The 72,089-nt window shown below is 48.8% G+C and overlaps 1 protein-coding gene across 2 annotated transcripts; it reads right to left on the bottom strand.

The window, feature by feature from the left end:
- Positions 1 to 13,568: 13,568 nt before the first annotated feature.
- Positions 13,569 to 61,578, bottom strand: bcl2l1 (BCL2 like 1). 2 transcript variants are annotated; one of them, XM_070895901.1, is made up of 2 exons: positions 60,998 to 61,578; positions 13,569 to 14,871 (listed from the first exon to the last, which is right to left on the bottom strand). In XM_070895901.1, exons 1-2 carry the CDS (start codon positions 61,466 to 61,468, stop codon positions 14,731 to 14,733), a joined length of 612 nt encoding a protein of 203 aa, XP_070752002.1. In that variant the 5' UTR covers positions 61,469 to 61,578; the 3' UTR covers positions 13,569 to 14,730. The 2 variants fall into 2 exon arrangements, with proteins under 2 accessions (XP_070752002.1, XP_070752003.1); XM_070895902.1 differs by lacking the exon at positions 13,569 to 14,871 and adding an exon at positions 47,380 to 48,038.
- Between the last annotated feature and the right edge of the window lie 10,511 nt (positions 61,579 to 72,089).

The following is a 72,089-nucleotide window of genomic DNA, read 5'->3' as shown; positions in this document are numbered from 1 at the left end:
GCGTGGAGGTCGTCCTCTCGGCTTACGCCGATGACGTGCTCCTCGCGGTAGAGGATCCCGCTGACCTGCGGAGGATGCGTGAGTGCCAGGAGATTTACTTGGCCGCGTCCTCCGCCAGGATCAACTGGGAGAAATGTTCCGGACTCCTGGTGGGTCAGTGGCGGGTGGACTCCCTGCCGGAGGAGCTCAGGCCTTTTGCCTGGAGCACGACCCATCTCCTCTATCTGGGAGTCTACCTTAGCCCCGACGAGGGAGCCTGGCCGGCGAACTGGCAGGAGCTGGAGGCCAAGGTCGCCGCTCGCCTAGGGCGCTGGACAGGACTGCTCCGAGTGCTGTCCTACAGGGGTCGAGCGCTAGTCATAAACCAGCTGGTGGCCGCAATGCTGTGGTACCGGCTGGTCACTTTGACCCCTCCCCCTGCGTTTGTCGCCAAGATACAGAAGAAGCTGGTGGACTTCTTCTGGAACAACAGGAAGCACTGGGTCTCTGCCGCAGTCTTGAGTCTCCCGCTTGAGGAGGGCGGTCAGTCGTTGGTGTGCGTCAGCGCCCAGCTCGCGACTTTCCGTCTTCAGACCCTGCAGAGATACCTTTACGTCGAGCCCCCTCCTAGGTGGTGCGCTCTGGCGAGGTATTTCTTCCGCCAGCAGCTCGACCTCAATTATGACACGCAGCTCCTGTTTGTGAACTTGGGGGGTGCCAGGACCGCCCTCCGGGAGCTGCCTGTCTTTTACAGGGAACTCATCAGGGTCTGGAACAAAGTCTCCACCAAGCGCAGCTCTCCGCCGGCTGGAGTGGCGGCCGTCCTGCAGGAACCGCTGCTCGGGAATCCGTACCTCCACGGCCGAGGCTTTATGTGGTGGTCGGAAGAGAGGGCTGTGGCTGGTGAGGTGACCAGGGTCAGGGACATGCTCGATGGCGGAGGAGCGGGCTGGATGGCGCCAGACACGCTGGCGCGGCGCCTAAATTCTGCCAACGTCCGCCACGCGGCCGATGCCATCGAGTCGCTAAAAACAGCTCTGGGCCCTGACTCCGTTAGGTGCATCGAGGAGGCTCAAGCACGTGGGGAGATCCCGTCCGAACTGACCCCCGTCCGGACGGAATTCCTCATCGGCGCCAAACCCCGGAACCTCCCTCGGGGGCCGGCGCCTCACAACTTGAGCCGCCTCCGGGAAATCCCCTCCGTGCCTTTCAGTTCCGCGCGGAGGGGTTTCCTGTACGGGCTGCTCCTGCACACCCTCAACTTTGCCATCCTCGCCGGCCGTCCGGACACGCCATGGCGTACCATCTTGCCGTCCGGAGGAGGCGGGGGTCCCCGATGGAGGGCACTCTACGCAGGGGTCCTCCCACTATTCATCGGGGACTTGGCCTGGAGGGTGGTGCACGGAGCAGTGCCGTGCAACAAATTTTTAAGCCGGTTCACGGACTCCCAGGCCGCCTGCAATTTCTGCGGTCTGGAGGAGTCCGTGTTCCATGTTTTTATTGAATGCACGAGGTTGCAGCCCCTGTTCCACTATTTGAAGGGGCTGCTCCTGAAATTCTGGCTGCACTTCAGTCCCACTCTCCTGATCTTTGGGCACCCTGTGCGGAGGGGAGCGGGTAGGTCCGAAGGCCTCCTCGTAGGACTGCTCCTGGGCACGGCCAAGGGTGCCATCAGCCGGTCCAGGCAGCGGGCGGTCGAGGGGGTCGTTCAACCTGACTGCCTGCCTCTCTTCCGCTCTTACATCCGGTCCAGGGTGTCCTTGGAGATGGAGCACGCGGTGTCCACCGGTACGCTCGCGGCCTTCCGCGAGAGGTGGGCACCGGAGGGACTGGAGTGCATCATCACGGCCGGCAACCAAATTTTAATTTGATTTTACGTTTTATAGTTAATTTGTTTTAATTGCCGGTGCTTTTAGTGTCCCCTTCCCTTTTATAGGGGGCACTGGGGAAAAATTGTGAATTTAGTGCCCAAAAAAAAAACCAAAAAAAGAAAAACACAAAAAAAAAAGGGGGGAAAAAAAAAAAAAGGGCCTTGTAAATGTCTGGAGTGTCACCCAGGTCGGGTGGCACCGTTTAATGTTTTATGTTTTCGCAGGTAAACTCAAAAGAGTTTCATGCACAAGGCATCTGGTCCGGGACCTCATCCATTGTTCCCAGGAGGCTGGTCTGTCGGTCGCCTTCCTATCCCTCGACCAAGAGAAGGCGTTCGACAGGGTGGATCACGACTATCTGCTCGGAACTCTGCGCGCTTTCGGGTTCGGGACGCATTTCATCGCCCGGATCCGACTTTTGTACGCCGCCGCGCAGTGTCTGATTAAGGTTAACGGGTCCTTGACGGCGCCCCTTCGCTTTAGGAGAGGGGTGCGCCAGGGATGCCCCATGTCCGGCCAGTTATACGCCGTTTGCGTGGAGCCTTTCCTGCGCCTCTTGCGGACGAGGTTGACGGGACTGGCTCTGCAAGGGCCGGGCGTGGAGGTCGTCCTCTCGGCTTACGCCGATGACGTGCTCCTCGCGATAGAGGATCCCGCTGACCTGCGGAGGATGCGTGAGTGCCAGGAGATTTACTTGGCCGCGTCCTCCGCCAGGATCAACTGGGAGAAATGTTCCGGACTCCTGGTGGGTCAGTGGCGGGTGGACTCCCTGCCGGAGGAGCTCAGGCCTTTTGCCTGGAGCACGACCCATCTCCTCTATCTGGGAGTCTACCTTAGCCCCGACGAGGGAGCCTGGCCGGCGAACTGGCAGGAGCTGGAGGCCAAGGTCGCCGCTCGCCTAGGGCGCTGGACAGGACTGCTCCGAGTGCTGTCCTACAGGGGTCGAGCGCTAGTCATAAACCAGCTGGTGGCCGCAATGCTGTGGTACCGGCTGGTCACTTTGACCCCTCCCCCTGCGTTTGTCGCCAAGATACAGAAGAAGCTGGTGGACTTCTTCTGGAACAACAGGAAGCACTGGGTCTCTGCCGCGGTCTTGAGTCTCCCGCTTGAGGAGGGCGGTCAGTCGTTGGTGTGCGTCAGCGCCCAGCTCGCGACTTTCCGTCTTCAGACCCTGCAGAGATACCTTTACGTCGAGCCCCCTCCTAGGTGGTGCGCTCTGGCGAGGTATTTCTTCCGCCAGCAGCTCGACCTCAATTATGACACGCAGCTCCTGTTTGTGAACTTGGGGGGTGCCAGGACCGCCCTCCGGGAGCTGCCTGTCTTTTACAGGGAACTCATCAGGGTCTGGAACAAAGTCTCCACCAAGCGCAGCTCTCCGCCGGCTGGAGTGGCGGCCGTCCTGCAGGAACCGCTGCTCGGGAATCCGTACCTCCACGGCCGAGGCTTTATGTGGCGGTCGGAAGAGAGGGCTGTGGCTGGTGAGGTGACCAGGGTCAGGGACATGCTCGATGGCGGAGGAGCGGGCTGGATGGCGCCAGACACGCTGGCGCGGCGCCTAAATTCTGCCAACGTCCGCCACGCGGCCGATGCCATCGAGTCGCTAAAAACAGCTCTGGGCCCTGACTCCGTTAGGTGCATCGAGGAGGCTCAAGCACGTGGGGAGATCCCGTCCGAACTGACCCCCGTCCGGACGGAATTCCTCATCGGCGCCAAACCCCGGAACCTCCCTCGGGGGCCGGCGCCTCACAACTTGAGCCGCCTCCGGGAAATCCCCTCCGTGCCTTTCAGTTCCGCGCGGAGGGGTTTCCTGTACGGGCTGCTCCTGCACACCCTCAACTTTGCCATCCTCGCCGGCCGTCCGGACACGCCATGGCGTACCATCTTGCCGTCCGGAGGAGGCGGGGGTCCCCGATGGAGGGCACTCTACGCAGGGGTCCTCCCACTATTCATCGGGGACTTGGCCTGGAGGGTGGTGCACGGAGCAGTGCCGTGCAACAAATTTTTAAGCCGGTTCACGGACTCCCAGGCCGCCTGCAATTTCTGCGGTCTGGAGGAGTCCGTGTTCCATGTTTTTATTGAATGCACGAGGTTGCAGCCCCTGTTCCACTATTTGAAGGGGCTGCTCCTGAAATTCTGGCTGCACTTCAGTCCCACTCTCCTGATCTTTGGGCACCCTGTGCGGAGGGGAGCGGGTAGGTCCGAAGGCCTCCTCGTAGGACTGCTCCTGGGCACGGCCAAGGGTGCCATCAGCCGGTCCAGGCAGCGGGCGGTCGAGGGGGTCGTTCAACCTGACTGCCTGCCTCTCTTCCGCTCTTACATCCGGTCCAGGGTGTCCTTGGAGATGGAGCACGCGGTGTCCACCGGTACGCTCGCGGCCTTCCGCGAGAGGTGGGCACCGGAGGGACTGGAGTGCATCATCACGCCCGGCAACCAAATTTTAATTTGATTTTACGTTTTAAAGTTAATTTGTTTTAATTGCCGGTGCTTTTAGTGTCCCCTTCCCTTTTATAGGGGGCACTGGGGAAAAATTGTGAATTTAGTGCCCAAAAAAAAAACCAAAAAAAGAAAAACACAAAAAAAAAAGGGGGGAGAAAAAAAAAAAAGGGCCTTGTAAATGTCTGGAGTGTCACCCAGGTCGGGTGGCACCGTTTAATGTTTTATGTTTTCGCAGGTAAACTCAAAAGAGTTTCATGCACAAGGCATCTGGTCCGGGACCTCATCCATTGTTCCCAGGAGGCTGGTCTGTCGGTCGCCTTCCTATCCCTCGACCAAGAGAAGGCGTTCGACAGGGTGGATCACGACTATCTGCTCGGAACTCTGCGCGCTTTCGGGTTCGGGACGCATTTCGTCGCCCGGATCCGACTTTTGTACGCCGCCGCGCAGTGTCTGATTAAGGTTAACGGGTCCTTGACGGCGCCCCTTCGCTTTAGGAGAGGGGTGCGCCAGGGATGCCCCATGTCCGGCCAGTTATACGCCGTTTGCGTGGAGCCTTTCCTGCGCCTCTTGCGGACGAGGTTGACGGGACTGGCTCTGCAAGGGCCGGGCGTGGAGGTCGTCCTCTCGGCTTACGCCGATGACGTGCTCCTCGCGATAGAGGATCCCGCTGACCTGCGGAGGATGCGTGAGTGCCAGGAGATTTACTTGGCCGCGTCCTCCGCCAGGATCAACTGGGAGAAATGTTCCGGACTCCTGGTGGGTCAGTGGCGGGTGGACTCCCTGCCGGAGGAGCTCAGGCCTTTTGCCTGGAGCACGACCCATCTCCTCTATCTGGGAGTCTACCTTAGCCCCGACGAGGGAGCCTGGCCGGCGAACTGGCAGGAGCTGGAGGCCAAGGTCGCCGCTCGCCTAGGGCGCTGGACAGGACTGCTCCGAGTGCTGTCCTACAGGGGTCGAGCGCTAGTCATAAACCAGCTGGTGGCCGCAATGCTGTGGTACCGGCTGGTCACTTTGACCCCTCCCCCTGCGTTTGTCGCCAAGATACAGAAGAAGCTGGTGGACTTCTTCTGGAACAACAGGAAGCACTGGGTCTCTGCCGCGGTCTTGAGTCTCCCGCTTGAGGAGGGCGGTCAGTCGTTGGTGTGCGTCAGCGCCCAGCTCGCGACTTTCCGTCTTCAGACCCTGCAGAGATACCTTTACGTCGAGCCCCCTCCTAGGTGGTGCGCTCTGGCGAGGTATTTCTTCCGCCAGCAGCTCGACCTCAATTATGACACGCAGCTCCTGTTTGTGAACTTGGGGGGTGCCAGGACCGCCCTCCGGGAGCTGCCTGTCTTTTACAGGGAACTCATCAGGGTCTGGAACAAAGTCTCCACCAAGCGCAGCTCTCCGCCGGCTGGAGTGGCGGCCGTCCTGCAGGAACCGCTGCTCGGGAATCCGTACCTCCACGGCCGAGGCTTTATGTGGCGGTCGGAAGAGAGGGCTGTGGCTGGTGAGGTGACCAGGGTCAGGGACATGCTCGATGGCGGAGGAGCGGGCTGGATGGCGCCAGACACGCTGGCGCGGCGCCTAAATTCTGCCAACGTCCGCCACGCGGCCGATGCCATCGAGTCGCTAAAAACAGCTCTGGGCCCTGACTCCGTTAGGTGCATCGAGGAGGCTCAAGCACGTGGGGAGATCCCGTCCGAACTGACCCCCGTCCGGACGGAATTCCTCATCGGCGCCAAACCCCGGAACCTCCCTCGGGGGCCGGCGCCTCACAACTTGAGCCGCCTCCGGGAAATCCCCTCCGTGCCTTTCAGTTCCGCGCGGAGGGGTTTCCTGTACGGGCTGCTCCTGCACACCCTCAACTTTGCCATCCTCGCCGGCCGTCCGGACACGCCATGGCGTACCATCTTGCCGTCCGGAGGAGGCGGGGGTCCCCGATGGAGGGCACTCTACGCAGGGGTCCTCCCACTATTCATCGGGGACTTGGCCTGGAGGGTGGTGCACGGAGCAGTGCCGTGCAACAAATTTTTAAGCCGGTTCACGGACTCCCAGGCCGCCTGCAATTTCTGCGGTCTGGAGGAGTCCGTGTTCCATGTTTTTATTGAATGCACGAGGTTGCAGCCCCTGTTCCACTATTTGAAGGGGCTGCTCCTGAAATTCTGGCTGCACTTCAGTCCCACTCTCCTGATCTTTGGGCACCCTGTGCGGAGGGGAGCGGGTAGGTCCGAAGGCCTCCTCGTAGGACTGCTCCTGGGCACGGCCAAGGGTGCCATCAGCCGGTCCAGGCAGCGGGCGGTCGAGGGGGTCGTTCAACCTGACTGCCTGCCTCTCTTCCGCTCTTACATCCGGTCCAGGGTGTCCTTGGAGATGGAGCACGCGGTGTCCACCGGTACGCTTGCGGCCTTCCGCGAGAGGTGGGCACCGGAGGGACTGGAGTGCATCATCACGCCCGGCAACCAAATTTTAATTTGATTTTACGTTTTAAAGTTAATTTGTTTTAATTGCCGGTGCTTTTAGTGTCCCCTTCCCTTTTATAGGGGGCACTGGGGAAAAATTGTGAATTTAGTGCCCAAAAAAAAAACCAAAAAAAGAAAAACACAAAAAAAAAAGGGGGGAAAAAAAAAAAAAGGGCCTTGTAAATGTCTGGAGTGTCACCCAGGTCGGGTGGCACCGTTTAATGTTTTATGTTTTCGCAGGTAAACTCAAAAGAGTTTCATGCACAAGGCATCTGGTCCGGGACCTCATCCATTGTTCCCAGGAGGCTGGTCTGTCGGTCGCCTTCCTATCCCTCGACCAAGAGAAGGCGTTCGACAGGGTGGATCACGACTATCTGCTCGGAACTCTGCGCGCTTTCGGGTTCGGGACGCATTTCGTCGCCCGGATCCGACTTTTGTACGCCGCCGCGCAGTGTCTGATTAAGGTTAACGGGTCCTTGACGGCGCCCCTTCGCTTTAGGAGAGGGGTGCGCCAGGGATGCCCCATGTCCGGCCAGTTATACGCCGTTTGCGTGGAGCCTTTCCTGCGCCTCTTGCGGACGAGGTTGACGGGACTGGCTCTGCAAGGGCCGGGCGTGGAGGTCGTCCTCTCGGCTTACGCCGATGACGTGCTCCTCGCGGTAGAGGATCCCGCTGACCTGCGGAGGATGCGTGAGTGCCAGGAGATTTACTTGGCCGCGTCCTCCGCCAGGATCAACTGGGAGAAATGTTCCGGACTCCTGGTGGGTCAGTGGCGGGTGGACTCCCTGCCGGAGGAGCTCAGGCCTTTTGCCTGGAGCACGACCCATCTCCTCTATCTGGGAGTCTACCTTAGCCCCGACGAGGGAGCCTGGCCGGCGAACTGGCAGGAGCTGGAGGCCAAGGTCGCCGCTCGCCTAGGGCGCTGGACAGGACTGCTCCGAGTGCTGTCCTACAGGGGTCGAGCGCTAGTCATAAACCAGCTGGTGGCCGCAATGCTGTGGTACCGGCTGGTCACTTTGACCCCTCCCCCTGCGTTTGTCGCCAAGATACAGAAGAAGCTGGTGGACTTCTTCTGGAACAACAGGAAGCACTGGGTCTCTGCCGCGGTCTTGAGTCTCCCGCTTGAGGAGGGCGGTCAGTCGTTGGTGTGCGTCAGCGCCCAGCTCGCGACTTTCCGTCTTCAGACCCTGCAGAGATACCTTTACGTCGAGCCCCCTCCTAGGTGGTGCGCTCTGGCGAGGTATTTCTTCCGCCAGCAGCTCGACCTCAATTATGACACGCAGCTCCTGTTTGTGAACTTGGGGGGTGCCAGGACCGCCCTCCGGGAGCTGCCTGTCTTTTACAGGGAACTCATCAGGGTCTGGAACAAAGTCTCCACCAAGCGCAGCTCTCCGCCGGCTGGAGTGGCGGCCGTCCTGCAGGAACCGCTGCTCGGGAATCCGTACCTCCACGGCCGAGGCTTTATGTGGCGGTCGGAAGAGAGGGCTGTGGCTGGTGAGGTGACCAGGGTCAGGGACATGCTCGATGGCGGAGGAGCGGGCTGGATGGCGCCAGACACGCTGGCGCGGCGCCTAAATTCTGCCAACGTCCGCCACGCGGCCGATGCCATCGAGTCGCTAAAAACAGCTCTGGGCCCTGACTCCGTTAGGTGCATCGAGGAGGCTCAAGCACGTGGGGAGATCCCGTCCGAACTGACCCCCGTCCGGACGGAATTCCTCATCGGCGCCAAACCCCGGAACCTCCCTCGGGGGCCGGCGCCTCACAACTTGAGCCGCCTCCGGGAAATCCCCTCCGTGCCTTTCAGTTCCGCGCGGAGGGGTTTCCTGTACGGGCTGCTCCTGCACACCCTCAACTTTGCCATCCTCGCCGGCCGTCCGGACACGCCATGGCGTACCATCTTGCCGTCCGGAGGAGGCGGGGGTCCCCGATGGAGGGCACTCTACGCAGGGGTCCTCCCACTATTCATCGGGGACTTGGCCTGGAGGGTGGTGCACGGAGCAGTGCCGTGCAACAAATTTTTAAGCCGGTTCACGGACTCCCAGGCCGCCTGCAATTTCTGCGGTCTGGAGGAGTCCGTGTTCCATGTTTTTATTGAATGCACGAGGTTGCAGCCCCTGTTCCACTATTTGAAGGGGCTGCTCCTGAAATTCTGGCTGCACTTCAGTCCCACTCTCCTGATCTTTGGGCACCCTGTGCGGAGGGGAGCGGGTAGGTCCGAAGGCCTCCTCGTAGGACTGCTCCTGGGCACGGCCAAGGGTGCCATCAGCCGGTCCAGGCAGCGGGCGGTCGAGGGGGTCGTTCAACCTGACTGCCTGCCTCTCTTCCGCTCTTACATCCGGTCCAGGGTGTCCTTGGAGATGGAGCACGCGGTGTCCACCGGTACGCTCGCGGCCTTCCGCGAGAGGTGGGCACCGGAGGGACTGGAGTGCATCATCACGCCCGGCAACCAAATTTTAATTTGATTTTACGTTTTAAAGTTTAATTTGTTTTCATTGCCGGTGCTTTTAGTGTCCCCCTCCCCTTTTATAGGGGGCACTGGAAAAATGTGATTTTAGCGCCCAAAAAAAACCCCCAAAAAAATGAAAAACACACAAAAAAAAGGAAAAAAGGGCCTTGTAAATGTCTGGTGTGTCACTCAGGTCGGGTGGCACGGTTTAATGTTTTATGTTTTTGCAGGTAGACTCAAAGAGTTTCATGCACAAGGACCCCCAGGTCCCTCTGCACCGCAGAATGTTGTAATTCCCTTTTACTGTTTTTTTTTCTCCAAGGTGGATGACCTCACACTTACCGACATTGTATTCCATCTGCCAAACCCTAGCCCATTCGCTTAACCTATCTAAATCTCTTTGCAGCCTCTGTGTCCTCTGCACAACCCCCTTTCCCACTAATCTTCGTGTCATCTGCAAATTTTGTTACACTACACTCTGTCCCCTCTTCCAAGTCATCTATGTATATTGTAAACAGTTGTGGTCCCAGCACCGATCCCTGTGGCACACCACTAACCACCGATTTCCAACCCGAAAAGGACCTATTTATCCCGACTCTCTGCTTTCTGTTAGCCAGCCAATTCTCTATCCATGCCGATACATTTCCTCTGACTCCGCGTACCTTTATCTTCTGCAGTAACCTTTTGTGTGGCACCTAATCGAATGCCTTTTGAAAATCTAAATTCACCACATCCATCGGTACACCTCTATCCACCATGCTCGTTATATCCTCAAAGAATTCCAGTAAATTAGTTAAACATGATTTCCCCTTCATGAATCCATGCTGCGTCTGCTTGATTGCACTATTCCTATCTAGATGTCCCGCTATTTCTTCCTTAATGATAGTTTCAAGCATTTTCCCCACTACAGATGTTAAACTAACCGGCCTATAGTTACCTGCCTTTTGTCTGCCCCCTTTTTTTTTTTAAAAACAGAAGAGTTACATCCACTGGTACCTCCCCAGAGTCCAGAGAATTTTGGTAGATTATAACGAATGCATCTGCTATAACTTCCGCCATCTCTTTTAATACCCTGGGATGCATTTCATCAGGACCAGGGGACTTGTCTACCTTGAGTCCCATTAGCCTGTCCAGCACTACCCCCCCCCTAGTGATAGTGATTGTCTCAAGGTCCTCCCTTCCCACATTCCTGTGACCAGCAATTTTTGGCATGGTTTTTGTGTCTTCCATTGTGAAGACCGAAGCAAAATAATTGTTTAAGGTCTCAGCCATTTCCACATTTCCCATTATTAAATCCCCCTTCTCATCTTCTAAGGGACCAACATTTACTTTAGTCACTCTTTTCCGTTTTATATATCTGTAAAAGCATTTACTATCCGTTTTTATGTTTTGCGCAAGTTTACCTTCGTAATCTATCTTTCCTTTCTTAGTCATTCTTTGCTGTCGTTTAAAATTTTCCCAATCTTCTATTTTCCCACTAACCTTGGCCACCTTATACGCATTGGTTTTTAATTTGATACTCTCCTTTATTTCCTTGGTTATCCACGGCTGGTTATCCCTTCTCTTACTGCCCTTCTTTTTCACTGGAATATATTTTTATTGAGCATTATGAAAGAGCTCCTTAAAAGTCCTCCACTGTTCCTCAATTGTGCCACCGTTTAGTCTGTGTTTCCAGTCTACTTTAGCCAACTCTGCCCTCATCCCACTATAGTCCCCTTTGTTTAAGCATAGTACGCTTGTTTGAGACACTACTTCCTCACCCTCAATCTGTATTACAAATTCAACCATACTGTGATCACTCATTCCGAGGATCTTTTCCGAGGAGATCGTTTATTATTCCTGTCTCATTACACAGGACCAGATCTAAGATAGCTTGCTCCCTTGTAGGTTCTGTAACATACTGTTCTAAGAAACAATCCCGTATGCATTCTATGAATTCCTCCTCAAGGCTACCCCGTGCGATTTCATTTGACCAATCGATATGTAGGTTAAAATTCCCCATTCGTGCCGTTCCTTTTTCACATGCCTCCATGATTCCCTTGATTATTGCCCGCCCCACCGTGAAGTTATTATTTGGGGGCCTATAAACTACACCCACCAGTGACTTTTTCCCCTTACTATCTCTAATCTCCACCCACAATGATTCAATATTTTGTTCCTTAGAGCCAATATCGTCTCTTCAACTGCCCTGATATCATCCTTTATTAACAGAGCTACCCCACCTCCTTTCCCTTGTCTATCTTTCCGAATCGTCAGATACCCCGTATGTTTAATTCCCAGTCTTGGCCACCCTGCAACCACGTTTCTGTAATGGCCACCAAATCATACCCATTTGTAATGATTTGTGCCGTCAACTCATTTACTTTATTTCGAACGCTGCGTGCGTTTAGGTAGTGTTTTAATACTAGTTTTTAAACCATGATTTTTAGTTTTGACCTCTCCTGCAGCCCCTTTATATTCAGTGGCCCTTTTTGTTTTTTGCCTTGGGTTTCTCTGCCCTCCACTTTTACTCATCTCCTTTCTGTCTTTTGCTTTTGTCTCCTTTTTGTTTCCCTCTGTCTCCCTGCATTGGTTCCCATCCCCCTGCCATATTAGTTTAACTTCTCCCCAACAGCACTAGCAAACACTCCCCCTAGGATATTGGTTCCGGTCCTGCCCAGGTGCAGACCTTCCGATTTGTACTGGTCCCACCTCCCCCAGAACCGGTTCCAATGCCCCAGGAATTTGAATCCCTCCCTGCTGCACCACTGCTCAAGCCACGTATTCATCTGAGCTATCCTGAGATTCCTACTCTGACTAGCACGTTGGACTGGTAGCAATCCCGAGATTACTACTTTTGAGGTCCTACGTTTTAATTTAGCTCCTAGCTCCTTAAATTCGTCTCGTAGGACCTCATCCCTTTTTTTACCTATATCGTTGGTACCAATGTGCACCACGACAACTGGCTGTTCACCCTCCCTTTTCAGAATGTCCTGCACCCGCTCCGAGACATCCTTGACCGTTGCACCAGGGAGGCAACATACCATCCTGGAGTCTCGGTTACGGCCGCAGATCGCCTATCTATTCCCCTTACAATTGAATCCCCATATCACTATCGCTCTCCCACTCTTTTTCCTGCCCTCCTGTGCAGCAGAGCCAGCTATGGTGCCATGAACTTGGCTGCTGCTGCCCTCCCCTGATGAGTCATCCCTCTCAACAGTACTCAAAACGGTGTATCTGTTTTGCAGGGGGATGACCGCAGGGGACCACTGCACTACCTTCCTTGCACTGCTCTTCCTGCTGGTCTTCCATTCCCTAGCTGGCTGTGGACCCTTCACCTGCGGTAAGACCAACTCGCTGCACATGCTACTCACGTCATTCTCAGCATCGTGGATGCTCCAGAGTGAATCCACCCTCAGCTCCAATTCCGCAACGCGGTCTGTCAGGAGCTGGAGGCGGATACACTTCCCGCACACGTAGTCGTCAGGGACACGAAGTGTCCCTGAGTTCCCACATGGTACAGGAGGAGCATATCACGTGACTGAGCTCTCCTGCCATGACTTAACCCCTTCGATGCACTTAAATTGGCAACAACAATGCTAAATTTTACTCACTGTTATAGAAGAGAAAAAAGAAAAGCTACTCACCAATCACCAGCCAGTATGTGTGTGGGTACACACATGAGCACATATTTATTCAGCATCAGAAGGTGGACTCCCTTCTATGAGGTGTGACTCCCTGTACCCAGGCCCACAAGGAGAATCAACTCTAAATTTCAACAGCTTCAGCATTTACTGTAATTGTATAGCACTGTCCATCTACCATGTCGAACCCAAATGTGGGCAGATCAAGCCGAGGGCATGCCTCGGCACCAGCTCCACTGCTGGTCAACCAAAGTGCCACCCACTGTTACTTAAAGTGAGCAAACCAGCGAGGCCCAGGCTCTGTCCCGACTGTGGGCTGAATTCGCTGATCTCGAGTAATTGGTAAAAGAATCAGGTGTGTTAGGAGCAGCGAGCTGTTAGTGCTCTGCCTGGAAGGGCAGTGGGAGCAGATTCAATTCCAACTTTCAAAAGGGAATTCAATATATACTTGAAGGGGAAGAACTTGCAGGGCTATGGGGAAAGAGCAGACAAATTGGACAGCTCTTTCAAAGAGCCGAAACAGACAATAGGCCGAATGGCCTCTCTCTGCTGTATCATTCTATAATGCCATGAAGAGGGACAGGAGTAGGGGGGCTGTAATTGGCTTCTGTGCCTCTGGCCAAAAGTAAAGCAGCCAGAGACCCTGCTCCTGATCAGTACAGTGACTCCTGATGCAGTCTGCATACCTGCAGCATGCTTGTTAATGATGCCTTCTGCAGTCAGATTGTCTACCAACATATTGCACAGGGAAAAATGGCAAAAAAACAGAAGATGGTGTTTTAGTGTTTAATTTAAAAACAAATCATTTTAATTTAAATTTTAAGACATTCTGTGTAAAATAGGCTCGCTTCTAATGTGGTGTGAGCAGCAATCTAAGGAGGAATGATTACAGTGAGTATAGTGACCAGTAGTCACACCTTCAGCATCCACATGTTGCAGCTGAAAACCTTTTTAAAATAAATTTGACGCATTAAAGAAATGTGGGGACCCGCACTCCACTCAATCCTTCACAAGTGATCACATCACCTTGTCAAAACACCGCTTTCACTCCTGCTGAGGAGCGAGTGGGAGCTTCAACTTGCAATCCACCCAAGGGCAACGGACTCAAATTCTTCTGCATTATCCATTCTTGAGGATCACCAAGAGGGCCCCAAGGACACAGGCTGCCCATCGAGACTGGCATGGTACCAACACTGGGAGTGCCCGCCCCATCCAAAAACATCACAACACCAGCTGCTTAAAAATAATTTTAAATGCGATGTAAATAAAATGTCAAAGTCAGCCTTCAGTAGCAAGGAACCTCTCCTCTCATCCCTCATCCATTGCTCGTGTGATCCCGGCTGCTCCTGGTGTGTCTTTTTGTTAGGGCTGTTGCCCACCATTTCCTTTGGTTTCCAGCCCTCAGGCCACAGGCATTCCGAGAACAAGCAGCATCTTTTCCCCAGGCTGCCCTTCAATCCCAGTGACTAGGGTTGCTTCCTGGCCTGGCTCCCGATCGGCTCGGTCACACCCAATAGGATGCGTCTCAAAATGAACACCACCGTGCTGAGAGAGATTGGACCTGTATTCCGCATTCTTGGCGATCCTGCACAGAACACAGTCACCTAACAGAGATCTTCATTGTATAAGCTGCTGGCCAGTGCCTCTGCTCCAGGTTTAATATTCCTGAATAAAAAGTTAGCTTCACTAACTGATGTAGTTGATTTGTTTGTAGATAATCTCCATTTCTGTCACAGCACCCTGACTGCTTCATACTTGTAAACTGAGTACACATACACAATACATAATGTACAAACAGCTGAGAGATCAGTCTCAGCACAAGGGATAAGCAGAGATCCATTAGTGCAGCTTTCAGTCCTGCCAGTCGGATAAAATATTCTCCCAATGCAGCGGTCGTTGCCCGAGGCTTGCCTCTTGGTGTAGTCTTGCAGCCGTTATCTTCTCCGGGCCAGGAATGCAGCAATGGCCAGCGTTGCACCCACAGCCGCTAGTGCCATAATCCAATTCACCACCGACTCATGCAACTGACGGCTACGAGCAGCAGCGTTATTCCCATACAGCGCCGCAAAGGCATCCTGGGAAAAGATAGCAACAGCACGAGTTAGCCACCAGCACAATGCATTTAATACCAGTCCCAGCTCCACACGCTCATTACCCACACCTTGTAGACGCCATGATCGGGCTCCCCGGTAAATCATGGCAAAATCCCTGTCTAAACCAAAGAGGAGAAGGTGCTAGGTTCAATCCCTGCTCTGTACTAGATTCGCCAGTCACAGCCAGGGCAGCGGTGGGAACTCGACACTTTTCATTAACATGTGTTCTGAACCCGTTTGGTAAGGTTGGATTTATTGTCTGTCCCTAGTTGCCGAGAAAGAACGGAGCAGCTTGCTGGGCCAATTCAGAAGGCATTAGGAGCCAGCCATGTATTGGGGCCTGGACCCACGTCAGGTAAAGACAGTGAGAGTGGATACAGAAGGATTGTAAATGTGGCAGAGGGATGGAAATAGGGAATCATGGGAAAGTAGCTAAAGAAATGTCAAGATACAGACAACTGCAGAATCGACAGAAAAAAAAGGGGTTACCAAGAGTTGAGGTTGAGGTTGAGGTTAAACACGGGTCATGAGAAAGACGCAAGGCGGCACAAAGAAAGAAAGCAATCCTAGATAGGAGGAGAAAAGTAAGGGCTTTTACTGATAAGGAGGAAGAGAAACTAATTGGGTTCTTTACTTATAAGGGAAGACAGTGTAGCAAAGCTATAACTAACCTGACCCTGACACCAGCCTTAATTGGGAGACTTTCTTGCCTGCCATTGGACGTACTCGGGGGGGGAGGGGGGGAGGCAGAAAGGGATTGGATAGACCAAGTGCTAATGAAATGTGTTCTGTTTTGAAAATGTATAACTGTTGTTGTGTCGCACTGAAAAGAGGCTTGTCCAGAGGAAGGTAAAAAGGCTCTGATTGAGTGTGTCCCTTTGTCTTGACAAGTCCCGGCCGGAGAATCTTCAATAAAGGTCCTTTACAGAAAAGGCAAGGTGTTCGCGTCAGTGTATTAGCTGAAACAGATTGAGGGGAAAAGAATCCGTATTAACAACAGGATCAAGGTAGGTTGTGATGCCCTCCAGTTAACTTAGCTGCTAACATACTCTATCCAGCTTCACAAAAGAATGGCCTCTTAGGGGAGGTATGGAGCCTGGGAACAGCTGAGGAACTGCAGCCCAGAGAGTCAGCGCCTTTAGCCACAAGAGGCGAAAGAGGAGCAAACTGGCAACATTCTCATGAAGAATCTCTGCTCCCAACATGCTATTGGTGTAAGAGCATCAAGCATTTTTACACACTACACAGGATTACATCAATAGGATATACAGCACAGAAACAGGCCATTCCCCCCCAACCAGGCAATGCCGGCATTTATACTCCACTCGAGCCTCCTCCAGTCTTCCCTCACCTAACTATCAGCATAACCCTCTATTCCCTTCTCCCCCATGTGCTTATCTAGCTTCCCCTTTAATGCATCGATACTATTCACTTCAACATTCTCACCACTCTCTGGGTAAAGAAGTTTCTTCTGAATTCCCTATTGGATTTCTTGGTGACTATCTTATATTGATGGCCTCTAGTTATGCTCTTCCCCACCAAGTGGAAACATTCTCTCTGTATCCACTCTATCAAAACCTATCATTTCAAGGACCTCTATTAGGTCACCCCTCAGCCTCTTTTCAAGAGAAAAGAGACCCAGCCTGTTCATCATTTCCCGATATATATATACCCTCGCATTTCTGGTATCATCCTTTTAAATCCTCTCTGCACCCTCCAGTACAACACATGATTGCCCCCAGCCCCCATTTTATTACAGACACTGTGTATTGCTGTACAAACAGATTCACTTATTTTTAATAGCAGTTCCTCTCTCTTTATTTGTAACCATCTTTTTAAACTCCTGTTCTATAACTATTTATTCCCTGGCCATCAAAGTCCTCGCTCACTTTACTCTTTCCTAAGCTCTCCTCTCCTGTTTTGTTTATATTTAGGTGGTTTCATTTATTGTAGATCCCCTCCCCTCTCCTTACATTAAAACTGAACTTAACAAACTGCAGTAAGTTTGTGTAAATGACCAGAAGACATTGTGAACCCAGTACACCCAGTGGGTGACACTGCCACTGAAGCAGCAGTCCGTGGTGCTGCCTGTTTAGTTTGAACCATCTCCCAGCTATAATCAGTGTTCATACCACAAGGGCAGACTGAGGCTCTCAATAACCCAGAACCTGCGCCATTATATGTGCATTACCCATACTGCACCAGGGATCATGGGCGGCACACCAAGCTCTCGGTTACCATCCCACACTGTCATGCTATAAGCTCACTGATTTACAACTAAGATGGTGCACAAAAAGATACTAACAGTACAATACAAGAATGAATCCACAAACGCACACACTAGAACCTAATTCTTACGCAGTTTGTTATGGGATAGGGCTTTTGGATGAAGCAGGCTTTTGTAGATCTCCAATGACACAAGGCTGTAGGAGCAAAATGATTTGGGGTGCACACAGTCCAAGTGACTACAAACTGAAATGAGACTACAGAGAAACCCTACTGATCTTGTAGTTTCTGGGTCTCGATACACAGGCTCAATCAACCAAGATCAAAAACACTGCATAAAGGACTATTGGATGTCATAATAATGAGCAATGTGAATGAAAATCACCTGGATATAAAGGCCTAAACAATGTACACCTTGAACTGCTGGAACCAAACCCAACGACCAGTTCAATCTAGCCTATTTTTCCATAATCCACCCAAGTCCATGTGAAGTGTTGCCAAGTCAGTCAGCTTCCATCTTAACTCAGTTTGGTTCAGCGACAGCACTTTATCCTGAGTCAGAAGATTGTGGGTACAAACCCCATTTGAAATAAATCTAAGCTGACCGTGCAGTAAATAGGATTACATAGGGTATACGACACAGAAACAGGCCCTTCGGCCCAACCAGTTTATGCCCCACTCGAGCTCCTTCAGTCTTTCCTCATCTAAATCTATCGGCATAACCCTCTATTCCCTCTCCCTCATATGTTTGTCTAGCCGCCCCTTAAATGCATCTATACTATTCACTTCAACCACTCCGTGGTAGCGAGTAGCGAGTTCCACATTCTCACCACTCTGAGTAAAGAAGCTTCTTCTGAATTCCCCATTTCTTATAAGAACATACGAAATAGAAACAGGAGTAGACCATTTGGCCCCTCGAGCCTGCTCCGCCATTCAATATCATGGCTGATCCGATCATGGACTCAGCTCCACTTCCCCACCTGTTCCCCATAACCCCTTATCGGTTAAGAAACTGTCTATTCTGTCTTAAATTTATTCAATGTCCCAGTTTCCACAGCTCTCTGAGGCAGCGAATTCCACAGATTTACAACCCTCTGAGAAGAAATTTCTCGCCATCTCCTTTTTTAATGGGCGGCCCCTTATTCTAAGATCATGCCCTCTAGTTCTAGTCTCCATCAGTGGAAACATCCTCTCTGCATCCACCTTGTCAAGCCCCTTCATAATCTTATACATTACAATAAGATCACCTCTCATTCTTCTGAATTCCAATGAGTAGAGGCCCAACCTACTCAACCTTTCCTCATAAATCAACCTCCTCATCCCCGGAATCAATCCAGTGAACCTTCTCTGAACTGCCTCCAAAGCAAGTATATCCTTTCGTAAATATGTGTTCTTATATCTCTGTATCTACTCCATCAAAACCTTCCATAAATTTAAAGACCCCTATTAGGTCACCCCTCAGTCTTATTTTTTCGAGATGTAAACCCTTGCATTTCTGGTATCATCCGAGTAAATTTTCTCTGCAGCCTCTCCAGTGCCTCTACATCCTTTTTATAATATAGCGAGAACCATACGCAGTACTCCAAGTGTGGTCTAACCAAGGTTCGATACAGGTTTAGCATAACTTCCCTACTTTTCAATTCTATCCCTCTAGAAATAAACCCTAGTACTTGGTTTGCTTTTTTATGGTCTGTGTTGCAACTTAGTGATTTGTGTATTTGTACCCCGAGATCCCTTTGTTCCTCTACCACACCCAGACTCTCACCCTCCAAGTAATTTGTGATCTCCCTATTCTTCCTACCAAAATGTAATTACAGATACAGCGTCAAAAATCCGGAGTTCCGGAATCCATACTGTTCCAGAATCCGGACACCGGGCTCCTCCGCCCCCCGGCCCGGCCTCCCTCCCCTTACTTCGGCCCGACCTCTCCCACTCCCCCCACCCACCCACCTACCTTCCTTGGCCCAGGTGTTTACGGACTCTGTCAGACATTCCGAAGTCCGGAAATACACAGAATCCGGAATGGCCTAGGTCTCAAGGCTTCCGGATTTTCGACACTGTACCTGTACCTCAAATTTATCTGTGTTGAACTTCATTTGCCAATTATTTGCCCATTCTGCAAGTTTGTTAATGTCCTCCTGTAATTTGTTGCAGTCATCCTCAGTATTGACTATCCCCCCAATTTGGTGTCATCCGCAAATTTAGAAATTGTGTTTTTGATTCCAAACTCTAAATTTTTAATATAAATTGTGAACAACAGTGGTCCCAGCACTGATCCTTGTGTAACACCACTACCCACCTTCTGCCACTGTGAATAGCTGCCCTTTACCCCTACTCTTGCCTTCTGTCTTGAAGCCAGCTGGTTATCCATTCTACAACTTGTCCCGACTGCGCATTCTCTGACCTTGTTCATCAGTCTATTATGTGGTACCTTATCGAAGGCCTTTTGAAAATCTAGATAAATTACATCTACTGCATTACCATTGTCTACTCTGAGGGATTGCTGCCTTCTTTCAGATGAGACATTAAACTGAGGCCCTGTCTGCCTGTTCAGAAGAACAGGATCCCATGGCACTATTCAAAGAACAGAGTGTCCTGGCCAACATTCATCCCTCAACCAACTCAGCAAAATACATTATCTGATCATTTTATCTCATTGCTCCACATAGGACCATGCTGTGCACAAATAGGCTGCTGCTTTTGCCTTCAAAACAGTTACATTGGGCCCAAGTTTCCACAGGATTTGCGCCTGATTTTTAGGAGCAACTGGTGGAGAACGGACTATCTTAGAAATCGCAATTCTCCACATTTTTTTTTCTGCAGTTCTAGTCAGGTAGAACAGTTCTACTTTGGAACAGAATCTTTTCTTCAAAAGGGGGCGTGTCCGGCAACTGACGTCTGATTTGAAAGTTTCCACAGTGAAAACGTACTCCAAACTAAAGTAGAATGGAGCAAGTGAAGATTTTTGTAGAACTGAAAAAACCTGTTCTACACATTAAAAAATCAGGCGCAGGTTACAAATTAGGCGTCCAGAGCGAGGTGGGGGGTGGGGGAAGAAAACTCATTAAATTCTATAATAAATCCTTATTTATACTTATTCAAATATTATACAAATAAATCCAACCTGAATAAACATTTATAAGCAAAGAAAAGATTAAATAAACCATCTTCCTACCAGTGTAGGAACCGAAGGCTGAACGGGCCGGCCCGAGACTTCGGGCAGGGCCCGTCCCCAGCACCAGATTTACAGGTAGGTGGCGTCGGGTCGGGTCGGGTCGGGTCGGGGAGGTTCGGTTCGGGGGGGGGGGGGGGGGGGAAGAGGGAGAGAGAGGGGGAGAGTGAGGGGGGGGGGGGGAGAGGGAGAGAGGGGGGGGAGGGAGAGAGAGAGAGGGGGGGGGAAGGTCAGGTCGGATCCAGTCCGGGAGCGGGAGTCGGGTCGGGTCCAGTGGGGGGGGGGGGTCAGGTCGGGGGGGCGGGAGCGCGGGTCGGGTCGGGGGGGTCGGGAGCGCGGGTCGGGTCCAGTCGGGGAGCGTTAACAGGAGCGCGGGTAGGGTCGGTTTGGGTCCAGTCGGGGGGGGGGCGGGAGTGGGAACAGGAGCGCGGGTCGAGTCGGGGGGGGCGCGGGTGTCGGGGTCTGGTCCGGAGGCGGGGGGGGGGGGGGAAAAGAGAGCGGGTGTCGGGTCTGGTCCGGAGGTGGGGAGCGAGTGTCGGGTCTGGTCGAGGCCGGGGGGGGGGGGGGCGGGAGAAGAGCAGGAGCTGGCCGTGGGAGGAGCCTTATTCACGCAGCCCCAGTGAGGCCATTCAGCCAGGGCTAGGGGCTGCGTGCTTCGGGCCCCTCCCACACAGTTCGGCGCCTGGAGCTACTGCACTTGCGTACCCACTGTAGCGCGCATGTGCAGAGGTCCCGGCACTGTTTTCAGCGCAGGGACCTGGCTCCGCCCCCCCACAGCTCGTGCTGGCTAAGCCGAGGGTCAGAGGACCTGCAAGTAGGTGGAGAATACCGAGGATTTTTTTAGGCGCACTTTGTGGCGTGAAAAACAGGCGTCCAGGTCGGGACTGCGCCGTTCTAGGCGCGTGTGGAAACTTGGGCCCGATATTTCATTGGCTCCAAAGACTAAAGGCCGTGCCGCACTACCGCAGACTAAGCGCCGCACTGCACTCTATTGAATATACTCAATGACTGAGCATCCACTGCACTCTGGGGTAGAGAATTGCAAAGATTGTGTGTGAAGAAATTTCTCCTCCTCTCAGTCCTAAATGGCCGACCCCTTATTCTGGGACTGTGACCCTGTGTTGTAGATTCCCCAGCCAGGGGAAACATTTTCATCGCATTATCCCTGTCAAACCTCAAGAATTTTATATGTTTCAATTAGATCACCTCTCATTCTTCTAAACTCTAGGAAATATAGGCGTAGTCTACTCAATCTCTCCTTATGGGAGAATCCCCTCATTCCAGGAACCAGTCTAGTGAACCTGTGTTGCACTCCAGCTAAGGCAAGTATGTTGTTTCTTCAGTGAGACCAGAACTATACACAGTACTCCAGGTGTGGCCTCACCAATGCTCTATATAATTGTACTTCTTTACTCTTGTATTCTAATCCCTTTGAAACTAAGGCGAACATACCATTTGCTTTCCTAATTGTTTGCTGTACCTGCATGTTAACTTTCTGTGATTCATGTACAAGGACACCCAGTCCCTCTGAATGCAAACATTTTCCAGTCACTTCTACCAAGTGGATAACTTCATACTTCCCCACATTGTATTCCATTTGCCATGTTCTCACCCAATCAACCTGTCTATATCTTTCTGGAGCCTCTTTGCATCCTCCTCAGTTTATGTACCCACCTAACTTTGTATCATCGACAAACTTGGATATGTTACACTCAGTCCCTTTATCCAGGTCATTAATATAGATTGCAAATAGCTGAGGCCACAGCACTGATCCCTGCGGTACCCAGTTAGTTCTAGCCTGCCAACCCAAAAAAGTCCCGTTTATTCCTACTCTGTTTTCTGACCATTAACCAATCCTCAATCCATGCTAGTATATTACCCCCAATCCCACGAGTCCTAATTTTGTGTAATAACCTCTTGTGTGGCATCTTATTGAATGCTTTTTGAAAATCAAAACACACCACATCCACTGGTTTCCCCTTATCCATCCTACCAGTTACATCTTCAAAAAACCAAACAGATTTATCAAACACTACTTCCCTTTCATAAAACTGCTGCCTAATCATATTACGATTTTCTATGTGCCGTTACAATGGGCCCAAGTTTCGAGCCGCGCCTAGAACGGCGCAGTCCCGACCTGGACGCCCGTTTTTCGCGCCACAAAGTGCGCCTAAAAAAACCCTCCCTGTAGGTCCTCTGGCCCGCAGCGCAGCAGGAGCTGTAGAGAGCGGAGCCAGGTCCCTGCGCTGAAAACAGTGCCGGGACCTCTGCACATGCGCGCTACAGTGGGCACGTAAGTGCAGTAGTTCCAGGCACCCGAAACTGTTTGGGAGGGGCCCGAAGCACGCAGCCCCCTAGCCCTGGCCGAATGGCCTCACTGGGGCTGCGTGAATAAGGCTCCTCCCACGGCCAGCTCCTGCTTCCTCCCGACCCGACTTCCGCTTCCCGCCCCCCGCACCCCCCCCCCATCCGGACCCGACACCCGCGCCCCCCCTCGGACTGGATCCGACCTGACTTCCCTCCCCCCGACCCGAACCTCCCTCCCTCCCTCCCACCACCACCTCCCCCCCTCCCACCACCACCTCCCCGACCCAACGCCACCTACGTGTAAATCTGGTGCTGGGGACGGGCCCTGCCCGAAGTCTCGGGCCCGGCCCGTTCAGCCTCCCTCCCCCTTCTCCTCCCCCCCCCACACCCCCCAATCTCCTTTCCCCCCCCTCCAATCTCCTTTCTCCCCTTTAACCCCCTGCTCCCCCATCCCTCCCCCTGCTCCCCCCCCCCACCTCCCCTTGCTGTCAGAAACACAGACACTGACAGAGAATGAGAGACACAGACAGACAGACATAGAGAGAGACACACTGAGGGGGACATCCCAGCACGCTGTTGGAGGATTCCCGGTGCTGCAGTCGGTAAGTAGAAAATGTTTTATTGATTGATTTTAAAAAAAATATTTATTAATTTTTTTTGATTGATTTATTAGTTAATTTATTGATGTATTTATCATTTATTAATGATGATGGCTCTTTATTTGTAAAACTGAAGTGTTTAATGTTTGTAAACTTGCCTTTAAACACTCCCCCCTCCACCATTCCCTACGCCTGATTTGTAACCTACGCCTGATTTTCTAAAGTGTAGACAAGGTTTTTTCGAGCGTACAAAAATATTCACTTACTCCATTCTAAGTTAGTTTGGAGTAAGTTTTCACTCACGAAACTTTGAAATCAGGCGTAAGTGGGCAGACACGCCCCTTTTTGAAAAAATAATTCTGTTCCAAAGTGAAACTGTTCTAACTGACTAGAACTGGAGCAAACTAAATGACGGGAATTCCGATTTCTAAGATACTCCGTTCTACACCAGTTGCTCCTAAAAATCAGGAGCAAATCATGTGGAAACTTGGGGCCCATGTCCCTAATAATCGATTCGAGCATTTTGCCTACTAGGCTAACTGGCCGAAAGTTTCCAGTTTTCTCTCTCCTGCCTTTCTTAAATAGCGGGGTTATGTTTGCTACCTTCCAATCTGTGGGAACTGTTCTAGAATCTAGGGAATTCTGGAAGATTAATACCAATGCATCCATTATCTCTGTAGCTACCTCTTTTATAACCCTAGGATGTTAGGTCCAGGGGATTTGTTGCCACTTAAGTCTCATTAATTTCTCCAGTACGCCTTTACTTATACTTTAAGTTCCCCATTCTCACTAGACCCTTGATTCCCCATTATTTCCAGAATGTTTTTTGTGTCTTCTACCAAGAAGAAAGTATTTGTTTAATGTCTGTGCCATTTCCTTCTTGCCCATTATAATTTCTCCTAGCTCTGCCTGTAATGGGCTCACATTTACTTTCACTAATCTCTTCCTATTTACATACCTATAGAAACCTTTACAATCTGTTTTTGTCTCTTGCTAATTTACTTTAGAATACATTTTTCTCTTTTATCATTTCTTGGTCCTTCCTTTGATGAATTCTAAAATCCTCAGGCTCATTAATCTTTTTGCAACATTATAAGCCTCTTCCTTTGATCTAATACTATCTTTAACTTCTCTCGTTAGCCACAGTTGGACCACTTTTCCTATGTGATTTCTGTGCCTTAAAGGGATGCTGTAAGTTATGAATTAATTCTTTAAATGCTCGCCATTGCTTGTCAACTGTCATATCTTTTAATGTAGTTTCCCAATCTGCCTTAGCCAATTCGCTCCTCATACCTTCGTAGTTTTCTTTGTTTAGATTTAAGACTCTAGTTTCAGATTCAAATAAATCACTTCCAACTCGATATAAAATTCTATCACATTATGGTCACTCTTCCCTAAAAGTCACTTTACTACATGGTTCTCATTGCACAATGCTAGCTCTGAAATAGTCTGGCCCCTAGTTGGTGCCTCAACATACTGATCTAGAAAACCATCTTGTATACATTCCATGATCTCATCCTCCACACTATTACTGTAAATTTGGTTTGCCCAGTCTATATGTAGATTAAAGTCGCCCATGATTACCGTATTTCCCTTGTTACATGTGCACCTAATTTCCTGATTTATACTCTGCCCTACATTACCATTACTGTTTGGGGGCCTATAAACAACTCCTACCATTGTTTTCTGCCCCTTGCTGTTTCTTAGCTCCAGCCAAACTGATTCAACTTCTTGATTTTCCGAGCCAAGATCATTTCTCTCTCCTGTCTTTATCCCATCTTTTATCAGGGTTACCCCTTCTCTTTTTCCATTTTGCCTATCTCTTCTAAAAATTAAGTATCCTGGAATATTTAGTTCCCAACCTTGGTCACTTTGCAATCACGTCTCCGTAATGGCAATTAGATGAAACCTATTCATTTCTATCTGCGTTATTAATCTATTTTGTTGCGAATGCTTCGCGCACTCAGATATAGTGCCTTTATAGCTTTGACTTTTTTTCCTATTGGTCAAGTTTGAGAAGTGAGCTGGTGAGTAACCTAAACCCATCTTCCTATGTGTGATAGTAACAGATTTGTATGTGGAGGTTTAACAAATAAAGAAAGCAGTTTTTAATGAATTTTTCCCTCCCATTGCAATGAAATATTTTGTTACTCAAGGCACCCAATGTCACCCTCTGCTCTGCCTGAGCAGAACCCCTTACTGTACAAACGTGGTGCTTCCACACCAGCTTTTCTTACCGACTATTCAAATCCTATCAAGTCTGTATCAAATTTGGGGCAGATATGGTGTGCCTATGCCCACCAGGAACTGGACAGATTGCCCAAACTCATTTCACAGGAACACTTAAAGCCAGTAGATGGGACTCTCATCCAATCAGTAGACAATGGGCTGGATTTTCGGCTGATTAGCACCCCATTTAACACCTGGGCTGGGCGCAGAAATTATTTCTTTGGCATGAAACGAGGTGCACAAGATTTTGCGTGCAGCCACAAGTTTTGCCAATGGTTTTGTGGCGGCACTAAAACTTAGCGCCCTTCCACTGTTTTGACCGTTTGGATGACGTAAATCGTCGTGCATCGCTGCACTAGCGCCCCGGGCAGAACTTGCAAGCTTATCGCTCGATTTAGCTTCCGCCCAGGAACCCGCCAGCAAAAAGCAGTCGGACCCCAGGCACACTGCGCACTAATGGCGCCATCTTGAAAACGGAGGAGAAAATCAGAGTTCTGAGCGATTAAAAGCATTGGGAGAAGAATGCTGCCTTACTGCACACTTTTGATTGGGAAGTTTGTGAGAATTTATAGTTTATTTTATAGATCAGTTATGGACATTTTAAAAGATGGGGTCCATGCTATGTCAGTCATTAATCCTGGCTGCTGTATTCTTACGGCGTTGAGCTGCAAGGTGGCTTATTGATGATAATTTTCAACGTAATTGAAGAGGTCGCAGACATACCCCCCCACGACTTTACAGGGAACATCGCTCATACCTGCAGTTCTTTGAGGCATAGTGCGCTTCCGAAAAGAGCTGGGTCACAGAGCTATGACAGCTCCTACAGGCAGACCTACAGCCTACCAGCGGCAACAGGACTGCACTGCCCAGTGAGCTGAAGGTGACTGGCATTTGCCTTCTATGCCTCCGGTTCCATTCAGGCATCAGTGGGGGACATATGCTCCATCTCACAGCATGCTACACATTGCTGCATTCGCCAGGTGACTACTGCATTGTACGCACGCAGGACGGACTTCATAAACTTCCCAATGACCACGGATACCCAAAATGAGAGGGCTGTAGGTTTTGGATAATTTGCTGGCTGCCCCAAGCCTCAGGGTGCGCTTGACTGTATGCACATCGCCCTGCGAGCACCTTTAGACAATCCAGAGGTTTACCGAAACCAAAAGGGATTCCACTGCATGAACGTACAGATCGTCTGCGACCATACTCAGCGCATCATGGCAGTCAATGCCCAATATCCAGGGAGCATCCATAATGCTTTCATCTTGCAGCACGCTACACATCACACAATGTGTAGCGTGCTGCAAGATGGAGTATATGTCCCCCGCTGATGCCTGAAAGGAACCAGAGGCATAGAACCACAAGTCCAGAGTGGGATGCGGGGGGACAAAGGTTACGATCTCGCCACCTGGCTCATGAGCCCCCCTCCGGAACCCTGAGACACAAGCCGAGCATCACTATAAATGAGAGCCACGCAGCCACACGCAACATCGTCGAACAGACAATTGGAGTGCTCAAGCAGCGCTTCCGATGCCTGGACTACTCTGGAGGCTGCCTGCAATACTCCCCTCAGAAGGTTGGAGTTCAATATGGTGTGCTGCATGTTACACAACTTAGCCATCATGAGGGAATAAGGATTTGCCAATGGGGATTGCAGGATCACCTCAGGAAGGGGAGAGGAGGAGGAAGAGGAGCCTGGCAAGGAACCCATGCCACCACCACAACCACAGGGGAGGCATCGTGGAGATTTCGCCGCTGCAAAAGCCTTACGTCAGCAGCTCATTATTAGAAGCTTTGCTTGAAGAGTGACTTTTGCCTGGCCACTATCGCACCATGTTAACTGTTTCCCCTCTTATACGGCAAATGAGACACGACACAGGAATGGTTAAGGTGAACAAAGAATTTATTGTAAACTTTAATAAAATAACAAATTAGCTGCATCCAGCAGTGTGATAATTCAACAACAATATTACGAAGATAAATCAGAACATAATAAAACATAAAACTGGGGATGTATCCAGCATCAACAACATAAATGCAGCAACCCCTGCCCCACTATCTTTTACTATTGGCTCCCCCCGCCTTGCCTGCTGCTCCTACCCAAGTGGTACCAAGATAGCGTCAGAGCGCTGCTGTGTTGGGAGAGGGAGGGGGGGGGGAGTGGGGGAGAGCCACAATGGAGATGCCACCTGGGGAGATACTGGACTAGCTTGGTTGGGGGGGGGGGGGGGAAAGAGAGAAGACCCGGCTTCTGACTGGCGAGCCTCTTCATCAGCATCGACAGTCACAGGTGGTTGGGGTCTGGGTGTGCCAGTCGGGAACGCAAAGAGTATGCCAGAAGGGTTTATGGACTGCATCACCTGCCCAAGCTGGATCAGAGCTTGTGCCTGTGATGCGCCATATTCCGCAAGGGTTCGCACCACACTCTCCGGGACTCGTGTCACTGCTGGAGGTCACCAGCCTCGTGTGGGCATTGATGGTCTCGCAGGTTTCATGTCTCGCACCGGCAATCTGCAACCCTACCTCCGTAATGGTCGCAGTGAGAGTCTCGATGGTCACGGGAATCCTACCCAAGACATCAAGAAGCTGACGGGTGAGGTAGATGCTTTCCCTGGACAGTCCCACCCTGCCCAGTTCCACATCTGCCTGACTGTCAGCAGGCCGACTTTGCCGACTCACCCCCCGGAGAGATGGCATACAGGTTTCGACCTCAGAACTGCGTTGCTGCACGCCACTAGTCCCAGGAGCCTTGGAGTTGTTGTACCCAGAGAAACTTGTGTCATCATCCTCAGACAAGGCGAGAGCCGGTGAGAGGGGGGCAGATTGCATCTGCTCCAGGTCGGCCGTTCAGTCAACTCATCCTCTTCCTCCTCCACACGATGGCCTGACGTGGAATATTGTTTTGAGGAATCCGGCACCTGTGACTGGTCATCTGAAAGTAGAAAGCAACGACGAGTGGTTAGCAGGAGAGGGGGCAGGGTGACATGACAAAGGTCACAGCACAGGCTTATTTGAAGGACTGCCGCTACTCCATTATATCTAATCCACAGACACTGCATGACATTGCCCCAACCCAGCCCAGAGAGTGTGCAGGACTTACCCTGTTTCCGAGCGGGGGTCAGCGCCCCCAGTGGCAGCCGCCCGACCAGAGACATCGATGAGGCCTGCCACTCATTCCTCGAGGTCGGTGAGTGGCAGGGTCTGAGGCGGACCGCCGCCTGTCCTCACCTGCTCGTGCCGATTATGCGACTTCTTTGCCTGCAAAGATGAAAATGGGAATGGTTACAAGAGGGTCCATCTGCTCTTGCACACACAGCCACCAAAGCACTTATACCATACTGTCTGAATGTAATACTTTCCTCGGTTTAATGGCTTTGGAAATTGCACGTGGTTCACCAGGAGGACATCGAAATGCGGAGACATCTTATGAGATCTCAGAAAGCAATCTTAATATTGTGTAAAGATCATTCATGGCAAATAGAGTGCCACATTAAGCCTACCTATGTGTCATGCATTTTAGGAGGCAACCCACAGAGTACTGAGAGACAGCAACAGCATGAGAACAAAGAGTGTGTCAGATTTATAATTGAAGTAATGAAGGAGTGCATAAATAAAAATTGTACTCACCAACGACTCTCGAAAGATATTGAACTTTTTTCGGCACTGTTTGCCACTCCTGACCACTGTGTCTAAGGCAGAGAGCTCCTCAGCGATTTCCCTTCATATGCGATTAAAAGTGGATGGCGGGGGTCTAGATCCATCCCTGCGATGTAACTCCTGCCATCTCCTCTCCACAGCCCCTCACTTGAGCTTCATTAGTCTCCTGGCTAAATCGCCTGGCACGCTGTCTCGACTCTGCGTCCTCCATGATCAAAATCCAATTTTAAAATGGCTGATTCAGCCCTGGGTATACTGCGCATGCACGTGGCCACGCCCTGCATTTGCGTTCGCGATCGGACAGCAGACCAGAAGCGCAAGAAGGAAAAAGAAAATTTGCGCATGCGTAGAACGGTCGATTTTTTTTAGCACCGGAAGACAAATTGTGTGGTGCAACACCGGAGTTAGTGCCAACGCTACTCGTGAACTTTCATTTGGCGAAAGTTGCGAGCCGCTAACCTGGCGCTACATTTTTGAATCCGTCTTAAATTGCGTCCGGAAAGAGGCGAAATCGAAAAAAGCCGAAAATCCAGCTCAATGGGTTTGAACCCACAGTCCTGCAGTGAAAAGACAGCACCTCACCCACAGCGCCACTCACTCCAAAACATGTATTCCAATATTATGTCTTTATTGGCAGAAAATCCTAATTCTGAGTATTAAAGACTGCAGTCTGAAATGACAAGTGGCTGAGTCACTTCCCATGGTGGTCTGTAAATCAGAACATGACAGCTCTAGCATCCCTTCAGTTTCACTGGAGGGCAACAATGAATGCTAACTGATAGCAGGGCTGGCTGGGGAGCTCATGATTCATCCTGAAATGTGTGATGCAGCCACTTCCAGCTTTCAATAAGTCTAGCCTCAGCATCCCTGGGCTACAGAGAGGAAACAAATCAGCCGGAGTTCCAGCTCCATCGTTATCCCGTGATGCCTAGCTCGAACGTGCTTCAGAGTGAGCAACAATGTTGGCTGGGGACAGGATCAGGCTCAGCTGCAGCTGCAATCTCCACCATTTTGGTCTTCATCATCATCATCGTCATCATCATAGGCAGTCACTCGAACGAGGATGACTTGCTTCTGCGAGAGTTCACTCGACGTTCCAATCCTGAACTCCAATTGGAAGATGCCTATGCGTGGATTTTTTTAACGTGTGGTGACCGTTGCACATCAGCCACCACATGGGCTTGACAGAGCTCAGCCTTTATCCAGAGGCAAGGGTTAACCAGGGCAACTGGAGACCTGCTCTGCTGCACGGACCTAGTGCGCACACATATCGCAGTGTGGGCTGGTTTCCCTAGCCCCCATTTACTGTTGCCCCTCTCTATTCCCCCCCCCCCACCCATTTACTGGTGCTCCTCCCCTATCCTCCCATTTACTGGGGGTCCTCCCATTTACTGGTGCCCCTCCCCTATCCTCCCATTTACTGGTGCCCCTCCCCTATCCTCCCATTTACTGGTGCCCCTCCCCTATCCTCCCATTTACTGGGGCCCCTCCCCTACCCTCCCATTTACTGGGGCCCCTCCCCTATCCTCCCATTTACTAGGGCCCCTCCCCTATCCTCCCATTTACTGGGGCCCCTCCCCTATCCTCCCATTTACTGGGGCCCCTCCCCTATCCTCCCATTTACTGGGGCCCCTCCCCTATCCTCCCATTTACTGGGGCCCCTCCCCTATCCTCCCATTTACTGGGGCCCCTCCCCTATCCCCCCATTTACTGGTGCCCCTCCCCTATCCCCCCATTTACTGGGGGCCCTCCCCTATCCTCCCTCATTTACTGGGGCCCCTCTCCTGTCCCCCCTCATTTACTGGGGCCCCTCCCCTATCCCCCCTCATTTACTGGGGCCCCTCCCCTATCCCTCCCCCATTTACTGGGGCCCCTCCCCTATCCCCCCCCATTTACTGGGGCCCCTCCCCTATCCCCCCCCTTTAACGGGGCCCCTCCCCTATCCCCCCCCATTTAACGGGGCCCCTCCCCTATTCCCCCCCCCATTTACTGGTGCCCCTCCCCTATTCCCCATTTACTGGTGCCCCTCCCCTGCTTGTACTTGATAGTGTCAACATAACAAAAACAGATTACTTGCTGTATCTGCATACTAACTGTGTTTCATGCACAAGGACTACATCAAATACACTACCCTCACTGGTTACCTTCTCAAAAAATTAAATTAAAAAATTCACCTAACAATCAAGGATCCTTGCCTAGCAAGTCGTTGCCTTCAGGAGAGAGGGAAGGGACTAGGGGCGAGGAAAAACACCTCATCTGATGTGACATTCCAGGCCGCAGGACTAGTGCAATATGGCAGTCACATTGCCAACTAACCAGGACTGTCAACATAAGAGGGACCAAGGCTTTCTGCTGGAAAGACAGAATATCATTTATATACAACTGCAGGAGAGTGTTGCTCAGAGACAGACCTTTTTCTGCTACTCTCCCTGTAACATCGAGACTTATACTTGTATGGCTTGGTAGTGATTTGTCAAAGCCTCCTTGATAAAATGCAACATCCCCACCGACACCTGAGAGTCCCTGGCCAAAGCCCTAAGTGGAGGAAGAGCTTCCAGGAGGGCGCTGAGCACCAAGAGCATGCAGAAAGCAAGCGCAGGCAGCGGAAAGAGCGTGCGGCACCCACCCTTTCCCTCAACCACTGTCTGTGAGTGACTGTAATTCCCGCACTGGACTGTTCAGTCGCCTGAAAACTCACTTTTAGAGTGGAAGCAAGGGACTGCCTATGATGATGATTTGTTTTTACTTCATGTTATGATTTTACTATAAAGATTAGCTCTGGCTTACCAAGGATTAACATTCAGAAATGCAAGCCATTTAGATGGTTGATTAGGATGGTTCTCGAGTTATTTATGCACGTTACCACAGCTTCTCAACAATGGTCAATCAGCAAATGTTCATATCATGAGAAATGTCTCCGACCATAGATGCATGATTAAATTGAATCAATATAGTATTCGGCAGTCCCTCGAGGATGACTTGCTTCCACACCAAAAAGATGTTTCAATGAGGGACCTGACATTTTCGGTCCCGAACTACATATTGAAGGGCGGAAGATGCCTGTGTGTGGATTCTTTTAACGTGTGGTAGCCGTTGCACACCAGCCACCACACGAGCTTGACAGAGCTAGGTCTTGATTCAGTGGCAAGGGTAAACCAAGACAACTGGAGACCTGCTCTGCTGCACGGACCTAGTGCGCACACAATGCTCCTACTATCCATATACGAATCATACTGTTTCTGTGCTACTCTAATGACTTTTCATACATACACAGACCTAGGTAAGGGAGAGGTGTGTCTGGAGTCAGTAATTGTAGTTATATAGTGCCTTTGTCATAAAACATCCCAAGGCACTTCATAGGAGTGATTAGCAAACAAATTTGACACCGAGCCACATAAGGAGATTTTGGGGAAGATGACAAAAAGTTTGGCCAAAGAGGTAGGATTTAAGGAGGGTCTTGAAGTAGGAAAGAGAGAGAGAGAGAGAGAGAGAGAGAGAGAGAGAGGTTTAGGCAGGGAGTTCCAGAGCTTCGAACCTAGGCAACAGAAGACACGGCCACCAATGGTTGAGTGATTATAATCAGGGATGCTCAAAAGGACAGAATTAGAGGAGCACAGACACCTCTGAGGGTTATAGGGCTGGAGGAGGTTACAGAGATTGGGCGGGGGTGAGGCCATGGAAGGATTTGAGAATTTTAAAATCAAGGTGTTGCTTAACCGGAAGCCAATGTAGGTCAGCGAGCACAGGGTGAACGGGACTTGGTGCGAGTTAGGACACGAGCTGCCGAGTTTTGGATGACCTCAAGTTTACGGAGGGTAGAATGTGGGAGGCCAGCCAGGAATAGTCAAGTCTAGAGTTAAGAACAGCTCGGATGGGGGTTTCAGCAGCAGATAAGTTGAGGCAGGAATGGAGACGGGCGATGTTATGGAGGTGGAAGTAGGCAGTCTGAGTGATGGCATGGATATGTGGTCGGAAGTTCATCTCGGAGTCAAATATGACACCAAGTTGCGAATAGACTCAGACAATTGCCAGCAAGAGGGATGGAGTCAGTGGCTAGTAAACAGAGTTTGTGGTTGGGTCTTCTCAATATTTAGTTGGTGGATATTTCTGCTCATCCAGTACTGGATGTTGGACAAGCAGTTTGACAATTTAGAGACTGTGGAGGTAGAGGCAGAGCTGGGTGTCGTCAGTGCACATGTGGAACCTGACGCTGTGCTTTTAGATGAAAACAAAGGCTCCAGAATGCAAGAGTAAACCAAAACTTTGTGTACCTTCAGTCAGAACCATTTGGATTAGGAACAACTAGCCTGAGAGTTCTACCTAGAAGAGAGGCAAAGTTGTGTCGTGTTATTTTTATGGTGCAAAGAGTGATACAAAACTGATGCATCGTACTCTTGAAGTTGGCCCGACAATGGCGGCCACGGGTTCAGCCGGGCCGCCAATAGGCAGCCCAGCACCCCCGCTTGGGTGTCGGACCGCTGGCCCAGCCAAATACCTCCCTGATGGCCCAGTGGGCGCCACGGAGGTGGCTGCAGAGCTCACAGCGGCCCTCCCCATTAACTGAAGGAGAGGGATGTTGCTATACGTCAGCGCGATGTGGCACGTCCGCGATGCGCTGATGGTGCCTTCCGCCCCACAGTCACCCAAAACACCACCCCGACCAATACTGATACAAAAAGAGGGCAATCATTTATTTCGAAAGGTGCGTCCCGTTTGGGGCGCAGGGCAATTTCGGTCCCATAGTATCCATTACACACAGGACGCCTATGTTATGATCACCTTGCTATCATTTAACTAGATACTGGACAGAGGTGGTGCTGATCTGATCGTAAGGGATACAAGGTCTGCTTAAAGGAACAACCGGTGATACGGAGTCAGTGAGAACAGACTGTAATAGAGAATACTCAACTGCAAACAGCGGAATTTGTATTGCTCCCATTTATTTGAAAAGAATCCTGCAATTAAAAGATAAGTGGAGCAGAAAATGTGGGTCTCTGATGCCATTAGGTTCCTGGAGCTTTCTATATTCTCCCAGCACAGACTGGTTGGGCTGAATGCTGTATATTCTATGCAAGATCAGCTCTGCTGACAAAAGTGCTCAATTGTCATCAACACATTAGTATAAACCTTCAACTAATTTTAGAAACAAACATTTAAAATATTAGAATGTTTATCTAGATTGCTTTTTTTTTTAAAAAAAAAAGGGGAAGGGGGGGTTGTGAAAAAAAGAGCATTTGTTCCTGTCCCCTCGGAAGGTGCAGATTCTGGCTTGGGCCCAGTTGCAGAGGTATCAATTGTTCCTTAATACCCAACCCCAGTAGCTATTCTCTCCCCACGTCTTCACAGTAGCTGTAAACGGACTATTCAAACAGGAAGAGTGTGGAGGGGAAAAAAACCTCCTGCCGGGGTCATTGCACAGTGACCAGCAACGGGAACCAGAGTGGATTTCCCTCTCCCTAAACCAGGGTACGCTTTGGCCAACTCCAGCACCTCGACTATCGTCAGAGCTCAGACTAGCTGAAAGGTTAGAACTTTCAGGGAAAACTGAACAGGCTGGGGGTCTTTCCTCTGGAAAAGAAACGGCTGAGGGATGACCTGACAGAGGTCTGTAATTGTGAAGGAGTCTGATGGGTCGATGTAGATAAGATGTTTCCACTCGTTCGGGGTGGGGGGAAAAGAGAGTCCAAAACTAGGGGCTGGTTACTAATAAATCCCAGGGAATTCAGGAGAAAGGACTTTACCCAGACCGGTGAGAATGTGGAACTCGCTGCCACAGGGAGGGGTTGAGATGAATAGCATTGATGCATTTAAGGGGAAGCTGGATAAACACATGAGGGAGAAAGGAATAGCAGGATATGTTGATAGGGTGAGATGAAGTAAGTTGAGGAGGCTCGTGTGAAGCGTAAACACCGGCATGGACCAGTTGGGCCGAATGGCTGGTTTCTGTGCTGTAAAACACTAACTCAGCACAGGCGGGGACTGAACCTTGATATTCCTGGTGCAGCAACTCACCGGGTAAACTGGCTGAGCAATCGGTACATCTTTATAAGAACATAAGAATTAGGAGAGGGAGAAGGCCATTTGACCTCTCGAGCCTGCTCCGCCAGTCAATACGATCGTGGCTGATCTTCTACCTTAATTCTACTTTCTGCGCTATCCCCATTACCCTTGATTCCCTTAACATTCAAAAATCTATCGATCTCTGTCTTGAATATACTCAACGACTGAGCATCCACAGCCCTCTGGGGTAGTGAATTCCAAAGATTCACAACACTCTGAGTGAAAAAAAATTCTCTACATCTCAGTCTCAAATGGCCGACCCCTTATTCTGAGACCGTGACCCCTGGTTCTAGACTCCACAGCCAGGGGGAAAACATCCTCCGAGCATCTACCCTTTCAAGCCCTGTAAGAATTGTGTATGTTTCAATGAGATCACCCCTCATTCTTTTAAACTCTAGAGAATGTAGGCCTAGTCTACTCATTCTCTCCTCATAGGACAATTCCCCCATCCCAGGAATCAGTCTGGTGAACCTTTGTTGCACTCCCTATCTGGCAAGTATCTCCTTCCTTAGGTAAGGAGACCAAAACTGTGCACAATACTCCAGGTGCGGTCTCACTAGGACCCTATATAATTGCAGTAAGACGTCTTTACGTTTATACTCAAATCCTCTTGTAATAAAGACCAACATACCATTTGCTTTCTTAATTGCTTGATGTACCTGCATGTTAACTTTCAGTGATTGGTGTACAAGGACACCCAGGTCCCTCTGAACACCAACATTTCCCAATCTCTCACCGTTTAAAAAATACTGTTTTTCTATATTTCCGACCAAAGTGGATAACTTCACATTTCTCTACATTATATTCCATTTGCCATGTTCTTTCCCACTCACTTAGCCCGTGAAGTCCTTGAAGTCTCCCTACACCTCCTCACAACTTACATTCCCACCTAGCTTTGTATTATCAACAAACTTGGATATATTACATTTGGTCCCCTCATCTAAATCATTGATATAGATTGTGAATAGCTCGGGCCCAAGCACCGATCCTTGCGGTACCCCACTAGTTACAACCTGAAAATGACCAGTTTATGCCGACTCTGCTTTCTGTCTGTTAACCAATCCTCAATCTATGCGAGTGAGTATATTACCCCCAATCCCACGTTTAATAACATCATGTGGCACCTTATCGAAAGCCCTCAAAATCCAAATATACCACATCTACTGGTTCACACTTATCTATTCTGCTAGTTGCAACCTCAAAAAATTCTGTCAAACATTATTTCCCTTTCATAAATCCATATTGGCTTTGCCTAATCCTATTATTATTTTCCAAGTGCCCTGTTACCACGTCCTTAATAATAGATTCTAGTATTTTCCCTACTACTGATGTCAGGCTAACTGCTCTGTAGTTCGCTGTTTTCTCTCTATATATTTTTGGTTCTAAGCCCAAACAAAATTTTGCAACCAATGCAGTCTGGCTGTGTGCCAGAGTCAACACCCAGTCCCTGCTGCACCTCCTTGTGGAATTCCTGCTGCTCAATGTCTTTCCATACTGCCCCACTCATTTCATGGTCTCAAACAGTTAGCCTGCAGAAAGTGAATCTTACTGAACTCTCTGTACTGATCTCCCACTGAACTAAAGACATTCACAAGGATCAGAGAACATAGCACAAGCGGGGCACAGTCATTGAAGGGTTAATATGTTGTGCTGCACACGTCCTCCCTTGGACTGTCCTGCAGAGCAACAAGCATGCTGTATCTGGGCCAGCACGGCAGTCTGCAGGAAACTGATAACACCGAGAGAGCTGGGTTAACACTTGATGGTAGGTGGCCTGTTACAGTCCGATATGGGTTATACTGCTCGAACAAAAAAACCTTTCCTGGAACCTTTTATCATTCAAATCCAGGCATCCAGCCACGTACAAATATTCATCTGGTTATCTGGAGACCTTCAGGCATGTCCTGCTACCTTTCCAGCAGAATCAAGACCCACCCCAATATCCCACTGTAGATCCATACTTACTCTCTGCTCTTTTCTCTCTCTAATCCCCAAATATCCCATAACCAATCTTGACTGAAACCCTGCCATCTCTGTCAAATATCCCTCTGTCAATCCATACTGTCCACTTCCCTCAAATATTCCTCTGCAGATCTGGACTGATTCCCCCTCGGCCCTCACTCTGCAGATCTATAATGACTCCATCTTCCCCATTCCCTTCCCGCTGCACAATATATCACGATGGATCCGTACTGATCCCATCTGAAATATCCCGCAGACAATCTCGACCGACTCAAATTAAAGCTAACTATTCTTACAGGAAACGCCTGAATTACATGTTTTCTCATTTACTGCAATAGTTTCAACAGATAAAACCACTCAGAACACAGAAATCAAACCCCATCTCGGAGATCCAGGAAGGGGTCCAAACAGCTTTCCAATCAACACAGACATAGGTCTTAGAGGTTTGAAACCATTAAGGGTTTCACATCAGGTATTCTGTTCTAAGTACTAGTGAGGGCGATGGTTCCTCGAGGGAGTACAGCCTGAGCCAAGTCCACGGCATCATGGGTGGCCCAGCTGTGATTCCAGAATGGTATGTTGCCTCCCTGGTGCCAGGGTCAAGGAGGCACTGAGCGGCTGCAGGGCATTCTGAGGGGCATGGTGAACATGGAGAGGTTGTGGTCCATATCGGTACTAATGACAGGTAGAAAGAGGGATGAGGTCCCACAGGCAGAGTTTAGGAAGCTAGGAAAGAGATTAATAATCAGGACCTCAAAGGTAGTAATCTCCCGATTACTCCTGATACCACGTGCTAGTGAGTACAGAAATAGGAGGCTAGAGCAGATGAACGCGTGGATGGAGAAATGGTGCAGGGAGGGAGGGCTTTAGATTCCTGAGGCATTGGGACCGCTTCTGGGGGAGGTGGGACATGTACAAGCCAGATGGGTTGCACCTCAACAGCGCCGGGACCAATATCCTCGCTGGGGGGGGGGGGGTTGCTAGTGCTGTTGGGGAGGGTTTAAACTCATTTAACAGGGGGATGGGAAACGGAGAATAGATTCAAAAAGGAGAGAAGCAAAGCTGGAAATGGAAGGCAGAAAATGAGTGAGTGAGTTTGGAAGGCAGAGGAGACAAAGGCTAGAACAGAAACAAAGGGTTTTGGCAGTGCTTCATGGTCTATACTTTAATGCAAGGAGTTGAGGGAATAAGGCAGATGAGCTGAGGGCACAGATAGACACATGATATTATAGCTATTATTGAAACATGGCTGAAAGGGCAGCTCAACATTGCTGGTTACAAGGTTTTCAGACAAGATAGAGGGGGGAATAAAAAAGGAGGCTGGTCACAATATTGCTTAAATAATTACAGCTGTGAGGAGGGATGATATGTTAGAAGGATCAAATGATGCCATATAGGTTGAACTTAGGGATAAAAAAGGGGCAATTACACTGCTGGGAGAGCACTGCAGACCCCCAAATAATCAGAGGGAGTTAGAAGAGCAAATATGTCAGCTACAGAGAGCTAAATAGTGCAGAAAGCCTAGAGTAGTATAGAAGTGCAGGGGTCAAATTAAAAAGGAAATTAGAAAAGCAGAGAGCATGAAAAAATATTGGCAAGTAAAATCAAGGAAAACCCAAAGTTGCCCATGTCCTAACTTGAACCAAGTCCCGCTCACCCATCACCCCCTGCGTATATAAAGAGCAAGAGGATAACTAAAGAAAGAGTGGGGCCTATTAGAGACCATGAAGGTAATATGTGTGTGGAGGCGGAAGACGTGGGTATGGTTCTTAATGAATACTTTGCGTCTGTTTTCGCAAAAGAGAGGGACACTGCAGACATTGCAATCAGGGAGGAATGTGAAATATTAGATGAAATAAATAGAAAGGGGAAGTACTGAGGCGTTTAGCAGCTCTGAAAATGGATAAATCCCCAGTCACCTGTGTGTAGTTAAGGAGGAGTGTGAAATATTAGATAAGATAGACTGAGGAAGTATTAAGGGGTTGAGCATGTTTGAAAGTAGATAAACCGTCAAGCCCGGATGAAATGTATCCTAGGCTCTGACCATCATTTTCCAAACCTCACTGGCTACAGGTGTGGTGGCAGAGGACTGTTAACATTGTTTAAAAAGGGAGTAATTACAGGTCCGTCAGTCAGCCGGTGGTGGGCAAAATGTTGGCAAAAATTCTGAGGGGCAGTATTAATCATCATTTAGAAAGGCATAGATTAATCAAGGACAGTCAGAACAACTTGTAGTTATATAGCACCTTTAATATAGTGAAACGGCCCAAGGTGCTTCACAGGTGTATTGAGACAAAAACATCAAACTACATAAGGAGAATTTAGGGCAAGTAACCACAAGCTTGGTCAAAGATGTAGGTTTTAAGGAACGTCTTGAAGGAGGAAAGAGAGGTAGAGAGCAGAGAGGTTTAGGCAGGGAGGTCCAGAGCTTAGGGCCCAAGCAACAGAAGGCACGGCCATCGACGGTTGAGCGATTATAATCAGGGATGCTCAAGAGGGCAGAATTAGGGGCATGCAGATACCTCGGGGGTGGGGGGGTTGTGGGTCTGAAGCAGATTAGAGATAGGGAGGGGCGAGGCCATGGAGGGATTTGAAAACAAGGATGAGAATTTTGAAACCAAGGCGTTGTTTAACTGGAAGCCCATGTAGGTCAGCGAACGCAGGGGGTGATGGGTGAGCGGGACTTGGTTCAAGTTAGGACATGGGCAGCCGAGTTTTGGATGACCTCAAGTTTGCATGGAGTGGAATATGGGAGACCAGTCAGGTGTGTGTTGAAATAGTCAAGTCTAGAGGTGTGTTGAAATAGTCAAGTCTAGAGGTACAAAGACATGGATGAGGGCTTCAGCAGATGAGCTGAGGCAAGGGCAGAAATGGGCGATGTGACGGAGTAGAAATAGGCGGTCTTAGTTATGCTGCGGACAGGTAGTTGGAAGCTCATTTCAGGGTAAAATATGACATCATGGTTCAGCCTACGACAGAAGTTGGGGAGAGGGATGGAGTCAGTGGCTAGGGAATGGAGTTTGTGGCGGGGACTGAAAACAATGGCTTCAGTTTTCCCAATATTCAATTGCAGAAAATTTCTGCTCATCCAGTACTGGATATCGGACAAGAGTCTGACAATTTAGAGACCGTGGAGGGGTCAAGAGAAGTGGTCCTGAGGTAGAGCTGGGTGTTGTCAGCGTACATGTGGAAACTGAGGCTGTATTTTCAGATGATGTCAACAATGGGCAACATGTAGATGAGAAATAGGAGGAAGCCAAGGATAGATCCTTGGGGGACACCAGAGGTAACGATACGGGGGCGGGAAGAGAAGCCGTTGCAGGTGATTCTCTGGCTACGATTCGATAGTTAAGAATGGAACCAGACGAGTGCAGTCCCACCCAGCTGGACGCTGGAGGAGAGGCGTTGGAGAAGGATAGAGTGGTGAACCGTGTCAAAGGCTCCAGAAGGTCGAGGAGGGCTGGTTTGCCTTTGTCACAATCACAAAAGATGTCATTTGTGACTTTGATGTGATAAGTTTTGGTACTGTGGCAAGCGTGGAAACCAGATTAGAGGGATTCAAACATGGGGTTGCGGCAAAGATGGGCACGGATTTGGGATGCGACAACATGGTTAGCATGGATTTGTTAAGGGAAGGTCGTGTCTGGCGAACTTGATTACATTTTTTTGAGGCGGTAACCAGGAGGATCGATGAGGGTAGTGTGTCCCGAGAGCATGCAGACAGCAGAAGGTGCATGCGACAAACCAGACTCCCCACCCATCCTTTCCTTCAACCACTGTCTGCCTCACCTGTGACAGAGACTGTAATTCCCGTATTGGACTGTACGGTCACCTGAGAATTCACTTTTAGAGTGGAAGCAAGTCGTCCTGGATGTCGAGGGACTGCTTATGATGATAATGGTATTTGATGTAGTCTACATAGATTACAGCAAGATGTTTGACGAGGTCCCACATGGCAGACTGGTCAGAAAAGTAAAAGCGCATGGGATTTAAGGGAAAGTGGCAAGTTGAATCCAAAATTGGCTCAGTGGCAGGAAGCAATGAGTAATGGTCAATGGGTGTTTTTGTGACTGGAAGGCTGTTTCCAGTGGGGTTCCGCAGGGCTCAGTCTTGGGTCCCTTGCTTTTTGTGGTATACATCAATGATTTGGACTTCAATGTAGGGGGAATGATTAAGAAGTTTGCAGATGATACAAAAATTGGCCACGTGGTTGAGTGAGGAAGAAAGCTGTAGACTGCAGGAAGGCATGAATGGTGGGCAGAAAAGTGACAAATGGAATTCAATCCGGAGAAGCGTGAGGTAATGTATTTGGGGACAGTTAACAAGGCAAGGGAATACACAATAAATGGTAGAACACTGAAGTGTAGAGGAACAGAGGGACCTTGGAGTACATGTCCACAGATCCCCGAAAGTAGGACAGGTAGATAAGGTGGTTATTGCGGCATACAGGATACTTGCCTTTATTAATTGAGGCATAGAATATAAGAGCAGGGAGGTTATGTTTGAACTTATAAAATACAAGTTAGGCCACAGCTACAGTACTGCGTACAGTTCTGGTCACCACATTACAGGAAAGATGCAATTACACAAGAGAGCAGAGAGAATTATGAGGATTTCTCTCATAATACTCCTGTGAAGTGCTTTGGGCCATTTCACTATGTTAAAGGTGCTATATAAATACAAGTTGTGGATGTTGCCAGGACTGGAGAATTTTATCGACGAGGAAAGATTGGATAGGCTGGGGTTGATTTCTTTGGACCAGAGGAGATTTAATTGGGGTATTTAAAAATTATGAGATAGTGGATAGGAAGGACCTATTTTCTTTAGCAGAGGGGTCAAGAACCAGGGGCCAGATTTAAAGTAATTGGTAAGAGGTTTAGAGGGGATTTGAGGGGAAATTTCTTCTGGAACTCACTGCCTGAAAGGGTGGTAGAGGCATAAACCCTAATCACATTTATAAAGTATTTGGATGTGCACCTGAAGTGCGGTAACCTACAGGGCTATGGACCGAGAGCTGGAGAGTGGGTTTAGATTGGATAGCTCGTTTTCAGCCAGCACAGATACGATGGGCTGAATGGCCTCCTTCTGTGCTGTAACTTTCTATGATTCTATAGGATCTGTGGGGTACACATGTGGTGCATATCAGAAAGAGACAGAGGCGCCGAGGGAGAGACACACACACACACACACACACACACACACACACACACACACACACACACACACAGAGGAGGCGTAGGGACCATTAGAGTGACTTTATACAATTGCAGATACTAACACAACTAAGCGCATTCTGTTAATTCACCATGCCACATGCCAGACGAGACTTTTGCAATTCCTATTCTGGTCACAGAGGAGCCTCACTCCAAGTCACTGGGCCAAAAACCTGTTTAAAGCAGCAGCAACCCTAGCCCCTTAAATAAGGTGGCCAATATCCCAAACAAATTATGAACTAACCAAGCCACAGAGAGACCCCTCTTGCCTGTTACAATTGGGATGTTCCACTTACAACCATAAACGCAAAGCCAAAATCACAGTTTGCTTCCAGTCCTTCATTGCTCTAACTAAAGTTTCTATCGAGACCAACTCCATGCGATGGCTCAGCAATGTTTTGTGACCTTCGGCGAGAGGCTGTTGAGAGAGGTTCTCAGAGCAGCACAGCATTTGCGTAGGGACAAGCATCAGCTTGGCTCAGTTTGATGCACTCGCCTCGCAACTCAAAAGGTTGAGAGTTCAACCCTCACCACGGACATAACCTCCATGCTATCTGTCAGATGAGACAGTAAACCGTGGCCCCACCCGGCTGCTCAGCTGAACAGAAAAGATTCCCTGGCAGCATTCCAATGCAAGATCCCATGGCAAGAGTAAGTATTAAATACATTTTAAATTGTAATTATCCACATAATATGTAAATCTCCCAGATTGAAATTAAACTGGTTATTCTTGCATATATTCCCTAAGATCGGACAAGGCTCGGAACCTGCGCCCTTTTTAAGTCTAATTTTGGCACCGTCTCCTTTTGGGTTACGTTGGTAGATGGGGCACGACTGAGCAATGAGGGGTCCGGTCACCTTCACCCACACTGTCAGTCTCTCCGGCTGCTGTCACTTACACAGCCTGAACCGGGGGAAGAGCTGCACTGGCTCACTGTCTGTCCTGGGACACTTTGGGACATTAGCTCCAGTCATTGCCGAGCTCACCAGCGGTCCAGATTACTTCCCCACCCACCCCCCCGGGAGCCCTCATGGAGATTGTAGCAGAGATGTTTTGTGTCAAACATTAGATCCTAAACACGATCTTATGAAATATTTTATCTGAACGTAGATGTTATAACCATGCATCAATTATAGATACAAACCTTATTGGTATATAACATTGGAGCCTGTTGTCTTTCCAATGAGGACATGAGCACACTGTGCAGGGAGAGCATCGCCATAAGTCGAGAGCTCCTCCAGGCGTTTGGTGGGTTGACCGGGAACATTGGCAGAATGTCCGCTCGCATATCGGAGGGTATAGAGCGCATGATTGTGGCAATGGGCCAACAGACCGCCGCCATCCATGCTTTGCTGCATGCATTACTGTCGGAAGATAGCACTGCACTCCAAGGTGCCGTCCCACCAACTGCCAGCACAGATGCGAGTCAGGAAGGAGAACTTCCTTCTGGCTCGGAAATAGTTTCATCCAAAACAACTTCTCCTCCTCCACCCCGAAAGGATTCTGCCACTGTCACCACTCCCACAGCACCAGGCCTCGAGGTCACCTACTGCAAGTCGCCCTGGTCCCATTACCCGATTACAATGTGGTCTAAGGTACGGGGGGGGGGGGGGGCTGTTATTGTTGTTGTATTTTAAATTTATTGTTGGGTGTCTGTTGGGGGGGGTTATTATTTTACAACTATTGTGCAGTGTCTTATAATAACGTACGGTAAAGCAAGATAGGAATACAATTGTTGGAAAATAATGGCCAGGCAAGGATGAAGCATAACGCAACTGCAACTGCTGTCTTTCCATAACTGTAACTGTCACCAATGTAAGCTTATGCAAAGCATTAATTTATGGGGTGCTGACCCAAGAGTTTTGCAGCTGCCACTCCCACAGGGCTTTTCCAGTCTGGCTGCAGGAGGGGTGGGCGGGGGGGCATGGGTTCATCGTCAGGCTGATTGTCCTCCCCAAGATCCTCGTCATCTTCCTCCTCGTCCTCTCTCCTGAAATGGACCGGCAGCCCCATCTGGCAATTGTTGGCCTCTCCTTATAGCTTATGCAACATGCAGCACATCACAGTAAATTCAGCGACCTGGTCAGGGTGGTATTGTAGGCTGCCTCCAGAGTGGTCCAGGCATCTGAAACACTGCTTCAAGCACTCCAATTGTCTGACAATATTGAGTGTAGCTATATGGCTTTTGTTGTAGTGCTTCTCGGCTTCCGTCAGGGGATTATGCAGGGGGTTCATCAGCCAGCTGGCAAGGTCATATCCTTTATTGCACAGCATCCAACCATGACCTTGTGACTGACTGTTACAGGTCAGAGACAGCGCTCACACAAGATGTGTGTATCATGGATGCTGCCTTTACTGCCATGATTATTTGGTTGTGGTTGACAACATAGAAACATAGAAAATAGGTGCAGGAGCAGGCCATTCGGCCCCTCGAGCCTGCACCACCATTCAATATGATCATGGCTGATCATGCAACTTCAGTACCCCTTTCCTGCTTTCTCTCCATACCCGTTGATCCATTTAGCCATAAGGGCTACATCTAACTCCCTTTTGAATATATCTAATGAACTGGCCTCAACAACTTTCTGTGGTAGAGAATTCCACAGGTTCCCAATTATCTGAGTGAAGAAGTTTCTCCTCATCAGTCGTAAATGGCTTACCCCTTATCCTTAGACTGTGACCCCTGGTTCTGGACTTCCCCAACATTGGAAACATTCTTCCTGCATCCCATGAGAATTTTATATGTTTCTATGACATCCCCCCTCATTTTTCTAAATTCCAGTGAATATAAGCCTAGTCGATCCAGTCTTTCTTCATATGTCAGTCCTGCCATCCCGGGAATCAGTCTGGTGAACCTTCGCTGCACTCCCTCAATAGCAAGAATGTCCTTCCTCAGATTAGGAGACCAAAACTGAACACAATATTCAAGGTGTGGCCTTACCAAGGCCCTGTACAACTGCAGTAAGACCTCCCTGCTCCTATACTCAAATCCTCTTGCTATGCCATTTGCCTTTTTCACCGCCTGCTGTGTCTGCATGCCAACTTTCAATGACTGATGTACCATGACACCCAGGTCTTGTTGCACCTCCCCTTTTCCTAATCCGTCACTATTCAGATAATATTCTGCCTTCCTGTTTTTGCCACCAAAGTGGATAACCTCTCAGTTTTCTACATTATACTACATCTGCCATGCATTTGCCCACTCACCTAACCTGTCCAAGTCATCCTGCAGCCTCTTAGCATCCTCCTCACAGCCCACACTGCCACCCAGCTGAGAGTCATCTTCAAACGTGGATATACTGCATGCAATTCCTTCGTCTAAATTAATGTATATTGTAAATAGCTGGGGTCCCAGCACTGAACCTTGCGGTACCCCACTAGTCACTGCCTGCCATTCTGAAAAGGATCCGTTTATTCCGACTCTTTGCTTCCTGTCTGCCAACCAGTTCTTTATCCACGTCAATATATTACCTCCAATACCGTGTGCTTTAATTTTGCACACCAATCTCTTGCGTGGGACGTCAAAAGCCTTTTGAAAGTCCAAATACACCACATCCACTGGTTCTCCCTTGTCCACTCTACTAGTTACATACTCAAAAAATTCTAGAAGATTTGTCAAGCATGATTTCCCTTTCATAAATCTATGCTGACTTGGACCGATCCTGTCACTGCTTTCCAAATGCGTTGCTATGACATCCTTAATTGATTCCAACATTTTCCCCACTACCGATGTCAGGCTCACCGGTCTATAATTCTGTTTTCTCTCGCCCTCCATTTTTTTTTTTTTAAAAAGAGGGGTTACATTAGCTACCCTCCAATCCATAGGAACTGATCCAGAGTCTATAGAATGTTGGAAAATGATCACCAGTGCATCCACTATTTCTAGGGCCAGTTCCTCAAGTATTCTGGGATGCAGACTATCAGGACTTGGGGATTTATCGGCCTTCAATCCCATCAATTTCCCTAACACAAGAAGCTGCACATTCGGTGCGGAATCCTTTTTGGTTCCGAAAATACCTCCGCATCTGTAAAGGTGCTCGCAGGGCAATGTGCGTGCAGTCTATTGCTCCCTCACATTGGGGAAGTTTGCTATTCGAGAACCCCAGAGCCCTCACATTCTGTGCTTCCCTGGTCATAGGGAAGTTTATAAAGTCCACCCGTAAAGGGCTTTAGTCACCCGTCAAATGGAGCAATGTGTGGCGTGCTGAGAGATGCCACAAATGTTACCAGCTGAGGCCTGAAAGGAGCTAGAAGGAAAGTGTCGCAGGAACCTTTACCTCAACGGGCAGTGCGGTCCTGATGGTGCTGGTAGGCTGCAGATCTCCCTTGATGAGCTGGCATATCTCAGCGATGACCTCCTTTCGGAAGCGCAGCCTCCTAAGGCACATTATGGGACAAGTTCAGGTATGATTGCTTTTCCCTGTAAGTGCGTCGGGTGTAAGGTCTCCTCCACAGCAGCAGTCTGCACCATGTGATTATTGATCAATACTGGTAGAGAAGTTACAAACCCCATCACTTGCTACAAATGCCCCGAATTTTGTCCTCAGTAGAAATGAGATGATTGCCAGAGTCTGTAAGGTCCTTAAAATAACTCTCAAATGAATTCTCCTTCAAGCAGCCTCTCACTTCCTCCGACGTTCAAAATGGCGTCCGTGGTGCCGAGTCCTGCCAAACAGTGCCAGTCGGGAGCAGTTTTTCTCCAGCGATCTTCTTGGCGAGCGATCAGCCTGGCAACATGTGGGTGATGTGGCGAAGGTTGCGGTGGGCGATCACCTCGGCGATGTGAAATTCTTGTGCCGAAAGTTGGGCCGGCGATCTTTGGGCAATGTTCCGGCCCAACTTTCCACTTTTAAGGTAAAATGGGCGATAGCCTGCCTATTTAGGTGATAGATGGGCGATCATCAGGGGAAAGTCCAGCCCACAGAATGGTTGTAGCACAGGAGACCATTCAGCTCGTCAAGCCCGTGCCCGAACATTTCCCAAATACTCTTAGAGCCATTCCTATCTCCAGCTAATCTAGAACTCTGCCCTATGACCCCTATCCTCACTAATCTCCAACCGTGTACCAGCAAAACAACCTCAAGATCCCTCCAACAGCTGGCTTGAGTCATCGTTTTCAACTATCAGTTCCAGCTCCTACCTCTACTCTTTAGACTACAGCTTGTGACTTGCTTACCTGTTCCCCCTTAAAGCAGAGGTGTTCGATGCGAGACGCATGATACAAGTGTTGAGGTATGAGTGATGTTATACCTGAATCTGTGCAATAAAGCTAATCATGCTAGTTACTGGGATAGCATGGTACATTATTTAGAGGGCTGGCAGAGCATAGGAACAGGAGTAAGCCATTCAGCCCATCGAGACTGTTGTGCCATTCAATTAGACCAAGGATGATAACACAGCACATTAGGCCAAGATGCAGCCCCTTCCATTTAACTTGCACTCTGTACAGAAATTCTGTGATTGCTGCATCTGCCCAGTGCTGCTGGGGCAATGCTTGTTCATTATCTGCCATTTCATCAGATGGTAATCCAATGTTGCAATTAACAGTGACGTTTGCTGACGTGACTTTGGGACCAGTTCAGAAGCAGGGCATTCTCCACTTTCACATGAATTAGTAACCACAAAGGAATCTGGAAATATTCAGAGGTTTATTCTGTTACAGAAAGCTGCAGGAAATGACCAGTACCCAGGACAGATGCCTCACACACTGAATCCTCATGCTGCAAAGACAGAAAGGTTGAGAGTAATTTACTAGATTAATCAGCAAGGGATTTCTCAGCACTCTCCAGCAATACCAGTTCAATCATTGATGAACCATATTTAAAATTCCACATCCAGGCTAACACTAGGTCTCAGTGGACCCAAGGATTCAATACAAGTTGTAATCACCTCGTCCATCTCGGCCTCACGTTCTACCATGTCAGCTGTGGCTCAGTGGTCAGCACCCTCGCCTCGGAGTCAGAAGGTTTTAGGTTCAGGTCCCACTCCAGAGACTTAAGCACAAGATTTAGGCTGACCCTCCAGTGCAGTGCTGAGGGAGTGCTGCACTATCGGAGGCGCCGCCCTTCAGAAGAGACGTTAAACCGAGGCCTCATCTGCCCTCGCAGGTGTACATAAAAGCTCCCATGGAACTATTTTGAAGAGCAGGGGAGATATTCCCAGTGTTCTGGTACAATATTTATCCCTCAACCAACATCACTAGAACAGGTCATTTATATCATTGCTGTTTGTGGGATCTTGGTATGTGTAAATTGACAGCGTTTCCCACATTACAAGTGACTACAAAATTACTTAATTGGCTGTAAATCGCTTTGGGACGTTGAGGTTGTGAAAGATGCTATATAAATGCAAGTCTTTCTTTTACCACAGCTTGCCTGTTGGTACAGGTGCACAAAGTAATTGGGACATTATTTATTCGTACATGAATGTTAAATAACCTGTTGGCCCCCTGACCTACTTACGACTTGGCCCACAATTAATTTTGGGATTCACCTGCAGCAGCCTTCACTATCTGCAGCATGTGCCTGCTGTATCAGTTAGGGAATCATCTTGTTGATGCTTTTATTGAAGTTTGCCCTGCTGACAGCACAGTGAATTGGGAGTATAAAGATCTGCAGCGCTGGGCCCCTGCAACATCATGGGCCATCCCGATCTGCGAGAGGACACCACTGCAGGTCGGGAGTTTAAAGAGCTGGAGCGCGCCACTACAGCTTCCAGCGTGAGTCGTCCCAAGTGTGTGACGACTTTGAGGTGGGCAACTGGGTGATGTCATCAAGACCATCAAGCCGGTGAGAGCGAGGGCAGGAGCATCGGCGGGGCCCAGATATAGCGGGGGAGCGGCGAGAGATTGTGGCGAAGGAGCAGCAAATGAGGGTACAGGGCCCAGAAGAGGCGAGGGCCCAGGGGCAGCACAGGCCAGCCCACACTGTGTGTGCGCATTAGGCCCATGCAGCAGAGCTGGTCTCCAGTTATCCTGGTTAAACCTTGCCACTGGATAAAGGCCGAGCTCTGTCAAGCCCGTGTGGTGGCTGGTATGCAATGATCACCACATGTTAAAAAAATCCACGCACAGGCATCCTCCACTCCTGGAGTCCAGGACTGGAATATCGGGTCCTTCATTGAAACATCGATGAACTCATCCCTTTTGGTGTGGAAGCAAGTCATCCTCGTTCGAGGGACCGCCTATGAAGAAGAATGAATGAATTGACCAATGTGCATTTACACATGCAGACCACAAGGTGTCAGGATCATACAGAACGGCTGGGGCACCAAACCCACCCTGAGCCCACTCACATCATCACACAGAACCAAACCCACCCATCACAGAATCAAACCCATACTGTGCCCACCCACCCCCACACACTACCCACCATCACACAACACCAAACCCACACCGAGCCCACCCACCCATCATCACACAGCACCAAACCCACATCGAGCCCACCCACCCATCACACAGCACCAAACCCACACCGAGCCCACCCACCCATCACACAGCACCAAACCCACACCGAGCCCACCCACCCACCATCACACAGCACCAAACCCACACCGAGCCCACCCACCCATCACAGAACCAAAGCCACACCCACCCACCCATCACACAGCACCAAACCCTCCCCGAGCCCACCCACCATCACACAGCACCAAACCCTCCCCGAGCCCACCCACCCATCACACAGCACCAAACCCACACCCACCCCAAGCTCACCCACCCACCAACATACAGAACCAAACCCACACTGAGCCCACCCACCACAGAACCACGTACGCAAATCCATATGACATGAGGTAAGCGCAGATCATGGGTCAATTAGTTAATTGATTTCCCCAAATGCATCTGTTTAACCAGTAATTTTGCATCACCAGCATTGGGCCTTCCTCATTTATAAAGAAATGTGTGCCAATGTCTGATTCACCCAACATTCCAATCATTCTTAAACTTTGTACTTCAGATTTCACAACTGTGTCACAACACAAGAATGTAATACCGTGCTTCAGGCATCACTACCACCATTGTCAACACGGCATCATCACACCCTCATTAGCAGACCTTTAATCTCCCGACCGCTCTTATCACCCCATTTTCAGCTACCTCTTCCTCTCTGATTGCCATTAAACTCCACTGCCACTTTAATGACTCAGTCCGACTCCCATCCATTTAGCTTACATCCAGCCCACAGCACCAAGATATGCTGTGTGACTACAGCCAGGGCATCAGGGTCCTCCTTATCCTCTCTGCAACTTCCGATAAGGTTGACGACACCATCTATCTTCCCCATCTGCTGTGGAAACCCTATTCTTACCCACCCTAACATAGCCAACACATCCTGCAATGGATTCCCCAACCACATCCTTAAGATCACCATCACCAGACATCCCATCCTCCTCCAGCAACATTTACCATAAGCCTGGGATCAGCCTCCACATGTACACTGACAACACCCAACTTTACCTCGCCGTCACCCTTGACTCCATAACTGTTGCTGTGCTGTTGGACCACCGGTCTGGCTTGAAGTACCGGATGAACCAGAACTACTTTATGCTGAAACCAAGTGACCTGGCTTGGCTCCTCAGCTACGTCTTCAGGCCAAACCGGACAGTGAGCATCATTGATGTCATATTCAATCCTTAACTGTCGATCAGCAATATCACTTATTTCTATCTCCGTTCTTATCTCGCTCCCACCACTGCCAAAACCCTCAAGACCTTGGTCACCTCCAGACTCAACTTTTCGTACACTACCTCTCATGCTCCATCCCACTGATCTACAACTCTGCTGCCCATATCCTATCCTGCAGTAAGCCTGGCTCAGCTTACAACCCTGTTCTTATCAACTCCATCCACACCCATGTTTTGATTTGATATTCCTCACATTTGTTACAAATTCTTTCACAACCTCCTCCACCTTACCTCTCCAACCTCACCCCACCCTTTTGTTTCTGGGTTTGGAAACCCCCTCCCCATAATTCCACCATTGCTAACAAAGCCTCAAGGTCCTACTTTCTCAAATTATCTTTATAAACTCCATCTTCAGAAGCATTTCTCAAAGTCTAAAAAGACTTGTATTTATATAGCGCCTTTCACAACTATCGGACGTCTCAAAGCGCTTTACAGCCAATGAAGTATTTTTGAAGTGTAGTCACTGTTGTAATGTGGGAAAAGTGGCAGCCAATTTGCACACAGCAAGCTCTCACAAACATCAATGTGATAATGACCAGATAATCTGTTTATGTTGATTGAGTGATAAATATTGGCCAGGACACAGGCAATAACTCCCATGCTCTTCATCGAAATAGTGCCATGGGATCTTTTACCTGAGAGAGAAGGGGCCTCGGTTTAATCCTCCATCAGCACTGCACTGCCAGTCTAGATTTATGTGCTCAAGTCTCTGGAATGGGACTTGAACCCACAGCCTTCTGACTCAGAGGCAAGTGTGCTGCCCACGAGTCACGACTGACACTGAGTAGACTCTTAACCATGTCTTCAACCACTTCCACTTAAATTCATCCAATTCCTGCTCGGATACCAAATATCCCCTTTTGTGAAGCACCTTAAGACTGGTCATTAAACATGTTGTAGAGAGCCTAGTTGCTGCTAAGTATGCAGAAGCAGTCCTTGCGGACTAACAGATTATAGGACTGCAGTAACACAGCGAGGATGGTAGTAATGAGACGACATGATCAAGGGGGTCGACCAGTCTCCTCAGCACCTGAAGGCTCCTGCACATCCCACACGTCACTTTCTAAAAAACTCAGATTCACATTCCAGCTGATCACTTTGCAGTGCTCAGCTCCTTGTGCTGCTGAGTTATGTCCGAGGCCTGGGAACGAGTCAGGCTTGTTCCAGCATGTTCTACCAAATCATCTGGCCTGGCCACGCGAACGATGTAACCTGCTTAAACTAGCCTTTTGTAAATTATTGGTGTGAAAGTGACCTTTGGAGCCAATATTTAGCTAGTTAGGGACTGTCTTCAATATCAGGCTCCAAGTAAGTTCCAGAATTAGTTAGCAAAAATTAAAGTTGAAATAAGTTAATCAAATTAAAAATATAAATAAAGCAAAATAAAGGTATAACAGTAAGAGAAGGGAAGGAAGAGCTGAGGGGATAACATTTTTAAACATCTAAAAAGCATATATTTCATTAGATTATGATTATAGGACACATGCTGGCATCTGTATACTCATCACCAATGTTAGCATTTATTTCAGTGTTCTTGTCTGAAAGTTGAACACTTTTAAAATGGCCCCATATTTGTCGAACTGGTAGCAGTTTACAGGTAAACACAGATCTTAATTAGTCCATGCACCAATTAACAGCAGGGGGAAAAAAGCAATGCCAATATCCTGCAACTGGAACACGAGAAAATGGGTTTCAACATTTGTCTATTTGTGTTATGAGAACAAAGAACCAATATTGACACTGACGAACTTTACAGGGTACTGAGCATAGCCATTCCAAAGTAGTCAAGTTCTGGAAGCAATAAGGTGGAGGAGGATTTCCTGGAGTGCATAAGAGATGGTTTTCTAGACCAATATGTCGAGGAACTAACTAGGGGGGGAGGCCATCTTAGACTGGGTGTTGTGTAATGAGAGAGGATTAATTAGCAATCTCATTGTGCGAGGCCCCTTGGGGAAGAGTGACAATAATAAGGTGGAATTCTGCAGTAGGATGGAGAATGAAACAGTTAATTCAGAGACCATGGTCCAGAACTTAAAGAAGGGTAACTTTGAAGGTATGAGGTGTGAATTGGCTAGGATAGATTGGCGAATGATACTTAAGGGGTTGACTGAGGATGGGCAATGGCAGACATTTAGAGACCGCATGGATGAACTACAACAATTGTACATTCCTGTCTGGCGTAAAAATAAAAAAGGGAAGGTGGCTCAACCGTGGCTATCTAGGGAAATCAGGGATAGTATTAAAGCCAAGGAAGTGGCATACAAATTGGCCAGAAATAGCAGCGAACCTGGGGACTGGGAGAAATTTAGAACTCAGCAGAGGAGGACAAAGGGTTTGATTAGGGCAGGGAAAATGGAGTACGAGAAGAAGCTTGCAGGGAACATTAAGGCGGATTGCAAAAGTTTCTATAGTTATGTAAAGAGAAAAAGGTTAGTAAAGACAAACGTAGGTCCCCTGCAGTCAGAATCAGGGGAAGTCATAACGGGGAACAAAGAAATGGCAGACCAATTGAACAAGTACTTTGGTTCGGTATTCACTAAGGAGGACACAAACAACCTTCCGGATATAAAAGGGGTCAGAGGGTCTAGTAAGGAGGAACTGAGGGAAATCTTTTAGTCGGGAAATTGTGTTGGGGAAATTGATGGGATTGAAGGCCGATAAATCCCCAGGGCCTGATGGACTGCATCCCAGAGTACTTAAGGAGGTGGCCTTGGAAATAGCGGATGCATTGACAGTCACTTTCCAACATTCCATTGATTCTGGATCAGTTTCTATCGAGTGGAGGGTAGCCAATGTAACCCCACTTTTTAAAAAAGGAGGGAGAGAGAAAACAGGGAATTATAGACCGGTCAGCCTGACCTCAGTAGTGGGTAAAATGATGGAATCAATTATTAAGGATGTCATAGCAGCGCATTTGGAAAATGGTGACATGATAGGTCCAAGTCAGCATGGATTTGTGAAAGGGAAATCATGCTTGACAAATCTTCTGGAATTTTTTGAGGATGTTTCCAGTAAAGTGGACAAAGGAGAACCAGTTGATGTGGTATATTTGGACTTTCAGAAGGCTTTCGACAAGGTCCCACACAAGAGATTAATGTGCAAAGTTAAAGCACATGGGATTGGGGTAGTGTGCTGACGTGGATTGAGAACTGGTTGTTAGACAGGAAGCAAAGAGTAGGAGTAAATGGGTACTTTTCAGAATGGCAGGCAGTGACTAGTGGGGTACCGCAAGGTTCTGTGCTGAGGCCCCAGCTGTTTACATTGTACATTAATGATTTAGACGAGGGGATTAAATGTAGTATCTCCAAATTTGCAGATGACACTAAGTTGGGTGGCAGTGTGAGCTGCGAGGAGGATGCTATGAGGCTGCAGAGTGACTTGGATAGGTTAGGTGAGTGGGCAAATGCATGGCAGATGAAGTATAATGTGGATAAATTTGAGGTTATCCACTTTGGTGGTAAAAACAGAGAGACAGACTATTATCTGAATGGTGACAGATTAGGAAAAGGGGAGGTGCAACGAGACCTGGGTGTCATGGTACATCAGTCATTGAAGGTTGGCATGCAGGTATAGCAGGCGGTTAAGAAAGCAAATGGCATGTTGGCCTTCATAGCGAGGGGATTTGAGTACAGGGGCAGGGAGGTGTTGCTACAGTTGTACAGGGCCTTGGTGAGGCCACACCTGGAGTATTGTGTACAGTTTTGGTCTCCTAACTTGAGGAAGGACATTCTTGCTATTGAGAGAGTGCAGCGAAGATTCACCAGACTGATTCCTGGGATGGTGGGACTGACCTATCAAGAAAGACTGGATCAACTGGGCTTGTATTCACTGGAGTTCAGAAGAATGAGAGGGGTCCTCATAGAAACGTTTAAAATTCTGACGGGTTTAGACAAGTTAGATGGAGGAAGAATGTTCCCAATGTTGGGGAAGTCCAGAACCAGGGGTCACAGTCTAAGGATAAGGGGTAAGCCATTTAGGACCGAGATGAGGAGAAACTTCTTCACCCAGAGAGTGGTGAACCTGTGGAATTCTCTACCACAGAAAGTAGTTGAGGCCAATTCACTAAATATATTCAAAAGGTAGTTCGATGAAGTCCTTACTACTCAGGGGATCAAGGGGTATGGCGAGAAAGCAGGAAGGGGGTACTGAAGTTTCATGTTCAGCCATGAACTCATTGAATGGCGGTGCAGGCTAGAAGGGCTGAATGGCCTGCTCCTGCACCTATTTTCTATGTTTCTATGTTTCGGTAAGAGAAAGCTATGTTGTGGTCAGTTAACACACAAACCGCTCACCTGGCTCAGAATCAAGCTCAGGCCACAGACTAAACCGTCGGTCTATTGCTGAGGAAATGAGTTTGGAGCACACTACACCAAGTTTCTCGTGGTCACAATTCCAAAACATAAAACTGCCCATAATTTGGTATGAAACTGCCAAACTCACTCACAGAAACCATAATAACAGTGATGTAGAGAAGAACAGCCCTCTGTGCACCAGAAGCTGACGGAGGAGTGGCGTTGGAGGAGGACGGAGTGGTCAACCATGTCAAAGGCTGTGGACAGGTCCAGGAGGATGAGGAGGGATAGTTTCCATTTATCGCAGTCACAAAGGATATCATGTGACTTTGAGGAGAGCAGCTTCGTTACTGTGGCAGGGGCAGAAACCGGACTGGAGGGATTCAAACATGGAGTTGCAGGAAAGATTGGCACAGATTTTGGAGGCGACAGGTTCAAGGACTTTGCAGAGGAAAGGGAGGTTGGGGATGGGGCGGTAGTTTGCAAGAACAGTGGGGTCAAGGGTTGGTTTTTTGAGTCGTCGTAGTGATGATGACAGATTTGAAGGAGAGAGAACAGTTAGCAATGTCAGCGAACACGGGAGCCAGATAAGGAAGCTGGGTGGTCCGCAGTTTAGTGGGAATAGGGTCAAGGGAGCAGGAAGCAAGATGAGCTTGGCAAGGTCAAGAGGAGGGATCAGAGAGAAACTGAAGAAACATGAGAGTTCAGGGCTAGAGCAGGTGGGAACCTTAGAGGAAGTTTGGCCCTGTGAGCTAGGGGAAGGAAGAGAAGTGGCAGATGCAGCTCATCGGATGGTCTCAACCTTAGAGACAATGAAGTCCATGAGTTCCTCACACTTCTTGTTGGAGGTTTAGGAAGACAGCAGTAGAGAATAGTAGCCGGGGATTATAAGAACATAAGAAATAGGAGCAGGAGTAGGCCATATGGCCCCGCGAGCCTGCTCCACCATTTAATATCATGGGTGATCTGATCACGGACTCAGCTCCACTTCTCTGCCCGCTCCCCATAACCCCTTATCGTTTGTCTATTTCTGTCTTAAATTTATTCAATATCCCATTTTCCACAGCTCTCTGAGGCAGCAAATTCCACAGATTAACAACCCTCAGAAGAAATTTCTCCTCATCTCTGTTTTAAATGAGATTCTAAGATCATGCCCTCTAGTTCTAGTCTCCATCAGTGGAAACATTCTCTCTGCATCCACCTTGTCAAGCCCCCTCATAATCTTATACGTTTCGCTAAGATCACACCTCATTCTTCTGAATTCCAATGAGTAGAGGCCCAACCTACTCAACCTTTCCTCATAAGTCAACCCCCTCATCTCCGGAATCAACCTAGTGAACCTTCTCTGAACTGCCTCCAAAGCAAGTATATCCTTTCGTAAATATGGAAATCAAAACAGCATGCAGTATTCCAGGTGTGGCCTCACCAATACTTTATATAGCTGGAGCAAGACTTCGCTGCTTTTATACTCCATCCCCTTTGCAATAAAGACCAAGATACCATTGGCCTTCCTGATCACTTGCTGTACCTCCATACTATCCTTTTGTGTTTCATGCACCAGACAAGAGACCTCGAGCTAGCATTAAGTTCTCAGCCTTTAGGCTCCAATAGATACACACCCAGTCCATTCCTTCCCATATCGATGTCCATTTATTGTATCCAGATATACCTGGAATTCCACTGACCCAAGCAACAGTGAAGAATGTATAACTGTTAGATGCACTGTCCCAAGTGGGGAGGCTCTGTATCGAGTTCCTAACTAATACAGAGCCTAGCTCCGCTGTCTGCAAGGAAGCAGCTGTTTGTTGCTAGTTTTCCAGTTAGTGCTGTGTGAATGACAGGGGAGAAGTAAAATGACGACTCAGGCTTTCGTGCTGTTAAACATAAGAAATAGGAGCAGAAGTAGGCCAGACAGCCCCTCCAGCCTGCTCCGCCATTCAATACGATCATGGCTGATCCGATCATGGACTCAGGTCCACTTCCCCGCCCGCTCACCATAAACCATTAATTGTTAAGAATCTGTCTATCTCTGTCTTAAATTTATTCAATGTCCCAGTTTCCACAGCTCTCTGAGGCAGCGAATTCCACAGATTTACAAACCTCAGAAGAAATTCCTCCTCATCTCAGTTTTAAATCTCTGTTCCGAGAGATGTGAGACACATATCTCTAGCTAGGGGCACTGCCATTCAATGACTGCACTCCTTACATCGAAGATGATGGTAATCTTAGTGAAAAAGACCTAAATGTGACAAATACTCTGTGGGGGCAGATCACCATAATAGTATGGCAGAGCAGTAAGACAAACAGCAGCAGAGAGAAAGACATTGCACCACAGATGCCAGGTGGGGGAGATGGGGAGAGAAAGGAGATCAACAATTGCTGCATGGAATCTTTGAAAGTGCATAAATGATAGAAAAGATCTGCTCAGACATCAGTGAAAGGGGGTCTTCCCCCTCAGGACCACTTTAAACAGAAGGGTATCAGAATGACAACTGTCGAAGTGGAAGGGAGGCTCGATCAGCTGAGTCATGGTTCAGTATCTCAGGGGATTGTTATTTCTACTGCTTCAGACTATCTAGTCCTGTATCTTCACGCACTGTACTGATATCATCTCGAGTGTCAGGGCAGTGTTAAGCAAGAAAGGTCACGAGACTCATCAAGCATTTTGCTCCCAGTGCACAATTTGTATTGCAAGGGACTCTCAACTCATGTCATCAGGTAGACAAGTGATTAGACAAAGACCGGGTGCTGAAATGAATAGCTGTTATCTGGAACTAGTCGGAAGGGTTTCTTGCTGAAATTTCCCCACAACCATAAGCCAGCCTGGGACCGCAGACACCATTTATAAACTGCCTTCCACTTGTGAGTTACACCATCTAAACCCCCGGTTATTAATCCCAGACATAAAAACAAGAAAAGGATAGACAATATTTAACAATTAAAACAGACAGGGCTGGAAATACTCAGCAGGTCATGCAGAATTCGAGGAAGAAACAGAAGTCAATGTTTCAGGGCGACGCCCTTCCTCGGGACACAGCATATCTAACTGTATCCAACACTTGAACGGGCCTTCAATGGCATTATGTCGCAGAAAGCAAATATATTACCCCCACACAATGAAATGGAGGGGTATTGAAAGGAACTGTACAACTCAAAAACTAGAATATGAATAATCATCATCGGCAGTCCCTCAAACGAGGATGACTTGCTTCCACATGAGTTCACAGATGCTTCAATGAAGGACCGGATGTTCCAGCCCTGAACTCCAATTGAGGGAGTGGAAGATGCCTGTTGGTTGAATTATTTATTAAACATGTGGTGACCGTTGCACATCAGCCACCAACACGGGCTCGACAGTGGCAAGGGTTGAACCATGACGATTGGGGACCTGCTCTGCTGCATGGACCTAGTGCGCACACATATCGCAGTGTGGGCTGGCCCATGCTGCCCCGGGCCCTCGGCTGTTCTGGGCCCCATACCCTCATTTGCTGCACCTTCACCCACGATGTTCCAGGGCCCGGTGTTCCAGCTCTATTTATAGCCGCGACCTGCGGTGGTGTTCTCACAAAGGTCGGGGCAGCCCATAGTATGAATAAGCACCAAGTCCTGTTCACTGACCAACACTGGCTCCCTCAGAGATCTCTGGGCTCCTCCAATGCAGAGCTCTTGCACATCCCTGATTTATCACCCCACCACTAGCAGACATGCCTTCAACTGCCTACACCCAAAGCTCTGGAATTCCCTCACTAAACCTTTCCACCTCTCTCGCCTCCTTCAAGACACTCCTTAAAGCCTAACTCTGATCAAATTTTGGGTCACCTGTCTCAATTCCATGATTCTATATGCGGCTCAAAGTCAAATGTTATTTGACAACGTTCCTTGGCACAATGTTAAAGGTGCTATATAGAAGTTGTTGGTGTTGAAAGGGAATTATACCACCCTTTTACCCAATTTCACTGATGGTTATTTCTAGTCCGACATATGCTGAGTTACTCAAATGAGAAGGATTTCAACTACCCCCAGTGCTGTCACTCTGATTTCAGTAAAGCATAATGGTGCGTGGGGAAATATTCACATTGTATGCATTCGAATGTACCCAGGAGTACAAATATTGATTGTGTCCTTTTAACTTAGGATTTGTCTGGAGAGAGCAGCTGGATCAGTGTTGCACCGTGGGAAAGCCTTGGTGATTACAGGCCTGGGAGCAGAGAACGATCGCACGGTAAGGCTATTTGCAAATTAAAGTGCACTGGTTGAACAGTCTGAATACGGCGGATATCAACACCAACACTGTCCTGGCCACGTCTAACCTGCCCTGTAACACATGAGTAGAGGCCTGGTGGCAAATTTCCAGCCTGTCTTCTCAACTGCAGAAGGGGGCGAAGATATGGGCATTCAGTTCAAAATATATTGTAATGACCTTTGTCACACGATAGTCACAGGGTCTGATGCCAGGTTCCACAGCTCTCGAGGACTGTATCCACACCGGTCAGGTGCTGCGTACAAGGTATTAGCATTCAAAGGGATCTGGACCAGAATAGCATGCGCATTTTAAATTACTACAATTATTTCCAACATTAAGCACCCCACTCCCTCTCCTCCCCCACTACAGGTCAAGCAGCATTACTGATCATGAATCGTTACAGCACAGTAGGCGGCCATTCGGCCCGTCGGGTAATGCCGGGTGGGATTTTTGGCTTCCGGTCTGCACAGATGTGTACCGTCCTCAAATCTTGGGAGTTACATCAATTCTCTCCTTCCCATTAATTCCCACTTGTCTAAAACTGCTGATGCATTACAGCAGTGACTACACGTCAAAAAGTACTTCACTGGCTGTAAAGCTCTTTGGGATGTCGAGAGGTCGCGAAAGGCGCTATATAAATGCAAGTCTTTCTTTCTGATAAAGATATCTTGGTGTTCTGATTCAGCATGTATCCACTAATGAAGGGTACACTGCCGAGGACAGCCTTTTCCAAACTTCCAGCCCACAAAATTCAACCAGCGAGTAAGAAATATATTTACCAGGGCTCCAACTTCGCAGAGCTCAGGGCCACAAGTGACCCATGGTCTGAAGTGGAGACACACTTGAAGCAGCGATACACACATCTATCCCATTCTGTCCCTGACGTGGGACTTAATTGGGCAATGTAGAGGGAGCTTTACTCTACATGGTCTTTCAGAAAGCCCTCACCTGAGAAAACAAACCTTAAAGAAAATCTCTAGGAGTACACTGTAGAACCTCATTTGTGTTGTATAATAAAATAAAATTGCGATTGAGCAACACGGAGTGGGTTATAAAGGGGCCTCTCAGATTCTGTAAACTGGGAGAAGATTTACACATTTCTCCTCCCGCACACTACCGAGTTCAAAATCAACATTGCCCCTTTGTAGGTATGAGGATCACAGAATTATACAGCACAGGAAGGGGCCACTCAGCTCATCGTGCCCGTGCTGGCTTTCTGAAAGAGAAAGGGAAGGTAGAATGGGGATTCAGGGGATAATGTGTGTCCAAGGTTGGTTACCCTGTGTGGTGGGAGTAGGGTTTGAGTGGGAGAATCACAGGGTCAGGTCTCCTGTGGTGGAGGGAGGGTGAGTAGGATAGGGTCAAGGGTCAGTTATGAGTGAGATAGGATCCCAGGGTCAAGTGTCCGGTGTGAGGGGCGCGGCGGGGGCAGGTGGCACAGCGGGCCGGGTCACACCCTTACCCAGCCGCCGTGCTGCCGGATCCAGGGCTCCAGGTTACTCTCCAGGTAGGTGCTCATCCAGCGGGCGATGCGCGGCACCAGCGCGCCCATCTCCTTCTCGGCGCTCTCCACACTCAGCGCCGCCCCGAAACAGAAGAAGGCGACCAGCCTGCCCCAGTTGACGCCGTCCCGGAATAGCTCGCCCACCACCTGCTCGAAGCGCCGGTAGGCCGTGTCCGGGGTGACCCGCAGCTGGGCCGACAGGTCGCTGAAAGCCCGGCGGTAGCGCAGCTCGAACTCCTCGGCAGCGTCCCGCAGGGCTTGGCAAGCCCGCTCGGCCTCGGGCCTGCCGCTCCAGTCCGCCGCTCCCGGGTTGGGCTGAGGCCCCAGGCCGGCGGCTCCATCATGCTCACACAGCCGGCTCATACTGTGGCCTCTCTGGGACAGTTTGTAGCGGAGGAAGTCCCTGACCAGCTCCCCGCTGCTGTACATCGTGCGGCTGGGCTTGGGTTCGGGTTCGGGTTCGGATCCCTCACACAGCCAGCATTGCGCGGGGCCCGGACGGCTCACACACCGCGAGCGGCGGCACTACAGGGGCAGGGGCAGGGGCACGGCGGGAACAGGGCGCGGCCCGAGTCCGCCCCGCCCCCCCAAACACAGCCACGCCCCCCCCTCCGGGCACAGCCACAGCACACCCCCCCCCCAGTACAAAGTCACCCGGCCCCTCCCCTTCCCTCTCTCTCTCCTCCCCATCTCTCTCTCATCCCTTCCCTCTCTCTCTCTCTCTCTCACCCCTCCCCATCTCTCTCTCTCTCCCTCTCTCACTCCTCCCTCTCTCACTCCTCCCCTTCCCTCTCTCACCCCTTCCCTCTCTCTCACACCCCTCCCCATCTCTCTCTCACCCCTTCCCTCTCTCACTCCTCCCCATCTCTCTCTCACCCCTTCCCTCTCTCTCACCCCTCCCCATCTCTCTCTCTCACACACCCTCCCCATCTCTCTCTCTCACACACCCTCCCCATCTCTCTCTCACCCTTCCCCATCTCTGTCTCTCTCTCTCTCACCCTTCCCCATCTCTGTCTCTCTCTCTCACCCCCTCCCCATCTCTCTCTCTCTCACCCCTCCCCATTTCTCTCTCTCACCCCTCCCCATCTCTCTCTCTCTCACCCCCTTCCCATCTCTCACCCCTCCCCATCTCTCTCACTCTCACCCCTCCCCATCTCTCTCACCCCCTCCCTCTCTCATCGCCTCCCTCTCTCACCCCTCCCCCTCTCACCCCTCCCCATCTCTCTCACCCCTTCCCTCTCTCACTCCCCATCTCTCTCACCCCTCCCCATCTCTCTCACCCCTCCCCATCTCTCACCCCCTCCCTCTCTCTCGAGAGAGGTTTAGTGTAGGAATCTCAGAGCTTTGGGCCTCAGCAGCTGAATGCATAAACACCAATGGTGTTGTGATGAAAATCGGGGATGCTCAAGAGGTTAGAATTGAGCTGTGCAGCTATCTCGGAAAGTTGTAGGACTGGAGGAGGTTACAGAGATACGGAGCGACGAGGCCATGGAGTGATTTAAGCACAAGAATGAGAATATCAAATTTGAGGCATTGGCGGGAATCGGTGGTTAAGGAACAGAGTTTGTGGCAGTGTCTGAAGACAGTGGCTTCAGTCTTCCTGATATTTAATTGGAAGAAATTGGGGTTCATGGATGTCGGACAAGCAGCATGACAAATCAGAGGCAGTCTCAATCTCAAAGCACCCTTTCTCAGCCCCTTTTACTCAATCTCCCAGCCCCTCTCTATTATCTCAGCCTCTCTCGCTCTCTCAAGCTCTCAGCCCCCCTCAATCTCTGAGTAGCCCCCTGCTCTCTAAGTCTCTCAGCCATCCTCTCAGTTTCTTAGCCCTACCATTCTAGGCATTCAAAGAGAAGTTCTGTTTGGGAGAGTGGTATGCTAAAATGGAGAAACACAGCCTCCAGCACCCCTCTCTCACCTTTTACACAGGAACAGAAGGCCATTCAGCCTCTCGAGTCTATTACACAGGAACAGGAGGAGGTCACTTAGCCCCTCGAGCCTGTTACACAGGAACAGGAGGAGGCCATTCAGCCCCTTGAGTCTGTTACACAGGAACAGGAGGAGGCCATTCAGCCCCTTGAGCCTGTTGCACAGGAACAGGAGGAAGCCATTCAGTCCCTCGAGCCTGTTACACAGGATCAGGAGGAGGTCATTCAGCCTCTCGAGCCTGTTACACAGGAACAGGAGGAGGCCATTCAGCCCCTTGAGCTTGTTACACAGGAATAGGAGAAGGCCATTCAGACCCTTGAGCCTGTTACACAGGAACAGGAGGAGGCCATTCAGCCCCTCGAGCCTGTTACACAGAAACAGGAGGAGACCATTCAGCCCCTCGAGCCTATTACATAGGAACAGGAGGAGGCCATTCAGACCCTCGAGCCTGTTACACAGGAACAGGAGGCCATTCAGCCCCTCGAGCCTGTTACACAAGAACAGGAGGCCATTCAGCCCCTCGAGCCTGTTACACAAGAACAGGAGGCCATTCAGCCCCTCGAGCCTGTTACACAGAAACAGGAGGAGACCATTCAGCCCCTCGAGCCTGTTGCACAGAAACAGGAGGAGACCATTCAGCCCCTCGAGCCTATTACATAGGACCAGGAGACTATTCAGCGGCTCCAGCCTATTACACAAGAACAGGAGGAGGCCATCCAGACCCTCGAGCCTGTTACACAGGAACAGGGGGCCATTCAGCCCCTCTAGTCTGTTACACAAGAACAGGAGGAGGCAATTCAGCCCCTCGAGCCAGTTCCGCCATTCAATTCGATCATACCTAATCATACCCACCTTTGATCCATCTGCTTTGATACTTCTACCCAACAAAAATCAATCAATCTCAGTTTTGAATGCTTCAATTAACCCCCAGCATCCACAGCTTTTTGGGGGAAATAATTCACATTTCCCCTTTGTGTGAAAAAGTGCTTCCTGATTTCACTCCTGAATGGCTTAGCTCTAATTATAAGATTATACCCCCTTGATTTGACTTCCCCATCTGAGGAAATAATTTTTCTGTATCTACCCTATTGAATGTCTTTATCATTTTAAACAACTCCATTATATCACTCCTCAAGTTTCTAAACTAAAGGAAATATAAGCCACATTTATGCAACCTGTCCATATAATTTCATACTTTAGCCCTGGTATAATTCTGGTGAATCTGCGCTGCATCCCTTGCAAGGCCGATGTATCCTTTCTGAGGTGTGGTGCCCAGAATGGAACACAGTGCTCCAGATGGGGTCTGACAGAGGCTCTACAATTGAAGCATAACTTCCTCCCTTTCACAGTCCAATCCCCTTGAGACAAAGGCCAACATTCTATTAGCATTTCGATTACTTTTTGTATCTGGTTCCTCCCTCTGGTCTTAAATAACGGAGTGACATTTGCATCTTTCCAATCCAAAGGCACAATTCCCAAATCTAAAGAGCATTGGAAAATCATGACTAATGCTTCTACAATTTCCTCTCCTACTTCTTTTAATACCCTAGAGTGGAAACCATCAGGTCCTGGAAATTTGTGTAGCTTAAATCCCATTATTTTCTCCATTACCTTTTTTTAACTTATATTAAATACCTTAGGTTCCTCCCTCGATTTATTTTTACGTTCCCTTTTACCACTGGTATTTTGTCCTCTTCCTCTACTATGAAAACAGATACAAAGCATTCAATTAACAACTCTACCATTTCTTTATTATCCATTATAATCTAACCTGCATCTGCCTTTAATGGGCCCTCAGTCCCCTTTACCACTCTCTTTTTTTCTTAATATATTTATAAAACTTTTACTGTTAGCTTTGATAGCTTTTGCAAAATTTTGTTCACACTCCCTTTTTGTACCTCATTGGATTCTTTGAATGACTTTGTTCATAGCTCTCCCAGACTGTTGCATTTCCATTTTCCTTGCATTTATGTAAGCCTTTTCTTTCAGCTTAATATTGTCTCTTAATTCGTTTGTTGACCATTTTTCTTTCCTCTTGCTGACATTGACATCAAGGCCTATTGGAGGAAGGTGCCCCATGATTTATGGCTTCCCTTTACATACCCCTTTCCACACTCGACGCCAGCCTAATGTACCGTTACATCGCTGTGTTGTTTCCTTTCTGTCCAGGGTGAGTGGCCTCTCTTTGGTACACTGGTCTCCATCTGTTGGAATTAGGTAAATCCAGTTGCTCTGTTAATGGGAACTGCCCCCTTAATTGATAGCGCAGTTCCCACTGTGTGAGGACCTTTATATGTTGCCGTTCAGGCAGCGAGAGAGACCCATTGGCTGCACTCCTGTAATATAAAAGCATCTTCAGGTCTCTCCTAGCACAGTCCTCCAAGGGTTTATTTTCTGCTGCTGCTTCAAGCAACTTCCAGCAAGAAGTGAAAGTACTTCTGCGAGACCAATGTCATCTTCACCATCAAGGAACTGGTCCAAGAGGCCATTTTAAAAGCAAACGGCGTCCTTAATGTCAGCTGTGGCTCAGTAGGTAGCACTCTTGCCTCTGAATCAAAAGTTCCACTCCAGAGAAATATAACTGTTTGTTCTTATATAAAGGGTTATGGGGAGCGGGCAGGGAAGTGGAGCTGAGTCCATGATCAGATCAGCCATGATCTTATTGAATGGTGGAGCAGGCTCGAGTAGCCAGGTGGCCTAGTCCTGCTCCTATTTATTATGTTCTTATGTTCTTAGTTTTAAATGTCACATTCACTATTTCTAAAAGCAAATTTGCAAGTATGCAAGGTGGGTGCCAGCCTGTCAGTTTACAAATAAATATTTTACAAAGTTACAAAGAATTTATAGCAAAGAAACTGGCCATTCGGCCCAACAAGTCCATGTCGGTGTTTATGCTCCTCCCACCCTTCTTCATTTAACCTCATTCCTTCTATTCCTTTCTCCCTCACGTGTTTATCCAGCTTCCCCTTGAATGCATCTACGCTAATCATCTCAACTGCTCCCTGTGGTAGCAAGGTCACCATTCTAACCACTCTCTGTCTAAATAAACTTCTCCTGAATCCCCTATTGGATTTATTAGTGACTATCTTATATTTATGGACTCTAGTTCTGGTCTCCCCTGTAAGTAGAAACATCTCTAGGTCTCCCCTATCGAACCATTTCACAAACTTGAAGGCCTCTATCAGGTCACCCCTCAGTGTTTTCTTTCCTTGAGAAAAGAGCCTGAGCCTGCTCAATCTTTCCTGATAGGTATAACCTCTCAGTTCTGGTATCATCCTTGTAAACCTTTTTTGCACATTCTCCAGTGCCTCTTTATCATTTTAGTAATATGCATAGTGCTTTAAGTGAGATTCAACACCGCCTCCAGTGCGCCAGTGCAGCCTTCGGCCGCCTGAGAAAAGAGTGTTCGAAGACTAGGCCCTCAAGTCTATCACCAAACTCATGGTCTACAGGGCTGTAGTAATACCCGCCCTCCTGTATGGCTCAGAGGCATGGACTATGTACAGAAGACACCTCAAGTCGCTGGAGATATATCACCAACGATGTCTCTGCAAGATCCTGCAAATCCCCTGGGAGGACAGGTGCACTAATATCAGTGTCCTCCCCCAGACTAACATCCCCAGCATTGAAGCACTGACCACACTCGATCAGCTTCGCTGGGCAGGCCACATAGTTCGCATGCCAGACACAAGACTCCCAATACAAGTGCTCTATGCGGAGCTCCTTCACGGCAAATGAGCCAAAGGTGGGCAGCGGAAATGTTACAAGGACACCCTTAAAGCCTCCCTGATAAAGTGCAACATCACCACTGACACCTGGAGTCCCTGGCCAAAGGCCGTCCTAAGTGGAGAAAGTGCATCCGGGAGGGCGTTGAGCACTTCAAGTCTCAACGCCAAGAGCGTGAAAAGGTCAAGCGCAGGCAGCGGAAAGAGCATGTGGCAAACCAGTCCCACCCACCCCTTCCCTCAATGACTGTCTACCCCACCTGTGACAGAGTCTGTGGCTCCCGTATTGGACTGTTCAGCCACCAAAGAACTCATTTCAGGAAAGGAAGCAAGTCTTCCTCGATTCCGAGGGATTGCCTATGATGATGATGATGATATTCTAACCAAGGTTCTATACAAGTTTAACATAACTTCTCTGCTTTTCAATTCTATCCCTCTAGAAATGAACCCCAGTGCTTTGTTTGCATTTTTAAGGCCTTATTAACTTGCATCGCTACTTTTAGATTTCTGTAGCCGTACCCCCAGATCCCTCTGTTTCTTTACCCTATTTAGACACTGATTTTCCAAGGAGTGTGTGGCCTCCTTATCCTTCCTACCAAAATGTATTACATTGCATATATCTATATTGAAGTTTATTTGCCAATTACACGCCCATTCTGCAAGTTTATTAATATCTTTTTGTATTTTGTCGCAGTCCTCCTCTGCATTAACTACACCTCGCAATCTGGTGTCATCCGTAAACTCTGAAATTGTACTTCCAATTCCCAAGTCCAAATTGTTTATTTAAATGGTGAACAGTGGTTGCAGTATTCCTGAGTCTATTATGTGGTACTTTATCGAAGGCTTATTGGAAATCCAAATATATTACATCTACTGCATTGCCCTATCTATCCTTTCTGTTACTTTTTCAAAGAAATTCAATAAGGCTGGCCATTTATGACCTTCCCTTTAAGAATCTGTGCTGACTTCTCTCTATTATTATATTTTCAGTCTCTAGATGTTTTTCTATTACTTCTTTGATTAAGAAATCCATTATTTTGCCAACCACCGATGTTAAGCTAATTGATTTATAGTTCCCTGGACTTGTCCTGTCTCCCATTTTATATAGGAATCATATTAACTGTACGCCAGTCCTCTGGCACTATTCCCTTTTCTAATTCATGTTTACATATATGTAATAGTGCCCTGCTATCTCTTCCCTAACTATTTAATATGCACGATTGCAATCCATCCAGACCAGGGGTATTGTACTCTCTAAGTTGGATTAGTTTAGCGATTAATCACCCTTCCTACATTACAACAGTGACTATACTTCGAAAAGTACTTCATTGGCTTTGAGTCATCCGGTGGTTGTGAAAGGTGCTATAGAGGTATATAAATTCAAGTCCTTTTTTAAATGTCTTTCTATCCTTTTTGATCTCTTCTTCTAATGTCATGTCCATCATGCTGCTCTCCCTGGTAAATACTGAGGCAAAGTAACTATTTAATATTTCTGCCATTTCACTGTCATTCCCTATGAGTTTATCGTGTGTATCCCTTAGTAACCCTGTCCCTATCCTGATTTTTGTGTCTGTAGAATATTTTACGAGTTCTTTTTATATTCCTTGATCATTTAATTTCATAGTTTCTCTTTGCCGTCTTAATTGTTTTTTTACTTCTCTCCTAATCTTTTCCTATTCCTTTTTGTCATCCTCTCCTTTGATGTCTATGTACTTAGTGTATATCTTTTTCTTTATTTTCAGTGTTGCCCTTATTTCTGTGTTCATCCATGGTGTGTTTGCTCATTTGCTCTTGCCTTTCAGTGGGATATATTTATCCTGGACTCTCTTAATCACCATTTTAAATGTTTCTCACTGCTGTTCTATTTATTTGTCAGTAAATGTTTCCAGTTTATTTTCCTTAGTTCCGTTCTCAATCACCTGAAATCAGTATTTTTCCAATGTATTGTATTACTTTAGTCTTTGTCTTCTTACGTCCCTCTCAATCTTTACCTTAAACCTTATTATGTGGTGATCGCTATTGCCTACATGTTCCCCAACACTTCTCGTATCTGTCCTGGTTCATTTCCCATCACTTGACCCAGCAGTGCTCTCTCTCTTGTTGGGCTTTTTACAAACTGGGTAAGCAAAGCGTCCTGGACACATTTCTTGTAGCCTTTATGCTGCCTCTTCTTGCCAGTTTATTTGGGGATAGTTTAAATCTCCCATGGTTATTATTCTATGTCCTTTATTTATTTTACATATTTGCTTACATATTTCTTCCTCCACCTTTCCACCATTCGGTAGTCTGTAACATACCCCTATTAGCATGATTGATCCCCTTTATTTCAATCCATATGGATTCTATTTCTAACCTCCTGTTCGTTATGTCCCTTTTTTCTACTGCCATTATGTTATCTCTCATTTATAGAGCTACCCCAACTCTCTTCTTCCTGCCCTATCCTTTCTGATTATGTCATAAGCTGCAATATTTAGCTGCCAGTCCTGTTCTTTATGTAGCCATGTTTCAATTATTCCTACTTTGTACACACAGTCCTCCCACAAGGTCAACTGGGAGTGGGGGGAAGGATTGTCAGGCAAAAAAACAAGGCAAGGAAATAACCTCTGTGGGCACCCAGGCACTGGCTCAGCACTGGAACTACCTGCTACATAGATGGCCAAAGTGGGGTCCTGCTGCATGAGGTGGGACTGTTTCTTGAATATTGGGAAGACCAAAGCCATTATTTTCGGTCCCCGCCACAAACTGCATTCCCCAGACACTGACTCCATCCCTCTTCCCCAACTCCTGTCTGAGGCTGAACCACACTGTTCACAACCTTGGTGCCATATTTGACTCTGAAATGAGCTTTCGACCACATATCCACAGCATAACCAAGACCGCCTATTTCCACCTCCGTAACATCGCCCATCTCCGCCCTTGCCTCAACTCATCCGCTGCTGAAACCCTCATCCATGCCTTTGTTACCTCTCGACTTGACGATTCCAATGAACTCCTGGCTGGACTCCCACATTCTACCCTACGTAAACTAGAGGTGATCCAAAACTCGGCTGTCCGTGTCCTAACTTGCAACAAGTCCCACTAAACACAGTTAAGGAATGACCCGATTTCAAAATTTTCATCCTTATTTTCAAATCCCTCCATGGCCTCGCCCCTCCCTATCTCTGTAATCTCCTCCAGCCTCACAACAACTCCCCCGCCACCACCGAGATGTCTGCGCTCCTCTAATTCTGCCCTCCTGAGCATCCCTGATTGTAATTGCTCAACCATTGGTGGCTGTACCTTCGGTTACCTAGGCCTCAAGCTCTGGAACTCGCTACCTAAACCTCTCTGCATCTCTACCTCTCTTTCCTCCTTCAAGACGCTCCTTAAAACCTATCTGTCACCTGTGCTAATTTCTACTTATGCGACTCGGTCAAATTTTTATCACACAATACTCCTGTGAAGAGCCTTGGAAAGTGTCACTACATTAAAGGTGCTATATAAATACAAGTTGTTGTTGTTTTGGTGTATATGCAGTGGAAGGCAAGTTACTGTTGTTTTGCACTCCAGGGTTATCTTCCCAGAGAATAGCAGTGTCAGGCAGGAGGTGGCGCCCAAGCTCAACCTGCAAAACCTGGCAGCAGATCAGGCAGAAGATGGAACACCTTAATGAAGCTGCCAAACTAAGACTACCGAATAGTACCATTCACCAGCAGATAACTCAAACATGCATGCCACAAATTGCTGTCGATCAACCTGTTGCACATTTGCCGCTAGCCCATGCCAACCCCTCACACAACCGTACAACTCCTTCATTGCTCACTGTGTACGCCCATACTCTAAATTCAAGCTACAACTTACCCTGCCACACTCACACCTTCAAAGTGCTTTGCACATCAAATCACTTTAAGACAACCGAGTTGCATGATGACTGGTAACTTAGTGACATGGGTGTGTTGAAGTCTGTCAATGGGCATGTGCTTCTTCAGCATAACAAAATGACACATAATACAAGGGAACGGACTCAGATGCTGGGACGAACCCGCTCAGGATCCTTCAGCAGCCCCCATGGGGCGCCAGCAAAAGGCAGGTGAAAATTCTTTATTTTTGAAACAAAAACGTTGCCGTGGAGCCAGGAGGAGGACTACTGATCTCCTGACTCAACAGGATCACACCCCCACCCCATACAATGCATCGTTGAGGAGGAGGTCATCTATGGGGGAGGAGAAGTCCAGCCGTCGTAGAGGAGGCCCATCTGTGGCCGCTGGTGGCGGGGGGGGTGGCGATTGATGCATGAAGTTCGGGACCTGGAATGTCAGGACCCTCACATGGACAACTCCAACAGCAGCAGGCCGGAACGCCACACCGCCATAGTTGCCTGGGAACTTAGACGCTTTGATATCAACATCGACGCCCTAAGTGAGACCCGGCGGGCAGGGGAAGGCCAGCTCAAGGAACAAGGTGGAGGTTACACCTTCTTCGGGAAAGGAACAGGGACTATTGTTCTTATAGTGGACTGTTCAGCCACCTAAGGACTCATTTTAAGAGTGGAAGCAAGTCTTCCTCGACTCCGAGGGACTGCCTATGATGATGATGACCCTGTACCCCGCACCTCACTCCTACCCTACCCCAGCACTTGCCCAAGGGCTGCTGCTGGCGAGCCAGGTGGCCCGACATTGTACGTGCTCGGGCAAGCTGCCTGTGGAAGTGTGACCAGCGGCAGCAGATACGTGCCGAGTGGGTTGATGAGGCTTTGGGACCAATATTCATCGATCCTTGGGCCTCTCGGTTTGGGAGCGCACTGGCAACACCGTCTCTGGGCTCGAACACAGGTCCCGACCAAAATCTACCCCAATCTGACAAGCTCTGCAAGGATCAAAGCAAACATTACAAGATAAATATTCAGAGAGCACCGACTGTTTGTAACTCAGGATATGCATCAGTGTAACTATTACCACAGTACGAACTGAGGAGAAAATACCGGCAACTCTCTTTTTAAAAATAATTTATTTCCTATAGATTCTTCGAGGCCGAAATTGCCCTCTGCCCCAAATGGCGCACACCTTCCATTTTTTTAAGTGTTCTGTCCACCCCAATGCACGGGCGGACAATCCGGGGAAATTCAGCTCTTTGTTTTTGGAGCGGGACGGCTGTGGGGTCGTCATCGGGGCAGAATTGCGGGCGGGTCGGAACGGCCGTTGCTTCAAGTCATCAGTGCCTCGCTGGCACGTCACAACGTCCCTCCCCTTCAGTTAAAGGGGAGGGCCGCTGCCAACTCTGCAACCACTTTAGTGGCAAACACTGGGCCACCAGGGAGGGTTTCGGCCGGGCCAACAGCCCGGTACCCAAGAGGCTGGTCTGCCTGTTGGGGGCTCGGCCGAACCTGTGGTTGCCATTGTCGATCTGACCTGGCAATT

The sequence above is a fragment of the Pristiophorus japonicus genome, chromosome 12, assembly GCF_044704955.1.
Source record: "Pristiophorus japonicus isolate sPriJap1 chromosome 12, sPriJap1.hap1, whole genome shotgun sequence".
In the NCBI taxonomy this organism is placed as follows: Eukaryota; Metazoa; Chordata; class Chondrichthyes; family Pristiophoridae; genus Pristiophorus; species Pristiophorus japonicus.
The sequence above is the reverse complement of the archived record's forward strand: the minus strand, read 5'-3'. Positions and strand labels throughout refer to the sequence as shown.

Coding starts and splice junctions, on each gene's coding strand:
- bcl2l1 (XM_070895901.1), bottom strand. CDS start 61,468: ATGTACAGCAGCGGGGAGCTGGTCAGGGACTTCCTCCGCTACAAACTG. Junction 14,872..60,997: donor TCCGGCAGCACGGCGGCTGG/GTAAGGGTGTGA, acceptor ATCTTTTCCCAG/GATGCCTTTGCGGCGCTGTA.